The sequence below is a fragment of the Mytilus californianus genome, unplaced genomic scaffold, assembly GCF_021869535.1.
Source record: "Mytilus californianus isolate M0D057914Y unplaced genomic scaffold, xbMytCali1.0.p SCAF_1, whole genome shotgun sequence".
In the NCBI taxonomy this organism is placed as follows: Eukaryota; Metazoa; Mollusca; class Bivalvia; order Mytilida; family Mytilidae; genus Mytilus; species Mytilus californianus.
In genome coordinates, this window is record NW_026262581.1 from 125,846,166 (window position 1) to 125,918,254 (window position 72,089).

General features: G+C 32.7%; 1 protein-coding gene across 1 annotated transcript; it reads left to right on the forward strand.

The window, feature by feature from the left end:
* Positions 1-6,550: 6,550 nt before the first annotated feature.
* On the forward strand, positions 6,551-53,094 carry LOC127733184 (acetylcholinesterase-like). The gene is made up of 11 exons (XM_052242532.1): positions 6,551-6,770; positions 37,137-37,322; positions 38,442-38,589; positions 38,939-39,124; positions 39,729-39,910; positions 41,097-41,241; positions 44,991-45,101; positions 48,239-48,315; positions 49,504-49,633; positions 50,198-50,333; positions 51,147-53,094. The coding sequence occupies exons 3-11, from the start codon at positions 38,505-38,507 to the stop codon at positions 51,424-51,426; spliced, it is 1,332 nt and encodes a 443-aa protein (XP_052098492.1). The 5' UTR covers positions 6,551-6,770; positions 37,137-37,322; positions 38,442-38,504; the 3' UTR covers positions 51,427-53,094.
* Positions 53,095-72,089: the final 18,995 nt, after the last annotated feature.

A 72,089-nucleotide genomic window follows, 5' to 3' on the forward strand; every position in this document is an offset into this window, starting at 1 on the left:
AAAATAGAAAAAAAAAACAGAGCAGGTTAAAGTTCTTCCAAGTGAATTTTTGAATACATTGATCTTACGATATATCTTGGAGGAACTATTTCTGATGATATTGTTACATTTCTTCTTTCAGTAAAACAGCTTGTAATAAAAAAAAATATGGTTCTAATGTTGCCGGCCGATGCACGTATTAATTGTTCAAAGGCAATAACTCTTTTAAACTTTTTCATAAATATCCTACAAGAAATATAGACATGAGATCGATAACAACGTTATTTTCTATATAAACTTTAATTTCCAAGGGGCATAGTTTCTGTAAAATACTTACTTGCGCTTACGATGCAATATTTAAAAAAAACATTACATTTCAAATGGACATAACTCCTGTAAAAATAACTAATCAACAGTAGTTTTCGAAATAGTCCTAGACATTGCTGATATACACATTCAATAAAAAAATTTACAACAATCCTACAAGAAATGTAGCTGTGAGATTTCTTACAATGCTGTTTTCCATATAATTTATATTTCCTATCCATTACTGTTAAACCTGGTAATAGTTATATTTCCTTTTGGAGAAGACAGAGACTGTTCCATTATATCATTTGCAAGACAAATGGGGATGGGGCGCTTAATTGTCGAACAAAAAAGGGATTGCAAAGAAGATGAACTCACCTATGTTACAATGTATGACTTGTGGCTCGAGTCCCAAAATCTTCCACAAGCTATGTTCCATATATTTCACCTTTTTGTATTAATCTGCCTGAATCAATAAAAAAGAATGTATTTAACACCGAGCTTTTACAAGAAAAGAGGTAGGGTCAATTCACTTTGTATATATTCACTCACAGGGCCAAAACATAAAGGTATTCATATCCTACTGGAAATTAAATACTAGAGAGTGTATATAATTGTTGTTCAACAATTACACATTTCCATGAAATCAAAATGTTATTCAACGCTGCATATTGCTGCAGAAGGCATTGGGATGCAAAATTGAAAATTTTATCTGTTTTTGTCAAATCGCATCGAAGGAAGGACGTTTCTAACCAATAATGAATTCATCGTTCTTATGGTGTACTGTTACACCACTGTCCCAGGTTAGGGGGAGGGTTGGGATCCCGCTAACATGTTTAACCCCGCCATATTCTGTATGTATGTGTCTGTCCCAAGTCAGAAGCCTGTAATTCAGTGGTTGTCGTTTGTTTATGTGTTACATATTTGTTTTTCGTTCATTTTTTGTACATAAATTAGGCCGTTAGTTTTCTCGTTTGAATTGTTTTACATTGTCGTTTCGGGGCCTTTTATAGCTGACTGTGCGGTATGGGCTTTGCTCATTGGTCGAAAGCCGTACGGTGACCTATAGTTGTTAATTTCTGTGTCATTTGGTCTCTTGTGGAGAGTTGTCTCATTGGCAATCATACCACATCTTCATTTTTATAATCATCGTATTTGAAAGACAATGCATAGTTTTATTTCCAACATAACCTTTGTTTTGGTTTTAATTAACGATGTTCTTCTTATGTATTTTTGTTTGAGAAAAGTCAATATCTTTATGCGATTTTGGCCTTTCTTCTGGTGAATTTATCTTAAGAAATAAGCCATCATATTGTAAAAATCTGTTTGAAAGTACAAACATTGTGATATTGTGATATTGTAAATTTAAACAAAGATCGAGAAACTTTTTGAAAAAGACCACCGTCTAAAAGAAATTCAGGGGAAATAGGCCTCTTTTCGCGGAATTTTCCTTTAAGGCAAATTATACACAAAGTATTCGGGCGGTATTTAACTTTTTATTTAATTTTGTATGCATTTGAATATCGAAAAAGGATATATGTAGCATCCATACCCTCAGAGATTCAATCAATAAAAAAATTTATTGAATAAATCTATTATATGGATATAATGCACGTACAAAGCGACTAAAACATTTCCGATTTGCCTTTGCTGACAGATCAATTAATTTCAATTTTGGGTGATGAATAAAAAAAAACCATTACAGGATTAAACACTTTTTTCAAGAGGTTATTGATGTGTAAACTGGGGCGATTAACTCAAAAACGGAATAAAGTCGCAAGTCAGAAACCTCGTTAGTGACTGTCTTTTGACATAGCTAAATTTCTTCTTGTCATTTGTTTTAGTAATTAAGTGTTGAAGGCAAATATTTGAAACTGATTTTAGACTCTGGCCAACTGAAAGCTTGAAATATTGAAAAGATATCCGTCTTTTATTGAGCTCCAGATTTTTTGTCTTTGGGTTGCAGTGTCATTACCATATATCCCATATCTCCTTTGTCAATTGATGCCCATGCTATTATATTTTATCGCTTTCAATTGTTAACATTTAATTTCTCCATATAAACATTCCAGCATAGCATGCATATTGAATAGATAGCTCCTAGTTGAAACGACATTCCAGGGCATGTGTTTCCTACTGTGATTTTCTTAATAGAGGGCTGCTGCTAACAAGGAAGATGTTGAACCAATTATTCTAAATGGTAAAGTTGAATTCGTCTTTTCGAAAGTTTTCTGGACGCCATCATGATTTGGGTGACCTGTATAGATTAATTTGTCATTTTTGCAGTCACAATCCCGCTCTCTAAAATACGATGGTGACATTACCAAATGCAGCTTATTCCCAATTTTGACTTGCCATGAGCAACACAATGGGTGCTATGAGTGGAGTGGGAGGAGCTGTCAATCCTTCTGGAACACCCAAGTTTCTCTTTTGTGTTTTTTTTTGGGGGGGGGGGGGGGCAGGGGTGTTGGTGTTGCTCATTATAATTTTCTGTGTAAAGTATCTTGAAATAAATTATAGAACTATCATTAGTATGCTAAAAAATAGAAGAAGCAAGTCGTGTACACCTTTTACATTCCGGCGTGTTTGAAACTCATGTTTTAATTTTAGTGTTTTGTGGACTGCTGTTTGACTTTTAGTCGTTTTTTTTACTGTGGTTTTTATTGTTTTTTATACTTATGTTTTTTTACTGTGGTTTTTATTTTTTTTTATACTTATGTTTTTACAATTGGCAAGTTGGTATCTTTTCCAAAAAAATCTGGAGCTCAATAAAATACGGATGTCTTTTCAATATTTCAACCTTTCAGTTGGCCAGTTGGTATCTTTTCCCTCTTTTTCATGGTTCAAAATGTACAGCAAAACAAAGGAAATTCTTTGAATACGAAGGTACTGTTTTAGTTAAGTTCTTTACTCGTGTCTCCTAATTGGAATTAGTATCCCCATTATTCTGTGAAATTCCATTGTAATCGAAATACAAACTTTGTGTTTTTGACTGTCTAGTTTCATTCTTGATCTAGTGTTTGTATTTCCCTGCGGGCTTTATGAAAAAAAGCCATGAGCCCTTGCTTCTTAAACTGACTAAATTCTTTTAAATCCGGACAGAAAGTATAGGTTTTGGAGTATCTTATCAGTAAATAATAATAACTAGTACAATCCAGATGTAATAAATTTATTACTCAAATGTGAAAAATACGATGTAAAACTAAATATGAAAACAAAATGTTTTTTTGCATTGCAATTTCTGATAATCTGGCACAATAAATAAATAAGATCAACTATAACATGATAAAGGTATATATAATGGCATAAAATGTAACATAGACACAGGCAGGTCTACTTTAAACCTTGATGATCTCTAAAAGTCGACAATGGGAGTCACACTATGTAAACGGTGTCCTCTATGAAATGTGCCTTCGCGTTCTCAGTGTACTGTGACTTCCATTTTGCAACACTAAACAACAATAACAACAATACATTTTGTTTGGTATGTTTTCTATGTCGATTCTTCACTTTTAATAACAGTATGTATTACAGACTGAATTGTGCTTACATTTGTAACATATTTACATAAAAATAATAATACAATTTAAAAGTATTTGGGTGTATTGTCTGAACGTTCGACGGCGTTCCAAGATTGATGAATCAATATTGAGAAAATCAATATTGATAAGAAAAAAATAAACATACCAAACTGAATGTATTGTTATTTGGTGTTGCAAAATGGAAGTCACAGTACACCAAGAACGCGAAGGCACATTTCAAAGAGAACATCGTTTACATAGTGGGGGAGCTGTTTGAGGATTTAACTTGACGGCAAAAGAGATGACTACACTTTTCTTAGTGTGAACTTTACATACTCATGTTGCAAGATTTTAGAAGCAGCTGTATATTGACTATATATCTCTCATTAGATACTATAATCTAGAGCTTGCGTTTCCTGTCTAGATTTCGTTGATAGAAGATTGCTGCATACAACAAACCTAATGAATTAGTAGTTACGTTATATCTCGTAAATCTATTTAGAAAATACAAACCAAGTGAAAGTAAGCCTGTGGGAATTATGTTAAATAGAAAAAGAGGCCAAACTTCTTAATGTTAAAGGTGAAGTTTCTTCTTAATTTTTACTTATGCCATCATTACTTATCTGTGACGTAATATATCCGTGATATGTGCCATTTGTAGTAGCCACACTCCCGTCCTCTCATCCTGATTAGTTTTATCACCGATTTGACTTATGACATGATTTATATCGAGGAGAGGGAGAGAGAGATTGTCTAAACTTTTTTCTTAGGTTTATTATTTTTTATAATTTGTGTAATTTTGGAAACATTTGTCGATGTAATACCTCCTTTATTCTGTGTCGTATTGACATGTTTGTATATGGTACTCTTTAGTGTAAACAAAACAGTTTTGGTTACTTGAATCTACGTACAAACAATTTTAATTTTCTTTCTTTCTGAGGTATATGCATCCTGAAAGCGAAAAGGGCGTTCTGCAGCAGAAAATCTCATAATCTTGATCATTAGTTAAACCCATTGGAGATTGTCTGTTGGAGAATATATATACGTCGACTAAATAAAACTTAAATGTTATAAAGCAGGTTAAGCATGTTGATTTTTATAATTTTTAGAGTATTATTGCTGCGGTATTTTCTACTGGGAGAGATTTGTTCTACCTAAGACATAAGTTATAACAAGATATTAATTGTATACACACGTTACTTACTTTTTTGAAGAAACAAAGCTAGCGCGTTTCCTTTCATCTAGTCTTTAGTTTTGAGTGTTATAAAAGATAAAAGAGTCAAATGTTTTAATACAGTTGTTGAAAGCGAAATATCTTTATCCCAAAATACCTGAAGGATTGTCTAGAATTCACATCCGTTTTGCAAATACCCTATTGCTTATATAACTTTTGTCACAATGATGAAGCATGATATACAAAACAATGTAAATATGACAAAATTACACAACTAGAAGAACATTTTAAAAAGGAGGAAGTCCATAAAAACTTACAAAACCAAACACTCGACTATATAACCAACGGAACAAGTGGAAAACAACTGTCATATTCCTGACTTGGTACAGGCATTTTACAAAAAAGGGTGGGTTAATTTAAAAATAAGGAGATGTGGTATGATTGCCTTTTCGCCAGACTCGGTGTTGTAAACAGTGAGAAAAACCTGACGGAAAACTTAATCAGATAACCGGATCTGAAAATTACTGATTGATTTGAAATCCAGAGTAATTACTAACCTTTTTAATTTGAAAACCTGCAAATATAAAGCGTAATTACTGCTTCATTTATCATATTCTGACAGTCCAAAAAAATAAAGCAATTACCAACCTCATTTTATTCACGAATGCTATTATAAGTATCAAGTTTGTTTTCATGGCTTATCATCGGGTATGTTTAAACAAACTGCTAAATGTTGTGCTGTGTTTGTTTTTGTTTAGAGACAACTGTCTAGTCTAACAGATTTCTCCTTTCATAATGACCATACAGCTTTGTAAAGTTCAGCACTCTCTCCATTCAGCACCGTTAATGATGGGTAATTATCTGACAATACATCTTTAATTGGTTAATCTTGTAATACACAATAATTTGTAGTTGGTATGTTATGATAAAAATGATGAAGATATTTCTTTTTATCAGCACATACCAAAGTTACCCCCTAACATCATAACATGGATCGTTTCTACCTAGTTACAATTAGAAAACCAATAAAATTATAGAATTGGATTTGACTTAATGGAGAAGTTCAAACTGTCGTCATAAATATGGCCAATTGTTCTTAGATACAGCCCTACTGGTGACATTCTTAGAGGGTAATTAATGGTCGCTTTATTGGTGTACCGTTGTTGATTAGTTCTGATCGTAATGTACGGTGTTTGATTAAATACCATGAATCATATCTAATGTATTCTTGTGCTTCTTGATTGCTTTATAAAAGATTCTCAAAGGGTGGTTGGATACAAGAAAAAATATAAATTACATTGTTACAAATATCAAATAGAGCCGCAAAATGTTCAGCCGTATTGGAAGCGTTACATAACTGACAATGTGTGAATTATCAGATCTGATTGTACTTTACAGCAACAAGTCCAGCACAAGCTTCCATCATATGGAGAACTTGAAACGTGAACTAGGTTAACCTTCACGGTGAATGTTCTGACGTACGATGTCAGATGACGAATATTACTAGAATATTCGTATATATATCTTGAAAATACAACTTATCAGAACAATTTAAAATGGATATATTAGAAGTCATTTTTTTAAAGTTTTTATACTTTTATATTTTCTTAATTAGCACAATAGTTTTATCGTTAGATGTAACAATTGACACAAACACTGAAACCATTGTTAAAAATACAAAGCATGGACGCATAAGAGGATTCATATCTGAAAGGCTTCCGGGTCATAAAGTTGAACAATTTTTGGGAGTGCCATTTGCGGAACCCCCTGTTGGAAACCTTAGACTTGAGGTAAGCTGTAACAAAAATATTTTGTCATTTTAATGTGTGCATAAATACATTTTGCATTGAAGGAGGTTATTCAAAATCAAGCTAAAACCAAATATTTTGATTTTTATTATGATCTTGCTGTTTTCCATACTTTTAAAATCGCAGATCTAAAGAAATCTTCCCCAAGTTCAGTCCTTTGATCATCTTTAGATATAAACTATATTACGTTATAGAACTTGCTTCAAATTTACTTCTTATAAATGAAATTCCGAAAAGTCAAACAAAGAAAAAAGTATCTAACAGTATAAATAAAAAAAAGTTCTTTAATACTGGGTTCATCATGCTTTCTTCATTTGAATTTACATTTTATAGAATCTTTATATCAATGAATAAAAATACTTGTGTTGTATGTGTTAATGTAGCAGCAACCAAACGCCAAAAATAACAAAAAAGACGTGTCGATGTCAAAATATTTCATAGTAAGCTTTTTTTTTAATAACTTAGATAGCCGTTATAAGGAATAGTACAAGAAATATTATAAAACTTTAACGGGTAAAATATTGTTACGAAAAAAAAGTTTAATACCATGCGAAGAAATAAAGCGGTGATACTTCTGACTTTTGAGTACCCACGGAATCATGAATTATTTTTTCAAATGATAAAATTATTAGTAACACTATGCAATGTAAGTTATATCTAATATATCGTTAAATACCACACAAAAAAATCATCATAGCATTCCCAATAAATCGCCAGGATATAGGGCATTATTTTTATAAAAACAGCGGAAAATACTCATATTTTAAATCATTTTCAGTCTCAAAACCATTTATCAATTAATTAAGCTTTCTTGTAGTGACAAACTTCATCTTACATAGTTTTGTGAAACAGAAATTGTTTTAGAACTAGTATTAACAAAATTATAAAATTTCTCCTGCAAATCATTATACACTTTGTGTAAAAAAACAATGTTTGCCTATTGGTTATTGCCCTCAATTTTCCTTTTATTCATATGGACTTAAATCTTCCCTCCTACATGAAAATGTATCCAATTGTCAACCTAAACGATAAACTATCCATAACTACATTTTTAAAAAGATCTAAACAGCAAATAGCGCTGCGCGGAAATTCGAATGTAACTCATACATAACGAAATTATGTTATCTTCTCATGTGTTGTGCACAAATCGAGCTATATGTAAAAATCTTGTCAACACTTTTGTCCCATATTCGTGCGGTTACATACCAAAATCAAGTTCTACACGATTCGATAGAATTGTCCGTAACAAAAATGCTATTAAAATATATTAATACCGATACCATCGGCCATAAGATGTGTTTCCATAAAGTACTCACAACTAAAAGCGTTGGAAGTCGAGATTCCATGACGTCTGACGAAATACCACAAATTTTACAGAGCAAAAATTAATTTTGTTAGAAGATTTTCCCGCCCAATAGACCACCTGAGGTACAAAACCGGTACTATGCATACAAATCCATTATGTTTAAGTATACATCAAACTATGGTCCTCATTTTTAAAGATCATCACAGGTTGCAAAACAGTAAATGTCCCATTTGTTTGTTTTACTTACAAGGTCAAAATCAGAGTTTTGTTCAATTTATTAAAAAAAATTGATAGTCTATATATTACACTTTAAACATTTCTTGGAAAAAAAATTTGATTTTGTTTTCAACCTTAATATTGCTGTTCAAGAAATTATGATAAAAGTTTGTTTTTGTAAAATTTTGAATCGAATGGCACTTTTAACCAAAAAAGTCTGAAAGGCTATACACATGTTACCTGAGATCACCCCCAGTTTTTGGTGGGGTTCGTGTTGCTTAGTCTTTGGTTTTCTATGTTGTGTCATCTGTACTCTTATTTGTCTGTTTGTCTTTTTATTTTTGGCCATGGCGTTGTCAGTTTGTTTTCGATCTATGAGTTTGACTGTCCCTCTGGTATCTTTCGTCCCTCTTTTACGTCAACCAGAATATGTTCAAACATTTGCCAGAGACATATATTTCATTTGTATATATTTATTTACATGTTTCGGTTTTGGTTAATAATGCCTTTTTTATACAATTTAGATAAATGCTCAAATATGCCAAAAATATCAAAAACTGCTGTTTAATTTGGTTGTGTAATTAGATATAAAGCATTATAATGTCAGAACCTTCAGATTCAAACTTGAAGTTGTGATACAGAGATTTATTTCCAGTACAGAATAAAATACTTTTTGACAAATTTACCTGGCTTTTAATAAATTCAAAAGAAATTGAGCCTAACTCACCTGAGATCATACTCAGGTTTTGGGTGGGTTCGTGTTGCTCAGTGTAGTGTTTTGATGAATTGTTTGTCTTTCCATCGTCTTTCATCTTTTTTGTCATGGTGTTGTCAATTTCTCTTCGACTTTTGAGTTATATTCCGTCTCATTTTTTTATCGTTTCCAACAGCAGCATATTTTTTTTTCAAACTTCATCTTACTTATATTCTTAAATGTTGAAAATAATGTTTATACACATAACTTTTCGTGAAAATATAGTAAGGAAAATTTCCGATTGTTCGATTAGTTCTTGAAATGTGTTCGTTCAATAGAAATGAGATTGTATTCTGAAATTGGTTCTGAAATATTTGGATAGTGTGATTAAACATGCATGAATTATCAAAAGTTGTATTTTACATCCAACATAGAGTGCAATGTTATTTATGGAAAAAAAAAGATTATAATTGATTTCGACATCTGAATGAAGATTATTTTTTTAATTGAAACATTACGTGACTTTTCTGTATCTAATCGGATGTACCGTGGTCAATATAAACTTATTTTTAGGCTTGACTTTCATATCCTTTAAGTAACTATGCGTATTCTTAAACACGGTATTATTTAGTACTAGTATTTGTTTGATTTGTACGTACCTATATTATAAAATTTTAGTATTTTTTCTGCAAATATAATAAAAAAAAAGTATAAGTCGAAGAAAACCCCCATGGCCAAAAAAAATAAGGAAAGACGGTCAACAAAACACATAGAAAACTTAAGACCACGCAACACGAACATCCCAGCAGTGCGATATTATCTAGAGTAAGCAGATCTCGGTTTACAAACAGTCTCTGTCGTGTGCAAATGAAAATTCAGTGATAAGTCTCATGCCATTCAGTGATGTCACAATCGAAAAAGGGGGACGGGATTGTGGCTACGACAATTCAGATTTTCATAACGGATAACCAATTCATGATGGCATAAGTAAAACTTTGAAAAATGTGACTTAAAATTACCCATAGGAACACGTTGGCTTAATAGCTTCCCTGTAAGCAGCAATCCTCTATTAAAGAATTCATGATATAAAACACTAAATGTGTAATATTGTATAAACCGGGAGATATAGTAATCAATAAGCAGACTCGTATTGTTACGTGGTAATGAAAAGTTCACAATAGAAAAGCTGACATCATCTTTGGTCGTCAAGTTTAGTTCTAACACTCATTATAAAATAAGAAGATGTGGTGTGATTGCCAATGGGTACAAATATCCATTTAAGTCCAAATTACGTGGACTTAACCATTTATAGGTCACAATTCAACCTTCAATAATGATGAAAAACCCATACCGTACCGTAAAGTCAGCTATTAAAGGCCCGACATGACAAAATATGAATAAATTCAAACGAAAAAATCCAACAGCATGATTTATGACCAAAATAATAAACGAAATACAAATATGACAGACAGCAATAAACGTCAACCAATGAGTTGCCGGCTCCTTAATTGAGACAGCACATATTGACTCAAGCGGGGCTAACCATGGCCCTCCCATAGCATGGGGCAGTGATGATACTGCACAACAGAAGAATAATCTGATAAAATCAGTTGGAAATGGCTTGACTCATCAGATTGGCACGAATCACATTAACACAAAGACAAAAGACCCAAAGTAGCGATCTAAGCTTACTTACAGTTACTGAAACCTACTTCAAAGCCAAAAACATTTAATGAATAAATCATGTTTTCCCAAACTAAAGTATCAATATCAGTGTACATCAAACGAATTTAGTGTAACAATCCGAGAAAGGCATGACCTTGTGCAATGCCAAAATATATAGGTACAAAATATCAACATGATATAGGACCATAAGTTTTCATAACTGTTTATACTGATATGGCAGAAGATACACACCAAACAGGATGTGTAAATTATTATATTTAGTTTGTAAACATATTTGCTAAGTATTGAGCAACAGCAAAGTATTGCACAACAGCAAGACATCTTCAATTGAAAATAAAAACAAATCTTTTAAACAATTTCAATGAGGATTAATTTAAAGTCTTAAATTGTTTTAGGTTTATACCATGTATTACTATATTGGATATTTGGACATTTTTAACCACCTGACAACATTTATTCTGTGTCAGAAATCTACAATGTGTCATATATTTAATCTCTATCCAAATTCAGAGCTGTATCAAACTTGAATATTGTGTCCATACTTGCCCCAACTGTTCAGAGTTCGACCTCTGCGGTCGTATCCAGCTGCTCCAGGCGGAGCGCATTTTTGTATGTTGTAAATGAGGTTTGTTCTGTGGTCATTGAATAAACATTCTATAGTGTGTATCAATACTTATAACGAAATCCCTACTATAAATTATTGTACAGGTTATAAGTGAATTTTAGTCAAAATTTTGTACAAATTGTAATTTGTACAAGCACTTTTTGTACAAATTACAATTTGTACAATGTCAAATTACAAATTATAATTTGTACAATTGTTTTGTACAAAATGATAACTTGTACACAACATATATAACAATACATATCTAGCTACGTTTTGATTTATCAAAAACAAAACCAATCATAGTACCGATAAAAACATTATAGCCGTATTTGGCACACCTTTCCGAATTTTCGGTTTATAATGCTTATCCCTTTGCATTTGACTTGGTATTCCTACTGTTTTGACTTTAGCGCCACTGATGAGTCTTATGTAGACGAAACACGCGTCTGGCATACCGATAAATAAGTCGGTATTTTTTATGAATTTTTATAACCACTAGGATCGATACAACTGCTTGTAGACGTTTCGGAATTTTCTATTTTTAATGTTCTTCAATTATTTTGTATTTGATTTGGCTACCAACTGTTTTGTTTTGAGTTCCACTGATTTGTCTTATGCAGACAAGACGTGCGTCTGAGGAAGACTTCACTGTATCTGAAGTATCCTCTATTTGAAATTCTACGATTTACATTGGTACCTGTTACATTTATTAGCTATTATTAACTATTCTAGGCAGGCTTCTTCCATTCTCAATTTTATTCCTAAACATCTGCTTTAACACAATGTTTCATAACATTTTGACTTGTGAAAACATGGAAATATTGAACATTCCAAAAATATTAAGGACTTTAAATTTTAATTTTCTTCGACTAAAGAAATGAAATATATAAATTACCCGGGAATTTGAAACCATGTCACGGTAGATTAGAAATCAAATGTTCGGAAAGCACACATGTTTAGTGTCTTGAATCTGACGTCATGTTAATAGTTAAACATATATATTTTATAACGATCATGAAATGGTGAAATACTTTAGAATAAACATACTGCATATAACCGTCAAAAAGTAGAATTTCAATAACATTTTATTTGCACAGTAATTTACTATAGCTTGGATAAATACACTAAAATAGTTAAGAAAGTATCGTACAAGTCATAGAAACAAGACCAATCGAGGACACAAGGTATGAATGAATTTATCACGTCTACCTGAGATCTACGATTAATGACATACTCACATACAATGTTTATTTTAAGTCTCATTTGATATGAAACAAACAAAAATGGTTGTAAAACACTAATTATTTTTGGCTAAGAACATGGATTAATTGTTAATCATTTATTTTTGTTGGTCGTTGAATTGCTCAATCTTTAATACGAGTAACTTGTTTTTGTATTTTAACACAGTCTTGAGAAAGTATTCTCGGTACGTAAGAATTATTTGCTACATTAATTGAAACATTTTCAAACATTTGACATCCAGTTTTTTGTATTTCAATTTATATATATATTATTTTTTTATATTTGACAAAAACATGTTTATTGTTGTTTATAAAGTGTAGTTGAAATTTGAATTAATTATTAAATAAGGCTTTGCAAGATTATTTTGTTCGTGTCCGGCTTGATAAATTGTCGACTTGTTACTTTCTGTGACCTATCGCTTCTTACATCTACATCATTTGGACTCTCAAAGTTTGAGGAAAAAAATATCTTATTTAACTATAACAAAATCTGAAAATTTTTAAAACACACGACTTTCTGCGTATCTTCAAACTAAAAACTCAAATGTAACCACTGGAGTCAATGTTATATGTCAGATATACCTGTATTCTTCTCATCTCGAGCATACAATTTACGTTCATACAATAGTTATGAGATGTGGTATATTTTCCAATTGATAACGTTCTACCAAAGGACTAGGATGTGAACAATTAAAGGTGATTGGACAGCCTTAACAATCATCCAAACCCATTTAGTATGCTATATTATAATTGAATGCGTTGGGATGATACAATGTGTCTGAAATTTAAAGAAGAAAACCAATGGTATGATTTCATGTAAAACAAACCAATAAATGAGAACAGTTACCAAGTCAGGAATATGTCAGTTGTTATCCGTTCGTTTGATTGTTTGAGCTTTTGATTTTGCCATTTGATCAGGGACTCTCCTTTTTGAATTTTCCTCGGAGTTCAGTATTTTTGTGATTTTACTTTTTATAACAGACAGTCACCGACGACAAGTGAATAAACAGGAAAAAATCAGACGGAAAAGAACACGACCACCCTAATCGGTACTTAGCACAAAAACAAATAGCTTACAAAAAAACACAAAGTACCGACCTTGCAGTACACGTTGTTACTGAAATCTAGTTTGAAGGCCAATTTCAGATAATAGATAGACCATGTTTTCCATGCCAAAAACATCACTACATCATCAACGGATTTAAAGTAAAGTCTTCATAAGCAGTCTGTGAAAAGCATGATATTTACAATGCCAAAATACATGATGCATGATGATGAGTGTTAAAAAGGGGATAGCAATAAATGTTAAGTTGTAGCACTGAAAATAAAATCTATGTAGTACCGTTAAAGTCCATATCTAAAGATCTTACTACAATGTTTAAGTGATCACAACAATAAATAAGATTGTCCAAAGGACCAAGAAGTTAACGCGAATCGTTTCTTAATGACGAGCTCTTTAAACTACATTACTGTCAGCATGAGGATGTGATTTCCTGTTCGTAATAAGTTTCCTACATGTACAGCCAAACTTTCAAACTAAGTTTTTCATCTATGGAAGAATTTGATACATTAAAGTTTTATAGTAATTTATGAAATCCAAGACGTCACTACAGACACGATACACCTCTGAAATATACACAACTTACGACGGACTATCCCTGTTAATAAAAAGGAAAATAAACAATAGTGGAATCATTTTTTATTTTGTCTTAAATTTTTGTATAAAGTTTCCCCTGTGTAACAGAAATTTCGAAATCAAGGGAAGGACATTTATTGCTGATCAAGTTGGATTTATTTGGAGTCAAAATCCCGGGAATATTTTTTTTCGTATAGTCTTAGAGAATTCTTGATTATTTAAAGCAAAATAGCATTATGGTAACCTTTATGTGTATTATTAAATATTTTTAGTAAAGTAAAATAGATGGATCTTTATTGAGTTTGGTGATAAAATGTGAAAAGTAACAGTACAGGAACAAATATGCTAGTAAAGGGGCACAATGAAATGAGTGTCAATGGGAATTCATTCAACCTGCTTACAAACTTTATTGTTGAAACGTACCTAGATGCTACCAATAAGAACATTAACAGCTTAAAACATATCACCGCAATTTCAACTGAATATATCTTACATAGCTATTTTTTTGCTGCCGTTGTAGCAAAGTTATATGCAATCAGAATTTTTGAAGGACTGTTTGAATAAATAAGAAAATTTATGATTTAAAAAACTTTATGGTAGTGTGTGTAGAGAGACAAAATTGATATCCCTCATCAGAAACTAAAGGATAATTACAGATACGTTATTTAATATCTAAAATATTTAAAGAGGGATTTTTTTGCGCTCCAAAAATAGTTATCCATATTCTCATATGCAGTATTTCTCAATTTTATATGTTTAGGTCTTTTAAAAGGTTTATATCAAAAACATAGATAATGTTGGTGTGAGGAAATAATTTTACTATATTTTACTTAAGACATACAATTCACAATTCAAATTGTGCTTAAAACAGAATTTGAATATAAGTTGTATATAGAATTGATTTAATCCATAAACTCGGTCATGTTATAACGGTTGTATCGATATTTAAAGATATTACTAGGTTTTGAATTGATAACTTTTAAGAATAAGTGTAACTTAATTTACTCGGTCTATCACCATTCGCATTAGGATGTTTGTCATAAGAAATCTACAGGTACAGCCAAACTTCCAAACCTAATATATGTATCTATGAAAGAGTTTGAGTAATGTTTTAAGTAATTGGTGGTAACGAAATCCCAGACTCATTTACCAGTTATGCATATACTACGTTCATCCAAATCTAAAATTTGCATTTGGGCTTTAAACTTCTAGTACCAAATGCAACAGCTGCAAACAGTCTCATTTTGAGGTCTTATCATTAATATTAAGTTATGAAGCATCCTTATCTAAAAAGACATTTTGCAGACAAAGGTGACACAAAAGTAACCTCAAAACTATCATTCCTGCAGATATGATTTTTGTGTGCAGAGCACTTGTCTCTTGAATAACCTTCACCATGCTGGTACAATGGCTACTTAAATATAATTATATATGTTAAGCATAAAAACCAAAAGTTCCAATACAGTACAATCATACTCGTCTAAGGTTATTTTGCCTAGGGAGTTTGAGCCTTTGCTTCAGCACAATTACATAGATCTACAAACAATACATTTACCGACAAAACGTTTCATATGAATTATATTCATCAATATGATCAACATACTTTTGAAAGGTTGTTCAATTTTAAGGATCTTATCTTACCTCTTCCTATTTGGTTAATTTAGTTGAAAGTGGAAATAAGACATTAAAAATTTCAGATTGTTAACACCACCGCCGGTAAAGTAATAACTAGATTTCACAAGACGGGACAACATTTATTGAAATTCTATACAATCAATACGTTGTATCCTTTAGTATTTCAGCTATATATAATGCCTTATTCAGACAAACCACCTGTATTATGTCTGTACTTTTGTTTAACTTTCTTGTTGTGTGTGTTTTATTGATAATCATCTAGGAATAACTAAAACACAGTGCAGCATTGATAAGAACGTTCTATATTACTGCAGAATACAAGACAGATGTAACGATACGCTAATGATAAATGAACAGAATGTTAAATGAAGTCTAAAGTCAATGATATCTTAAAGATACAAAAATATTCAATATCTTGCATCTCTCTGATTGAGAGCAACGATCTGTCTAAAGAAATATGACATATGTTTTTTTGAGAGCTGACATCTGATTTTTAACGTAAAAAAATAAGTTATCAAAGGTTTTTTTCTGGTGAGGTATCTTGAATTACGGCAAAGATATCAAAATTGATTTTTAATTTCCTGTTATCTGTTAAAGTTATAAAATAACGTTTCTTATTATTCTATATGAACTATGAGAGTGCAAAATTGGGACTAAGATGACCCTTACATTTAGACACTTTAGAACATTTATTTTCAATTTTCTTCAATTGATGATTTTTACCCATATTTGTGTACCTTTTCTTTTTCTGTCTGATGGTAGTATACAGGATAATGATGTTTTAATGAAATTAAATTTAAACATTTGTAATACATGAGAATCTGTACTAATAATCACATAGATATAAGATGTGGTATGAGTGCCAATGAGACAACTCTCCATCCAAGTCACAATTTGTAAAGTAAACCATTATAGGTCAAAGTACGGCTTTCAACACGGAGCCTTGGCTCACACCGAACACCAAGCTATAAAGGGCCCCAAAAATGACTAGTGTAAAACCATTCAAACAGGAAAACCAACGGTCGAATCTATATAAAAAACGAGAAACGAGAAACACTTATGAACCACATCAACAAACGACAACCACTGAACATCAGGTTCCTGACTTAGGACAGGTGCAAACAAATGCAGCGGGTTTAAACGTTTTAATAGCCGTTAACCTTCACCCTACCTTACACAACAGTGTAACATCACAACATAGAAAGACACACTATAAAATATCAACTGAAATAGCTTAACTCAATCAAAAGGCATATTAACAAAAACAAGTGAACATACACTGAACGAATAAATTTGATCTATGACACAATGTAAGTACAAAATTAATAAAACAAGGGGTTAGATGTTTAACAATATCAGAAAGGCAACCATAACCTTGGACAAAATGCCGCCAAATAAAATTACGTACACGGGTAAATAAAAATAACTTTGGTGTAAGTTATACATGGAGAACGGAAATAATTTTTACAAAATAAATAATTTTCTTGTTCCTAGTACGAGAACAAAAGTGAAAATTTATCGTCGTACTAAACACTTTTTCAAAGGTGGTATATATTAAAATTAGTAAGACTAGATATAACACTGAATAAGTAAACATTAAATAACAAAAATACATTACAAATTGTATCATCAGGTCAAATTAACACGAAAGTATGATTTGAGAGTACTAGCTGTTACTGAAAGCTAGTTAAAAGCCAAAAACAATTAATAATAAAAAGTCATGCATCAGAGACTAAAATCAACTAAAATACAACACAGGGATTAAGTGTGTAAACGTCATGGACAGTCAAAGAAGACATGACTTGTACAATGCCAAAATAAAAGTATCGACAGGCAGTAAGAAGATATAGATAGAGTAATCTCTATATAGAAAATGAACGTGGATGTGTATTTATACATCCCAAAAAACCGTTTGAAAAGAATACAAATTAGTTATGTTTTAATCTGCTGATGACGAAATCGATATTTGTGCCAATGTAAACTATATTCAAAGATCTAATTACAACATTGGTAAGATTACCTTTACTAATAAGTTTGTTTAAAGGTTCGATGAGTTTACACGGATCACATAGTGATTTCCGCGTTTATAGTACAATATTACCGTAAAATTTAGGATGTGAAATACCGTTTTTAATAAGTTTTCGACATGTACATCCAAATTTACTAATCCAATTTTTGTATCTATTAAAGAATTTAGTAAAAGTTTTAAGCAATTTATGGTAACGAAATCCCGTTTCTGTGTGTGTTACATTTTTATGTTGTGTTTTTGTTGTGTCGTTGTTCTCCTCTTATATTTGATGCGTTTCCCTCAGTTTTAGTTTGTAACCCGGACTTGTTTTTATCTCTATCGATTTATGAGTTTCGAACAGCGGTATAATACTGTTGCCTTTATTTGATATATTACCATATTACGGTTGTCTGTATGCATTTAATACTGAAATCAAAGCAAAATGTGAAATTACTCTTTAAACGAAATGCACTTGCTTATCTAAACAAAACAAACAAACAAAATTAACAAATACTAATAAAATATATATATATATATATATATATATATATATATATATATATATATATATACAAGTCTAAATTGAAAAAACGTTCAAACCTATGATTGCGTTGGATAAAAACCGCAATTTTTATAAGAGTGCATGCAAAACAAATTTCTTGGTAGAGGGGTCTAAATACAGCACAAACAACATTTTCCAAAAAAACAAAAAAGTGAAAAAGCATATTTTAACAAAACGCATTTGACTAACAAGTCGAACAACTGATGTTCTTAAACCCTGCTGACTGCCATGGCGATTGCCAAATAAACGTATCACAAGATGTAACAAAATGGATCTTAATTATTAATTTAATACCAAACAGAAAACAATAAACTTGCGGAAAAGATGGTATACCGCAAACATGAGGTGCAACAATTTGTACACCATATCCGGATTTCGACAATTAATGTCTCTTTAGTGATGTTAGGAATCTAAGCAGTATTTGGAAGGCCATATAATTTACCTCAATTTAGGATAGTCTCTTGAATTTTGAAGAGTCGAAATAGGATGAACAGATCATATCAACCCGAAGGAAAATATAATACAAGCCCAAACGAAAAAATATAAACAAGTCTTAATTGAAAACAACGTTCAAACCTATGATTGCGTTGGATAAAAACCGCAATTTTTATACGAGTGCATGCAAAACAAATTTCTTGGTAGAGGGGTCTAAATACAGCACAAACAACATTTTCCAAAAAAACAAAAAAGTGAAAAAGTTTATTTTAACAAAACGCATTTGACTAACAGGTCGAACAACTGATGTTCTTAATACCTGCTGACTGCCATGGCGATTGCCAAATAAACGTATCACAAGATGTAACAAAATGGATCTTAATTATTAATTTAATACCAAACAGAAAACAATAAACTTGCGGAAAAGATGGTATACCGCAAACATGAGGTGCAAAAATATATATATTGTTTAAAAAATCTGTTGCAGTCATAAGATACCCTAATGTGTACAATAGTCCATTACGACAGATCAACACAATAGATATAGGAAGATGTGGTATGAATGCCAATGAGACAACTCTCCATCCAAGTTACAATTTATAAAAGTAAACCATTACAATACACATATAACAGTTATAGTTAAACACTGGAAAGGGAAATTGTCTATGAAAATGGAAAAGTCACGACATTTGTTTTTTATTACTAAATGGTTCTATATTGCCTACAATGTATATATATCAGGTCGAAGCAAATCTTAGAATGTCTGTCAATTGTTTAAAAGTAATTGAGACAAGTATGAAGTTACAAAGTCTCAAATATGCGACTATGTGGCATTCCCCCCTAAAAACCCAAACAAAACAACAACAACAAAAAATCAAAACATTGATTCTGTTGACAGTTTTGACTTTTCTACTCTTTACACTACACTTCCACACAATCTTATCAAACAAAAATTTGACTATTTGATTAAATGGTCGTTTGGTAAATCTGAATGCAAATATATTTGCTGCAACTCATTTAAAGCCTTCTTCTCTAATGAGAAAGGTAAATATGCTAGATATACTTACTGGGGGTGTGATGAGATGATTGAAGCTGTTGATTTTCTCCTTGATAATATTTATGTACGTTTCGGCAGCAAAGTTTATCGACAGGTTGTAGGTATTCATATGGGCACTAATTGCGCCCCTTTAATCGCAGACTTGTTTTTGTACTGTTATGAATCACAGTTTATGACCAAACTCAGCAAAGACCCGTCTAAATTGCATTTAATTGATAAATTCAACAACACTTACCGTTATCTTGATGATATTTTTTCGTTAAATAATCAAGAATTTTCTCAATATACTGTCGAAATTTACCGAAAGGAACTTACTTTAAATAAATCAAATTTAAACGGTAACAACTGTCCTTTCCTAGATTTAGATATTTCGGTTTTACACGGGAAACTCCACACTAAAATTTACGACAAAAGGGACGATTTTTTCGTTCCCTATTGTTAATTTTCCCTTTTTGGATGGTGATGTTCCTTTGGCACCATCTTACGATGCTTATATTTCACAACTCGTTCGCTATGTTTTTGATTTTAACGAACGTAATCTATGTATTACTGGTAAATTATTAAGCCAGGGATTCCGTTATCACAAATTACTTAAAACCTTTACTAAATTCTTCCACAGATATAAAGATTTGGTTTTGAAGTTTGGTTGTACCTGTAGAAAACTTATTTCAAACGGGATTGCACATCTTCATTTTTACGGCAATATTGTTTGCCGTGCCTGGAAATAAATTTAGAAACGATCCTGGTAAACTTATCGATCCTTTAAATTAACTTATTCTGAAAGGTTACCAATTCAACACTGTAATTAGATCATTAAATATTGTTTTTATTGGTACTAATATTGATTTTGTTATCAGTAAATTAAAAGCAAACTAAATATTATTGTTATATACATATACACATTCATGGATCTACAATCTGTTGATACCTGTATCCTGGCATTGCACAAGGTCATGTTTTTCTCTGACTGTTTATGACGTCTATACACTAAATCCATTGGATGTTGGATGTGTACGGATTGATAATTTAGTCTTAGATGCATGATTTTTTTTATTAGTTGTTAGTGGTTTTGAACTAGCTGTCAGTAACTGCGAGTACTATTAGATCTGTACTTAGTGTCTTTTTGCTGTTTGGATGTACAAGTACCCGGCCACGTCCACTTGTATTTGTAGTATTTGTATTTTTATCCATCTGATGAGTTAAGCCTCTTTCAACTGATTTTTATAGTTCGTTCTTATCTTGTACTGTTACACCACTGTCCCAGGTTAGGGGGAGGGTTGCGATCCCGCTAACATGTTTAACCCCGCCACATTCTGTATGTATGTGCCTGTCCCAAGTCAGGAGCCTGTAATTCAGTGGTTGTCGTTTGTTTATGTGTTACATATTTGTTATTCGTTCATTTTTTGCACATAAATAAGGCCGTTAGTTTTCTCGTTTGAATTGTTTTACATTGTCATTTCGGGGCCTTTTATAGCTGAATGTGCGGTATGGGTTTTGCTCATTGTTGAAGGCCGTACGGTGACCTATAGTTGTTAATTTCTGTGTCATTTGGTCTCTTGTGGAGAGTTGTCTCATTGGCTATCATACAAATCTTCTTTTTTATATATAAGAATTAATGACGCATAATTGATTTCCATTTGAATGCCCTTAGTCTTATCATGGAAGTATTACTTCCATGGTCTTATCAAAAAAAGACATTAAACGAATTCGACAATCAACACTTAAAACATAAGACGAATATTGTAACAAAATCTATCTTAGAGTACGTTTTTCGTACCAGCAAGTTTTGTATACATAGCAAAATGTCTTGTAAGAATTTTTTTCCACTTGCTTACCTTTGTACAACGTTCGATTAGTAAGATCGACATTATGAGATATTTCACATATGGCTATTGGCCAATCAAATCAGAGCAAGCAATTAAGATATTTATCACCTGTAATTTGATTGTAATAAAATGTTTACTGCTATTAAGTGAGTACAATATGACATTTTATCAACATATATCTTTCTGTTCTCCAGAAAATGATTTTGTGTCACTATTGTTAAAAGGTTCTTGCACTGCATTCCCACTACTTAAAAGACCAGACACTTCTGCTGTGTGATATGCGTTAATGTGAAGGCAAAGTATATACACTGATATATATAATTGAAACTTCAATATATACACTGATATATATAATTGAAACTTCACTGTTTATCTCAACGTTTAGATAAATGGATTTTGACCCTATCTTCTGTATACTGAATTTTTTTTTGTCATGTTGCTTCTAAATTCTACATTAAACTAACGTATAAAGAAATCCTTTGTTCGAATCTCGGTAAGGATAAAAAAAAACAAAGTCTTGTATTTAACAACTATTTAATTAAAGTTTAAGCTCAAAATATGACATAAAATTCAATTAATTTACATATGAAGCATCACTTAAAGACCAGATTCTTAATAAAGATAAAACCCGACACCAAACAAATACGAAGCCTTCAAATAAACCGAAACCATCATCTAAAAGAAAACAAAATTAAAAGAAACAAACACAAAAATAAACAGCGATAACAGAACCTAGATCAATACAAAAGAGAAAACGACATGATTTAAGCTTATAACATAAAACGCAAAACAGTAATGGCGGACGGCTTCACCAGATAAAACACACAAAACTGTAATGACGGACGGCTTCATCAGATAGAACACACAAAACAGTAATGACGGACGGCATCATCAGATAGAACACACAAAACAGTAATGACGGACGGCTTCATCAGATAGAACACACAAAACAGTAATGACGGACGACTTCATCAGATAGAACACACAAACTTTGCAACTCTAATTTTAGAACAATTACATAATTGGTAAACACAAAAACAAGAAATTACAGTCAAATGCAACATTAAAATAAAAAAGAACAAGGTCTACCAGGCGGATTATTCACATTGAAGATGAAAATTCCGTTAATGTTATTACTGTAAACTATAAGGACTGACCAGTCAATATAAAGTCAAATTGCATGAAGGATTTTAACCTAAGTTAAAGTAAAATGATATATGTAACACTCCCAAACGTGTCCATCCCCCTAAATGTGTCCGATTCCCCCAAACGTGTCTATTTCGCCCAAACGTGTCCTTAATATCATAAATCGCCCAAACGTGTCCGATTTCACATCCCCAAACGTGTCCGATAATTGTTATTCGCCAAAACGTGTCCACTTTAGGTATAAAACCACTAATTCATAGCCCCATTGCTTTCTATGTTAAATTCTGCAATTTCAAGCATTTATGGCTACTTTATCTTAAGTTCAAATAAAGTGGCAGTTATTTCATGTCAAAACTGTACCTTATCCTGACTTGTGCTGAAAAAAGCAACATACCTTTAATTGCATATTAGAGCGTACTGGTTCCCGGAAGTTTGATAGTACAAAAACAGGAACTTCTGATATGAACAACAGGCCAAATGAGCCCTCCTATTAAAATTTCATATACTTCTTTATTATTCAAATTTAACCTTCACCAAGGGTTATACAGTGAACCCAAGTCCCCAAGCTTTCATTTGATACAAAAAAAAAAAACACAAATATTCCCACTATTGACAAAGATACAGCTATGCGTGGGAACTATTTTGTTTAAAATATGTACTACTTCTTGTATGTTCTTTCCGACCGGGCCTGAATTAGTGGTTCTATACCTTTAAGACGCCTGAACGTCTCAAAACCTTTAGCGGTATTATGTCCTCACTGACGTCAATAATGTTTGAAGATGTCGGCTTTCGGTTGGATTATAAAAAAGATTAAAGCCACATTCAAAGGACATAACTGCTGCAATATTTTGGGCACAATTACTGGAAATTAAAAAGGAACAGATTTGAAAGAAGAAAAACCAAAATTTTTTAGTATTAGTTAGTTAAACGCCGGTTGTTTATATTAGCATAACTGCAAGTTTGGTTTGCAACATATAAATTAACTCTTTACTGTTGATTGCTTAATGTCTAGTGACAAACATTTCATTCATATTTAGAGCGAACATAAACAAATTGCAATTTATTAGTTTTGTACAGTTAAATTCGTTGTTTACTTAGTGAATTCTTTTGTATCAATATACTCCGGTCATGTCTAACTACATGCATATTAGTGATGTATGAGGATATTGCACGGATTTTTTTTTTATCAGCTCTTCAAAGTATGTACTGGTATTAAGTTTTTGGGTTCGAGCATCACTAAAGAGACATAAACAAGAGGAATAAATTTACATGTATCATTAGCATCCCTGATACCAACCTTATAATTCATAATCGATAATTTACTTATAGGTATCGTTAAAATACGATAAAAACTGTATGCATAAATTCCAATATGTGAAGTTAAGTCATTTTAAATGTGCATCATCCTTTTAACTGTCACATTACGTTAAATTAATTGTGAAAGTGGTAATAATCGACTAACAGAAAGTAATGGATTTACTGATTGTTGCTTGTAGCAATTATTTCATGCATAGCTAAGACAATAAATTGATTGATTGTTGGTTGCCTAACGTCCAGTTGCAAATATTGCATGCATATTCAAGACGAGAACATATTAACAATAAATACATTAGGTAGTTCTATCTCTTCCTACACGAGGTTTCGGATTTAACATTCCCATTTTGACCGGATGTGGCTGCATACTATCGTATCCCCGACAGAGCCAAACGGACGCCCAACTTTCACAAGGATTCGGTTGGAAGAACACCTAACAACCTTATTTTAGGACATTAGATGAAAGAGTAAATTAAAAGGAGTATAGGTCAATAGAAGAACAATAACCAAATTTGATATTAAAAAAAATTATATTTTAATATTGGTGAATATGTTATTGTGACTTGAAGGCCAAACATTAACCTAATTAAATGGTCATTTTTAAAAAAAATATGGACAAGATTGAGGCATTTAGCACCTAGACAATGTCACATAATGTTCAGTCTAGGTGGCCGAGTGGTCTAGAGCGCTGTACACAGTGTAGGCGGTATTGTCTCGATATCCCAATAGCATGAGTTCGAATCCCATCCAGGGAAGAACAAAAATTTGCTTTTGCAAATTTAACATTGTTGTGCTGATATTTAGAGTAATTAAATATATATATAAACAAGTCTAAATTTAAAACAACGTTCAAACCTATGATTGCGTTGGATAAAAACCGCAATTTTTATACGTGTGCATGCAAAACAAATTTCTTGGTAGTGGGGTATAAATATATATATACATAATTACTCTAAATATCAGCACAACAATGTTAATTCTGCAAGTTTGCTTCTTCCCTCGCCGGGATTCGAACTCATGCTATTGGGATATCGAGACAACACCGCTTTCACTGTGTCCAGCGCTCTAGACCACTCGACCACCTAGACTGAATACAAAATTCAGCTTTCGGTGGCCTAGTGTTACCTTTCCTCGTCAGTAGAATCTGGAGTTGTAACACACTACATGATATATTAGGCATGAAGATGGAACTGATTGTAGGTAAGTTATCTGTACGAAAGGATCGTATGATGCAGTCACAGAAATAATTATTTTGATAAGTACGTCTAAACAAGTGACAACTCTAGGACAGATCCATCCATTGGATCACCAGTGATTACCGTACTTTGGATTCCTTGTTTAATAAGGAATCCAAAGTACGGTAAAAATTTAAAAAAAAAACTTCTATCATGTGTTTATAATCTTGATATTCAAATTACGTCAACAATTCAGAAAAATTAGGCGTTTAATCAAAAGATATCTCATTACCAATAACCGTTTATAGAACTTTTAGAGCGTGGGTACAGTGAAATACTGAATATAAATGACTTTTAATCTTTATTCTGCCTTAAAACTGTCTATTTTCAAACTAGCTAGTCTTATTTCTTAATCCCATCTGTGATCCACGGTCCAGTTAATCCTGCTCGTTTCGTAATTGCTATTCGTTTTCCTTACAAATAACATATATATTAACAATACTTTCATATAAAACAATATAACGATAAATGTCAAGATTTAATATCAGACAAGCCTCTGAATTTTGTCGGTGTTAACTAAATGCTCTCTTGAGAATGGTTATTTATTCATTTCTTACATGTAGCTTAAGACACACTCGACTAAATTCATTTTAAGGTTCGCATAATAAAACTCATAAGTAGGTATCATATATATTTATATGTATTATCTATCACAAAGTTATGCAGTCAATGAAACACAAACACACACTAAAAGCCAAAAAAAAAACAAGAAGACAAGCATGCAAAAGATATAATCCATAAAACAAACAAAAAAAGATAAAAAAACGTCAGAAAACAAACAAACCAACAAAAATAGGAACACTAATTATATATTAGGTGTTCAATGGACACCATGCCCCAAGCGCACTTGCACATTTCCATGTTTAGTTAATCGCGAGATCTGGCTCAAAACCCAATTTGGAATATTTTTTATCAGAAGGTTCACATGATAATAAACATGTGTACTAAGTTTCCAGTTGATGTGAACTTCATGGTGAACAGGCAGTTGTTGTTAAAAAGCACATATATATGTGTGTAAAATATCTCTTGATGATAACCCTATTGTCTTAAAGAATCAACTATAGGTGAAATTTCTGTCTGTTTGTTGATTGGGTAAATCTTTGCAAAATTCTGGAAATATCTTTACATAAATATTAAGTTGAGGAAATTAGTGAAAACACGAACTGCACCCATCTCCTTTTATTTGTTCAATTGCAACACCAAAGAATTCGTCAGAAAATACGTATAAAAATGAATGTAAATCTTTGTTATAAAATAGTATAACAAAGCGTAAGATTTACACTGCATGATTAGGAAATGTTGTTTCCGGTATTCCATCAAATTACCGGATATTTACTGTACAAGACTGCGGTATCTATGAAGGATCATATTATGAGTTTATTCTGACTTGAAATATACAATTTCATGTTTAACAGTGGTATCGCAATTTCAAACAATTAAACAACCGTGGTAGGAAACAATCAAAAATAATTATTAATTACAGCATTACGTGTTGTGGCAACATCAGACACTACTTTCTTCCGACACTAAGGGGTCTACCATTGTTTATATTACTTATTATCTTCGTGTAATTGGTCCTGAAGGGTTAAATGTGGCACAAATGAACATCAAGTGATTATAGTAAATTTACAATCTAGGTCATACAAGTAAAATAGACTTATCCAACAACAAATTTTTCTAGAGGTATTGTGAGCTAGGCGCACTAAATGATAGCCACGTCCCTTGCAAAGTCCATGTTTTGACGAAAGGTAACCGCAAAAATAATTGAGATTAAAAACAATGTTCTACAACTTCGTACTTTATTAGGCCTTTTTAACTTTTTTGATTCAAGCGTCACTGATGAGTCTTTTGTAGACGAAAATCGCGTCTGGTGTACAAAATGTTAATCTTGATATCTATGGTGAGTTTATAAGGTCCAAAATAGCATAAGGATCAAAACAATGTAGAAGGTGCAAAATAGCATGAAGACCAACACAAGAAAGAAGGTGCAAAATAACATAAAAGGTTACGACTGTTGAAAAGTTTCAATCAGTTGTAATAAGGGGTTTAACAGAAGTTATTGATACAAAAAGGGTACTCCTAAATACAATAATGTCAAGATCAATGCTATGGTAAGAGAAAGCACAAAAATAAAATTATTCAGGTTAAAAATCAAAACAGGGGGTGCATAATAGCATCATATCGTTAAATTTGGAGAAAGTTTCATTAAATTGTAATAGGGGGTTTAGGGGATTTGTAAATACAAAACTACATAAACAATAGTTAAGTCCATGCTTTGGTAAGGGAAACCTTATCAGTCAAGATTCTACTTCGTCAAAATTATCTCCCTATTACGCCACCTCATTTTCATACATAGCATCATTACGATACTTATATGCCAGTTATATTTTAAAAGACAAATGTATCTAATTGCTATTGAGCATCATTTAATGTAATTTTATGCATTTTGTCAACTTTAAACTATTGTCTAATCGGTTGTTAGGGGGAATTTTCGAAAGTTCAAAAATATTTTAAAGAATTCTGATTAAATATTTCGTGGAAGGGCAGACTAAATATTTTAAGAGTTCGAAGATTTACCCTAGATAGCACACACAAAATATGAAGTTTTTTTAAGTTATGCATTTTAAAGATCCACTTGTAAAGTCTGTCGTCAAGTACTTTTAGTAAAACATTGTTATTCGAACACACCTACTCTGTTGTTATGACAGGTATTTCACTTGACCCATATATTTCATTTTTAGAACTGTAAATTTTTAATGTTATTATATCAACCGATAGCCTAAATATATAAAAGAAAATAGAATCTAAAGCGCGATGATGTATCAGATATTTTCTTTTATAAGTTTTCAAGACAGAATAGTCAACTGAAACACACCCGAACATAAAAAGGTGTACTCGACTTTCTCTTTTTGATGAATTATTGCCCATTTTGGGGATTTTTTTCCAAAAAAAATGTTGCGGGGGCAGAAATGCAAATTAATGCTTTAAAAAGATCAATCTATTATCCTTCTTTGGATTTTTTTCGTCGGAAAAGATCCACATGTATTTGTACCTAACACAATCGGCTGTTTTGTGAAAATTTGTCTATAATTAAAATGTTTACAAATATCTCGAAGCTCCATAACATAATTTAAGTAAAACCACATATATAAGATGCATAAAATCCTAAATTATGCACATTCATAGAACTTTTAAAGCCCATAGAACATATGTAAAAAATTCAAATTTACCAACTTGGCCTTTTAAACCTTCTATAACAAAGAGTTCCCTTTCTTTTGTTTAATTTCAACTGGGTTTCCGCCTGTTATAATTGATTCGGATCAAAAACAATATAGGAGGTGCACTTTTGAATTGTATGGTTATTGTTAGAATGTTTCAATGAATTAAAATAAGGGGTTTATGCAAGCTCGAATCATCGAAAAAATATACCACAGGACTAACAATCCTCATCTTGCAACACTTCTCCGTAGATAAAAAGAAGACTACTGGATTCGACAATTGGGAACTGCGACACCATATGGTTGCAATGAAAAATTTGACCGTATAGGTATTTTATCTAGTCCTTCCTGTAGCTCGGTGAATGTGATGAACATTTTCAACTCTACTCTTCGACGTAGACGCAGCCATGGTCATCGTCATTATACCTCACCTACTCTCCATGATGTCTCTATAAATGACCTGCTCCAATCTATACAAAAGCCGTTAGGTATGCATCACATTCACACGAAGCTTTATCCATTACCCCTTTCAAAACTTCATTCTTTGTACAACTTATGTTTGGAAACTCAGTCTGTACCTCATTTCTTATGCCTATACCAAACCTATTGCACTAAAATAAATTTTCAATTACAAACACGTGATCTCAATATTGACGACTTCAAGTCTAAACCTCCTGATTGCACCTGTGCTAGTTCCCCATTCATATAGAATCCAGCTGACCACGTTATTACTATTGACCTAAACATTGCCAATAACATTTTTCTTCTAAAAGTGTTACCCAAAGGCCCGAAATATCGTGAGCCTAAATCCATCAATTGGAAACACAACTTCAAAATACTGACAGATTCAGTCGAGGATTATGCCAGGCAATGGGTTAAAGAAAGAAGACGTAAATACTCTTTCCGAATGGATAAAGGCTGTCAGATCGTTGATACAAATCAGTATTAAAAAATTGAATGGGTCTATGCTACATCAATCTTTAAAGACCCAAATGTTGCAAAACAACTGTCCTACCTTCATGACAAATATATTGTTGTCCCCGCAGATAAAGCCCTAAACAACATCGTTTTTGTGTGTAAATCAATTACAAAAACTGCCTAATAAATGAATAAGGTATTGACAATTCACTTGGAAACTCAACATATATTCCCACGACACTTACCAAGGAGGAATTCCTGGATAATCATAGATCTGTTCTATGTTCCTTTGGAATTTCAACCAAAGATGAAGAACTGACTCTTCCTTCAATGTACTGGATACCTAAACTACGTAAGTGTCCTTACAAACAATGTTGTATTGCGGGGTCTTCCAAGTGCTCCACGAAACCTCTTTCTAAACTAGTAACATCAATTTTATCAGCAATCAAAGCCGGGCTTCAAAGTTATTGCGAAACTACCTATTCTAGAGATGCCGTGAATCAGATGTGGATACTCAAAAATTTTCACAGATGACAACGGATATGTTCCAATTGTCGTAACTACAATCTGGTCCCCTTTTCCCCGAATGTGACCTCCCGAATAAGACTTATCAACGGGTTTGTACTAACATGATTAACACTACGGTGGCACATGAGGAGCAGGATCTGCCTACCCTTCCGGAACACATGAGATCCCCCCACCCAGTTTTTTAGGTGAGGTTCGTATTGCTCAGTCTTTGGGTTTCTATGTTGTGTTTTGTGTACTGTTGTTTGTCTGTTTGTCTTTTTGTTATTTAGCCATGGCGTTGTCAGTTTATTTTCGACTTATGAGTTTGAATATCCCTTTGGTATCCTTCGCCCTTTTTTCATGAAGAGTTGTGCATACAAAATGGGTACCTATCAAATGTGAACTTTGATGTGCAAATATGACTGAGTCCATGTCATCTGAAACAGCAACAATCTTTCCGATGAAAAATTATCAAGAGGTGCAAAGAACATAACGTAATTAATAGCATGTGAAAGTTTCAAATAATTCTGTAAAGCAGTTCGGGAGAAGTTGCGGATACAAAACACGGGACAAAAGGACGAACAAACGAACGAACGAAAGAACGGACATATGGATAAGAAATCGGGGGTATAATAACAACAGAAAGAAATGATTCTTTTGTCATAATTTTACCCTTTGATCTCAAATGGTTTTTGACACCGTTCAGACCATTCATGGCTTTGATTGTTTTTGACTATTATAATATGGTCCCTTCTTGTTATATAAATCCTCAAATATCTAAACATCCTTGGCTTTTGAATGTTTGGTTTGTAATGTCCCTGATGAAGGTAAATCCATAAAAGAACTTCGGATTCATTAAATTCATAATATACATTTTTATTTAATACCACTATGTCGATACCGATATGAACGGACTGTTGTTATTCCCCGATGGTATCGTGAGGTCAGTAATCTATGCTTTACCATTGACATGATTTGGACCATACATTTCTTAATTTTTCCGTTGATAAATTAAGAAATTATTAAGAAACTTGATGAAATGATTAAAAGTGCTTCGGACGCACATACTGTAAAAATGTTCAATTTGATCATATTTCCAATGCCAAAGACAAAATTTTTAACAAACATTTAGTTTGTTTGTTGACATATTTAGTTATTATCATGCATATTCCAACTCATATGGCCTGTAGGTTCTTAAATATTCACATATCTTTGGCTTTCAAATATTTTTTTTTAATTTACCTGTTGAAGGTAAACCAGGGATATCAATGGCTCAGTAGTAAGTGCTTTGTCACTGCATTGATTTATCACATACATTTCTAACGTACATCTTTCGTAAATATTATTACTAGACCAATTTTCTACCCCCTCGGGCAAAGTTGAGGCCTGTTATAGTAGAAAAACTCATCATAGATACCAGGATTAAAATTGTGTACGTCAGACGCGCGTTTCGTTTTGAAAAGACTCATCATGCCAACTAAAAAGTAAAATAACAAAAATATTGAACTACAAGGAAAATTCAAAACGGAAAGTCCCTTATCAAATGGCAAAATTAAAAGCTCAAACATATCAAACGAATGGAAAACAACTGTCATATTCCTGACTTGGTACAGTCAATTCCTTATGTAGAAAATGGTGGATTAAACCTGGTTTTATAGCTAGCTAAACCTCTCACTTGTACGACAGTCGCATAGAATTCCATTATATTGACAACAATGTGTGAACAAAACAAACAGACATAATAGGTAAAAATGTCAAAAATAGGGGTACAGCAGTCAATATTGTGTAATGATCTTAATCACTATAAAAACAAAAAATATGTCAACAAAGAAAAACAAAATGGCAAATAGACAAAGCACATAAGCAAAAATGAAATACACGAATACAAAAAATGACGATAGCACAATAACACAATTGCGGGATGTATAAGTACCGAGCCACGCCAAGAGGATATTACCAAAAATGGACGAAACAGTACAGTAAGTAGTTTACAAAGACAAACAAAAGAACACAATAACAAGTGATTAAGATAATAAACAACGTCAGTACCAAGAATCTATACTTCAAGACCATCGTGTATTATTTGTGAAGTTGATACAGAACATTTATCAACAAGGTCTTGGTATCTTCCGATGAACTTTTTTTTTAGAAAAGACGAGACGTTCTTTGACATAGCCCTGATTCATCAACTTTCTGCTCAGTCACTGGTGACGTTTTATAAAGTCTGAGTAGCAGCTGCAAGCTCTTGAATACCGAACGAGTTGGGAAATGTATATCCCATATGCAGGTGAAGTTAGTATATTGCTGCTAAGGTGGGGGAAATTGATAATTTCAAAATTAAAATCGTCTCGTTTGTCATAGATTCTGGTACTGCGATGAGCGCTTGTTTCAAATTCGAGGTATAAGTCTAAACATGAGGCGGAGGAAGCCGTGTCTGTTTTTTCTTTAATTTCCAAGTCTTGAAGAAAATATTAATGGAACCCAATCAGAAAGGTCTGGATTGTTAATGGAAAGGACATCATCAATATATCTGAATGTGAAATTAAATGATCTGGTTTCTTTGATTTTCTTGTTTTTGACAAGTGTCTGAAGGAACTGTGACTCATATAATGATAAAGTACACATGTAAGAGCACTGATGACACATAGTTCTTTAAGTATTCATCCATCACTAGCTTTCAAATTTTTGGTTCTTATATCTCCATATGGAAGCGCTACGGGCGGGCCAAGATTAGAAAGTAGAAAAGGGGTATATGTTGTAAACCTCTACTGGCCGACATGTTTTGGAAATCATAGGACGCATAATTCATACAGAGCCTTATCAAGGACAAAAAATGCACCATGCAATCTTCTTTTGTTTCAGTGAGTGCTCGTATCTCATATATCCCAGTAAACTTAAGATTAAGAATGCAATATAAACAGGAAGTTCTGCTTCATATCTGGAACTTTATTTCGATATTGAAACAAATAGGCGAATCAAATTAGAATATATGAAAAACGTTATAATGTCAACTTTCCAATTATTATTAGTAACTTCCAACTTCTTTGCAGTAACATACTCTATGTCCCATCATCTGCCGTATATGTTTTAAAAATTAATACATTGTGAATACATTAATGAAGTCCGTATTATGTGAACATGCATGAGTGGTCATGCATGTTCACATAATACGGACTTCATTTATAGGGTATGTCCCTGACAAAAAACTGTTTCAACTGAGGTTTCTGGAGAAAAACAAACCCGAAAGAAATCAACACCTTTTTACGGTCACAACACGATTTGGTTGACTGATATGATGTGTACGTGTTACAACTCACTCGCGATATGTTTTCGCCGATTTAGATCTGTCGGTAACAGAAAAGTCGTCTGACTTGTAAATTTAGCGATTATGTCCTATAAACGATTGTTACATTTTAACTGAGTAGATTTGCATGGCAGTTGGTGCCTACATAGCATGACACGCTTACCCAGGCGACGCTCCAGGTCCCGCTTTTTTTTTGGAGTTCATGTGATTATTTCAGTTTTAGTTTTTGACTTTGATCTGTAGTTTTTAATGAATTTCAGAGATTTTAACATCAGTAAACTACTGTTATCTATAATTTGGCAACCAAAATAATCTGACGTCATTTCGAAAAGTTTCGTATAAGTCGTTATTTTTTTAAATTTTTTGTTGAATACTTTGCAACTTCAAAGATAAAGAATAGTAATGTAAACATGCCCTGTTTCATTGATTTAGCTCTTTGCGTTACTTTTCAATATAGTACATTAGTATTCTATCCTGTCACAATACTGTAAAAATATGCTATCATGTCATTTCAAATCTCAATAAGTTAAAAGTTGACATCGGTAAGCCACAATAACGACTGTATCGGACTTGACCTAGTATAAAATAATGACAACGTTAATAATAAAAAAATCTTAATGACAGGAAACACACATAATAACCCATAATAGCTCCGTTATGTTTGAAATCGGAAAGAGCATTAAAACTAGAGCAGTTGTTTGACATTATTTTCGCCATGTTTCCTTTCTTCATTTTGCACATTAAATATCGTAGCAAGGTATCAATGATTGATTCTCAATATGTCCTTTTAAATTACACGTTTTGATTTATTTGAAGATTTAATCTTGTAATCACAAAGCATTGACATAATAGTTTTAATATTTTTCATAAACTATGACTCTCTGTTAATAAACAGTTTGAACGTCTGTGACGGGGAAACAAAGAATCAGTTTAATCCTTTTGTCTCCATCCCCTACTGGTGGCGGGACGATTAGTTAATAAAGTAGTTGATAACAGACCAATTAAGTCCAACCGCTAATTGAAATGTATTTTCAAGTCTAATGAAAAGATGATTGAAATTAACTATCTATGGAAGAAGATTGTTTCCGTTGTTTTGCTTCATTGTTTATCTGTGTTCGAAGAAATGGGTATTTTGTCTGGGTTTTCTGAGTACAGTTATGAAAAAATGTCGGAGAAAAAGATGTTTTGCTGTGCTATCTACGTGCAACACGAGTGCATTATATTTTTTTGGCAAACTTTGAAAAGAATCTTGAATATTTCTTTCTATTGATTTATTTTCACTTGACATGTTTTTACTTGAGTAATTTTGAAAATTGAACAATTATCATGTAGAAGATTACATGAAATTGATCATTTAATTCCATTACCTTAAGGAAAAACTACGACCTTGTGTAAACCATGCTTCGTTAAGCTTCCGATTTATCACTACAGGATAATAAAACATCATTAAATTAGAAAATTAGATAATAATACTAAATAACACAATCACAAACCAATCAAAACGCTTTCAGGTGAAATTGTTCTAAACGTATTTATCACGAATTGTCAGATTGTTGTACAGATAACAGCAATGCTCTACTACAAACAGTATTCAGATTGATCGACAAACAAACATTCTGATCCATATGTGTCAATCAAATGTTCTTGAGATAAAGAGATATACTAATATACTTTATTCCAAAAGCAAGTACAGCTTATAGGATGATATACAATGTTAAACAAATTATTTAATTATTTAAACATACACCATATCAAATACACAGACATATAAAAATTAAAATCACAAAAATACTGAACTCCGAGGAAAATTCAAAACGGAAAGTCCCTAATCAAATGGCAAAATCAAAAGCACAAACACATCAAACGAATGGACAACAACTGTCATATTCCTGACTTGGTACAGGCATTTTCTTATGTAGAAAATGGTGGATTGAACCTGGTTTTATAGCGCTAAACCTCTCACTTCTACCACAGTCGCATCAATTTTCATTATACACATCAAACGAATGGATAACAACTGTCATATTCCTGACTTGGTACAGGCATTTTCTTATGGAGAAAATGGTGGATTAAACCTGGTTTTAAAGATTGCTAAACCTCTCACTTGTATGACAGCCGCATCAAATTCCATTATATTGACAACGATTTGTGAACAAAACAAACAGACACAATAGGTAAAAATGTCACAAATAGGGGTACAACAGCAACACGAACCCCACTAAAAACTGGGGGTGATCTCAGGTGCTCCGGAAGGGTAAGCCGATCCTGCTCCACATGTGACACCCGTCGTGTTGCTCATATTATTACAAAGCCGGTAAATAGTCTAATTCGGTAGGTCACATTCGTGAAAATGGAACGGGATTGTAGTTACGACATAAGGAACATATCCGATATCATCTGTGAAACGGATATTCCATAACGGTCAACCAACTCGTGATAGTGTCCGTAAAATTGACGGAGTGATGATTTCAACTGCTCCATTTGAAACTCTTGGTTTTAATATGAAAAGGTCACAATTGGGAAGCTGAAATCATCTCTTTTGTCGTAAAGTGTTGTTTTCAACCGACCCTCATAGTCAAGTCAATTTCTAGATATAAGTCCTAATCAAATGGCAAAATCAAAAGCTTAAACACATCAAACGAATGGATAACAACTGTCATATTCCTGACTTGGTAAAGGCATTTTCTTATGTAGAAAATGGTGGATTGAACCTGGTTTCATAGCTAGCTAAATCTCTCACTTGTATGACAGTCGCATCAAATTCCATTATATTGACAACGATGTGTGAACAAAACAAACAGACACAATAGGTAAGAATGTCACAAATAGGGGTACAACAGCAACACGAACCCCACTAAAAACTGGGGGTGATCTCAGGTGCTCCGGAAGGATAAGCCGATCCTGCTCCACATGTGACACCCGTCGTGTTGCTCATGTTATTACAAAGCCGGTAAATAGTCTAATTCGGTAGGTCACATTCGTGAAAAAGGGAACGGGATTGTAGTTACGATATAAGGAACATATCCGATATCATCTGTGAAACGGATATTCCATAACGGTCAACCAACTCGTGATGGTGTCCGTAAAATTTACGAAGTGATGATTTCAACTGCACTATTTGAAACTCTTGGTTTTAATATGAAAAGGTCACAACTGGGAAGCTGAAATCATCTCTTTTGTCGTAAAGTGTTGTTTTCAACCGACCCTCATAGTCAAGTCAATTTCTAGATATAAGTCCTAATCAAATGGCAAAATCAAAAGCTCAAACACATCAAACGAATGGATAACAACTGTCATATTCCTGACTTGGTAAAGGCATTTTCTTATGTAGAAAATGGTAGATTGAACCTGGTTTCATAGCTATCTAAACTTCTCACTTGTATGACAGTCGCATCAAATTCCATTATATTGACAACGATGCGTGATAACTTATTGGTTAGGTTTGTTTTGCTCAGTCTTTAGTTTTCTATTTTGTGTTCTATGTACTGTTATTTTTCTTTTCGTCGTTTTTCGTTTTGTTCCATGGCATTGTAAGTGTGTTTTCGACTAATGAGTTTGAATATAAAAGCGCTGTTCCTTTGCATATGTTTTGTGAAGTGCATGTAGGAATTTTTAGTCATCAACTATACAACTTGTTCCTTCTTTCAACATTACAGATTTATAGCTGCCGTTTACGCCTTTTGTTCTTAGTTTTATTGGATTACAATATACAAGTCCTTTTGAATGCGTTCATGTTAATCACTCAAAAGGTCGGTTATGTACTTAAATTAGTTACTAACAACTTCATTTTTTTTCAGCGACCGGTAGAACCTAAACCATGGAAACATATACAAGATACATTGAAACTTCCACCGGCTTGTCTGCAGAGAACGGGAAATATTACCAATGATACTTTTTCATATATTCACCGTTATGTTCCAGGGTTTAACAGAGAGGATGAAAACTGTTTATATCTTAATTTATACAAACCATACGAACCAAAGGTATGCTATTGAGTTAAAACACTATCATCATTGTTTATATGTGAATTGATCAATTAATAAAGTTGCAATTAGACTTATATTATACATCATGATATTACTATGGACAGATACAGATCACCTTAATTTGTCTGAAATTTCAAACATGTCTATTTATTTTATTTTAAATTGGCCATTTCGTTTAAAAAAATTCTTGCGATGTCCTTGATAAGTATTCCTGTCTGTGCATGCACTAGTAAACTAATTTTGAACTTATATGGCCATTTTGATCTGAGCAGGTCTTAGCATACTGAACAATGAATTAAAATGTAATTTTCAGTCTTTCAGCTATTATTCATACTTCTACACTGCGGTAAATTCAGTACTGTTCATGCAATTGGCTTGCAGTGAATTAAGATCTATTTAGTCTATGTTCAGACTGTTCAGTAGTTGTCATTAATCTGTTCAAAATGACATACTGGATAGTCTAAAAAGCTGATGAACGATTCTGGATTAATTGAAAGCCAAATGTCTAAGCAGTTAGAAATTAAAACAGGACATATCTGAATAATTACTTTTACACTTAACCAGTCTTTTCAGATGATGTTAATATCATAATGGCCGTTTAAAACAATAATTTATTTTCTAATCGATAAAAGAGGGGCGAAAGATACCAAACGGACATTCAAGTGTTCCTGTCAATTTTCGGCTGTTCTTCTGATTTTTGCATGTGCATTACTTTAGATTTAGAATACAAACATTATGGGAATTCAAGATAAAAAAAAATTATGTGAATTCAAAGAAAATGTTTTTATAAGGTCGTACGGCGTTTTCGAATCAATCTCTTAAAAAATTTCTCTTTTACAATATTGATGTTTTATGCATAACCTATGACATTCGGATTTTGTCTATTTCTTTTTTTTTTTTGTTCTTAATGGTAAAAATTATTTCGATTCTTGAGATTTTCCTTGAAACATGTGTTTGATTAAACTTATTCACACTTTTTAGCACTTTTTATATGGTAAATCGACATTTTTGTTGAAAACTTGATATAATTGTGTTGTTGGATTGACGTACATACACACTCTTTTTATATACTTACTAATAGACCTTTCAACTAATGAGCATTTGGTAACATTACAGAAGTCTAGAGAATCAAAATACCCAGTATTGTTATTTATACATGGTGGGTCAAACGAAGTGGGTATGGGTGCCATGTTTGACGGAGACATTTTAGCAGGATATAGCAAAATGATAGTGATTACTTTCAACTATAGACTTGGCGCTTTAGGTAATACATTTTTCTTTTATATGATTTCATTTGACTTGTTAAAATACCATTAATTATAGTAATACGTCTAATTAGTTCAATTGCATAAAGCAACTTATACGTAAAAATTGAAGTATAATTTCTTCATGTGAGAATAATGGGATATCAAAGCAGTTATTCAACGATAAATTTCAATTGATGATGTTAATGTGAAGAAAACAACAGCCTAAATGAAATACTAAACTTAAGATAAAAAGAACATAAATAATTTTTATTATATCAATTTAACATAACAGAGCTTAGAAACTTTCCTCAACGTATTTTGAATAGCATCATAAACTTATTTGAACTGATAAGTACTTTATAAAAGGATTCTTTGGAGCAAAAAATGAGAATTTGGAAGGAAATTACGGATTTCTTGACCAGATAATGGTGATGAAATGGATACGAAAAAATATCCACAATTTTGATGGTGATGCCACGAAAGTGACGATTGATGGTCATAGCGCAGGTGCAGCAGATGTAGGCTTTCATATGGTCTCTCCATTAGCGAAAGGTAAAACTATGATAATAGTAATCTTTTACAGGAAATGGTAGATATGATCCCTCATGTCCCTTTGACACGGGAGCCACCACAATTGGTCAATTATTATTTCAAATCTTTTTTTTTTCCTTTAATTTCGTCTTATTATTAAAAAACTCGTGTAACGCAAAAAGCTTCATTCTTCATGTGGACAAAGAAATTAATAGAAATGTCGACATATTGGTCGAAGCAGTTGCATTTAAGAAAATGCATTATTTATGTTGATTCTATTGGGATCTTCTGTCAAAGGGATACAAAAAGTTATGTCTTCAAATACAGTAGGACAACGTTAAGATGACAGAAATTTTGGGAAAAGTAGAAAAATATTTTGCAGAGATATTGATGTACTAGTGATTTATTTTTTTACATTTGGTTTAACTGATTATCATTTGTATTGTGTTTGTCGTAAAAAATGAAAAGATATCAAGTAGACGAAATAAAATTCTGAATTATTGATATAAAACTGAAATTGCATTTAAACGAATGAATCAGATAGATAGAAAAATAAAAGTATTTAATTTTAACTGTTAACAAAAAGTATCCCACATTCCATGGATAATTTTTTTTCTACTTAAAGGTCTTTTTAAGTATGCGGTTATACAAAGTGGTTCTCCGTTGGCATTTTGGGCTACGGCAGGAGATGACTGGAAGGAAGGCTACAATATAAATACATTCGATTTGATAAGCCGAGGCAATAGTAAACACAAAGAATTTTTAAAGCGTTTGGATAAAAGAACCATGAAAGAAATGAAAGCAAAAGTTAGTAATTAAAGAATTTAAATGTTCAGACACAATTATTAGTTAAAAAATTTAAAATTAATAATCCAGTTTTAGTGTGTGGTGTTATCTAAACTGTCTTTCTTCTACAAAAATGCATCCGGTGTGCAACTGAGATAAACGTATCGTCTTCAATTTGCAAGGCTACTTGAAGACTTTAAATTCTTTAAAATATGTACGATTAAAAAGGGTATATGGTTGTCTTACACGAAATTAGCGCTAGTTGTTTTGTTTTTGACAGCGAGAAATCCTGGCATGTTCAACTTAAAAGGTAATATACTACTGTGCAGATCATTAGTACATACATTTTAATCTATCAGCTGAAAAGTCTGAACCTAAAACCGTTGAGAGTTTTTTTTTCGCAATATTTTCTTAATTCATTACAAACATTTGGCTTTTAGTCAATCAAGAACTGTTCAGTAGTCGTTCAGTCGATTCAGTATATTTTTGTTTTGAACAGATGAATAGGAACTACAAAAGAGTCTGGCCATAGTCTGAAGAGATCTTAATTGACTGTAAGATTGTCTGAACAGTACTAAATTTACCTGCGTGGATAAGTCTAAAAATTGACTGAAAAACTGAAAATAACTTTATAAATTTTTGTTTAGTTTTTAAGACTTGCTCAGATCAAAATTGTCGTTTTAGTTAAGTTAATCTACTTTAGTTTAAACACTGATTAAAAAATAAATTGCTTAAGCATCAATTGACGTAGGGATAAAAAGATGACAATCGCATGTCCTTGGTTTGTACTAAACTCCATTACAGCTGAAAGTGTGAATAACCTTTTCAGTTCTTTGGTAACTACTGTTTTCTTCATATTCGATGTAGTAGTAGGTTCACGTATACTTTATAGCTGCTACAGACAATGTAATGACATAAACTTCCTTTAAACAAGTGTAACTTAACGAACTGTAACCTTCTAATGCCATTAATGAATAAATCTAACGACAACTATGTCACCTCATTTCCTTGCATTTAGCTTGATTGTAGTTGCCAAATTACTACTCAAACTAATACATGATCATGGATCTTACAAATATGTTGGTCAGTCATATATAAAATTTACAACAAACCCAATGTTTTCTTTATCAACTGCTATATCCAATTTACATCATTCGAACAAAAACCTTTATTAAGAAAGAATCAAGGTTTTTTTTTTCTTTTTCAGCACAATCCAGCCAGTTTTATTTCGTTTCCAGCTGTTGTGGACAAACATTTTCTAGTAGAACGGCCGTTGCAAAGTTTCACGAAAGGACAATTGAATGGAGAATCATATCTTTTGTCGTTTACGAGAGATGAGGGATCAGAACATGGTAATAAATGCTTTTGATATCTATATCTTTTACGGAAAGCTTAATACTAAAATGTACGATAAAAGAGATGATTTTTCATTTCCTATTGTTAATTATCCATTTTTAGATGCTGACGTTCCCTTGTCACCATCTTAAGGTATTTATATATTTCAACTTGTTCGATTCGCTCGTGTATGTAACAACGTATTTGATTTTAACGAAAGAAATCTCTGTATTACTGACAAATTACACCAGGGTTTTCGATATTACAAACTTGTCAAAACATTTACTAAATTTTATCATTGGTATATAAATATATAAATCAACGTGCAGACACCTTATACGTTTAGGTATTTCACATCCCATCTTTTATGGTTATATTCTATACAGAGTGCAGCAATGTCGCCATTCACCTCAAAAGCTAACCCAACCTTAAAACAGACTTATTCAGAAGGGATATAGTTACGATACTGTTGTCTGGTGATTCCAAGTGGTGAAGTTGAAAACATCCCTTCGTAAATTTTACGGACAACATCACGATTTGGTTGACCGTTATGGAATTTCCGTTTCACAGATGATATGTTCCAAATGTCGTAACTACAATCCCGTCCCCTTTTCCCCGAATGTGACCTACCGAATTAGACTTTTTACCGGGTTTGTACTAACATAAGCAAAATGACGGGTGCCACATGTGGAGAATGATCTGCTTACTCTTCCGGAGCACCTGAGATCATCCTCAGTTTTTGGTGGGGTTCGTGTTGCTCAGTCTTTCGTTTTCTATGTTGTGTTTATGTATTATTTTTTGTCTGTTGGTTTTTTTTTCTTTTTTAGCCATGGCGCTGTCAGTTTATTTTCGACTTATGATTTTGACTGTCCCTTTGGTATTTTCGCCTCTCTCTCATTAAAGATGGCATTTTTTGGAATTAATTTTGGTTCACTCATAGGGTCTTTGCATCGGAAAGAATCACATTTATTCTCAAACCAGTTGTTGGCATGATACGGGTTATGTTCTTATATCTTATATTTTATGATGGTATGATACTAAACCCCTAACGGGAGGGATTGTGTGTGATTTTTGATATGATGAAGACATAATCTTTCAATTTAATTGAGGTCTGGAGCTGCTGGCATGTCAGTAACTGCTAGGAATCTTTTGATAATTTATGTTGATTATTGTCATTTTGCTTCATTTCTTTTATTACCTATTCTAAATCGGAATCGGACATCTTTTAAACTGAGCTTCACTGTATTGCTTTGTATTTGTTTATTCCACATTAGCTAGAGGTAGAGGACGGAGGGGGGTTGAGATCTCACAAAACATGTTTAACCCCGCCGCATTTTTGCGCCTGTCCCATGTCAGGAATCTCTGGCCTTTGTTAGTCTTGTATTTTTATTTTTTTTTATTTTGGTTCATTTATATGTTTCGGCGTCCACTGTCGCTGATAAATGAAGGCAATAGTAGTATACCGATGTTCAATAGTCATAAATCGATTTAACTGAAATAAATCCGGGTCACAAACCAAAACTGAGGGAAACACATAAACTATAAGAGGAAACAAAACGGCACAACCGAAACACTGAATTGTTACAAAAACAAACGCCAACATACATAGAAACGGACTATATGATAACAACTGCCATATTCCTGACTTGGTACAGGACATTTTAAGACAAAATGGTGGGTTGAACCTGGTTTTATGGCTAGCCAAACCTCCCGCTTATATGGCAACAAGTATACATTTTTGTTAAGGGGCCAACTGAAGCCCGCCTCCAGGTGCTGGGTTTTCTCTCTGTGTTGAAGACCCATGCTGGCCTTGGGCTGTTTTCTGCTCTTTGGTCGGCTTTGGCGCATTCCCCATTTCCATTCTTAATTTTATTTGATTTTAAAAAAAGTTTGCACACCAGATCTTCTTATAGCCTCTTGTTAACGATAATCGACAATATTGACTAACGAATATTTCAGACCTTTTACGAGTTTTTTTTCAGACCTTAACTATGGTATGGGCATATGTCAGTCTTTGCAAACAGTATGTTGACCCCTTTATGTTTTTCTTTTAGGTTTGCGTTTGTTGTGTCTTGTTTAGTTTTCAACGCTCTTAAATTTTCTAATTGATTTTCATTTCCTGTTTTGTTTTGATTTTGATGACGTTCACAACCATGAATCTCCAAAATTTTATTGTTTTACTCTTCAATGTATTTGATCATGATTAGTTTTTTCTGCTCCTGCTATTCTCACAGTTCTTTGTCTTGCTTGCCTTATGTCAAGCTCTCAATAATTCGGAGATTTTATAAAGTGTGGAAAGATTTGACAGAAAAGAGAGACAGCAGATACCAAAGGGACATTTAAATTCATAAGTCGAAAACAAACCGACAAATCGAAAAGTGTCGAAAAGACAAACAACAGTAGACAAAACACAACATAGAAAACTGAGCTACATGAACCCCACCAAAACCGGAGGTGATATCACGTGCTCCGGAAGGGTAATTATGAACACATATCATGCTACACATGTGGTACTCGTCGTATTGCTCATGTAAATACAATATTGATAATAAGTCTAATTCGGTAGGTCACCTCCGAGGAAAAGATGACGGAATTGAAATAACGACAATTGGAACATATCCGTCGTCATCAACTATCAACATCCGATGACCTTTAAGAACAGAACCATTGATGAAATTTCTGAATTTGGATAGGCACAAAGACAAGGTTACACTAGGGATTTGAACCCTTAAAACTACTCTTTCCAACTTAAGAAGAAATAAATGATTAAATACTGTCATAAAGATGACAAAGCACATTTACAGACAAAACAACAGATGATAATACCAGATCATGTGACATTGCATAAAAGAAAGTTAACATTCTTAACCGACTCTCATAGAAATTACTCAAATAACCGTCGATTTTACTGGGAGCATATTTCACCCTGAAACGCTATGATCAGTGCAGAAGGACATAGTATGTTCCTTTGTACAATGCCACAAATAAGGTTGAACGTAGATTTATACAGAAAAATACCCTAGAGAAACATTTAAAACTATAAATAAGTGAATTTGGAATTAGTTTGCTACTATAATCAATGTGTTAAATCAAACGTAACTATACTTGCAATTCAATTATTCAAATGTGTTGACCAGTTTATGATATATGTATTCGCGTGTTTTCATTTAACTGAAGAAGTTTATTAACTTTTTCGGTCGTATTTACCCCCATTGAACGTAATGTCAAGGGTTACAGGTCAATATTGTTTTATATCGTAGTTTTCCCTTGAAAGAAAATAAAATTACTCAGACATTTGCCTTTACTCGCCAGCCACTTACCTACGATTTCTTAATTGAAATGTTGAAATCATCTCTCCTTCAAAGTTGTAAGGGGCCATTATGATTTAGTTGACTGATACGTAATATCAGTGTTACAGATAACAACATAGATGTCGTAGCAACTATCAAATCTATTTTCCTCGATTTTAACACAATGCTTTAAATATTGAACCGTGTACTCATTAGTGCTACCTACCAATACAGATGTCTCGATTTTACATCCCATTTTGGATAATTTCGTGCAGGTTAAATCCTTTGCTTAATATTTAATATTTATGTTTGTGGTTTTATTGTCCTTTTTTGATTTATAATTACAAAAAACAACAATCTTTATTTTAAATTAAAAAGATTGAAAAAAATAACATACAAACGTATTCAACAGTGTATTTATATCCCATTTTGTATATTGATCTTTTTGTACAGTAGCTGTAATTTTTGTCTTACAGCTGAGGCACTACTGGATCATTACAAAGTAAACATATTTGAAGAAAGTTTATTTCATGATGTTTTAAGAGATTTGAGCCCACACCAGTTTCCGACAATCTGTGGAATTTCAGGTATTTATCCTTCTTATTACAGTTTGGGATCATCTAACAACAGTACAGGAGATTTTCCTCGAGAATAACTTGACAGATATTTCCCTGGCCAAGGAAATATACGATGATCTACAGCAAATTGAAGAGGACATTACTTTTCGGACTCTTATGAAAGAACTTTTTCTTCCTTTGTTTAAAGATGTATGCGGCGTCAAAGGTAGAAAGCTTCATAAAATCATTGTTGGTATTACTAAAGAATATGCCCTGGACGTTAAATTAATTTATTCTGATATCTATCTTGGATGTCATTTATTGTCGAATTGATACTCTGCCGTCATATAAAATCTTTTAACTGAAGATTGTGGATTGATATAACAAAAACAATCAAATTAAACGGAGCTAATTATGCACCCCGGCTAGACATTTTTTTTTCTTTTACGAATATGACGAAAGCTTGTAGATTACTTTCTTAAAGACAAGAAGGGTATTAAAAACCTAATATGATCTAATATCACTTTATGATTTGATTTCTCTTCACTAAACAATTATTTTTTGAATGTGTAATTACATCTGATATAAATGTCTTTCAAATTTCTGACTTTTACCGGGATTGACATATGTTCTTGGCATTGCTGATTGCTAAGGGTTAAGACCTTCTTATGAGAGATGCATGCAAAGCAGGAGATGTTTACCCTGTCTATACACCTCGTCGTAGTTGGTTATGTGATACCCCTATCCAAACAATACCCCCGTATTTTTAGCCGTGTCAGCTATGTTGGTTGTCAGGCGAGATAATCGGACACAGTTTATAAATTTGATAACCCTATAATGGTTGCACCACAGTTTAGTTTATTTTGGCCCTGTAATTTCAGAGGAGAAGATTTTTGTAAAAATAAACGTAAAACGCCAAGTGATGAGAATAGCTAACTTGGTTCTTTTTGATAAGGTCTCCAACAAAAGGATCATTCAAATCATGACAATATCGACCAAAAGTTTGAAAAGCTGAATATAAATTATTCGACAGAATAAAAACCTTCTATTAAGTAAAATCACATCATTCTATGAACTGAAAATTTACAGACACAATGTTCTAATAAAAAATTGCAAATACCAAACCAATCGGTAATAGATATATATTGTACCTTTGGGGAATGATAGCCTCCATTAGCGGTACCGACCCAGTGGTATGTAATGATTATTCGCACAATACGTGTATCTGGGAAACCATTAGATACAGTCGAGATCAATGTGTAAATCCAAAAATATAAATTGTTTGAGAGCATGTCATGCAAGTATCAGATAAATGCACTGCTACTCTCCTGGAGCGACAAACCACCAACAACAGTAATAATGTGGTGTTTGCAATACAATGCAACATTTTGATAGGGGCTTTTTATGGATGAAACACAATTGCTTTCGACTTTAATTTCAATTAATCACAAGAACCATGTAGGAAATTATTCTTTTGGTTCAAAGTTTGCAAACTTAACAAAATTAAAAAAGATTTTGTTTAACCCATCCCCAAACATCAAAGGAATATCAAAATGACCGACATGCCAAACTCATTAATGATATCAGGGCCGTAAATTACATAGAGGCATGTAGGCAGTTGCCGCCTATTGCGGACTGACAAAAAAAAATACTGAAAAGAAAAAATTGTTAAAATCAAGCATTAATTTAATAGCACTGGTTGTTACTTTTACGTCTATTAATGAGATTGGGTCAAAATGTACAATAGAGCAAGCAATCAAACACACGCACTTCTACCTAAATATAAAACAAATACTTTTGCTTCTGTTAGCCTTGTCAGTTGGGTCCTGCAGTTGTGAGAGATCGTTTTCTGCGCTACGGCGCCTTAAAATATGGAACAGGTCAACAATGACGGAAAGCAGATTACGTGGTCTGGCTATGCTACACATAGAAGTGACAATGTTGGCAATATTGAATGCATAGAAGTGCTAAAGAGATGGGATTCGTCCGGGCACAGAAAAATCCCCTTAGCAATTGACAAAGCCTAACCGAATAAAATTGTCAGTGTAAACAAAAAGTGTTACGTTATAATAATTTGAATTTGATAATTAAAAGTAATGAGTTATTAAGTATGCATTTTCATTTTAATGTTCGAAAATTGTGTCTCTGAAACGAAGTCAAAATAGCTCGATTGGGACAGCCAAAAAAGCATGATAAACCACAAAAAAAAGCTCAACTTTAGGGGGCCTTTCATTTTAAGTTCGCAAATTGTTTCCCTAAACATAAGTAAAAATAGCTTGTGAAGAGAAATAAAGCAGGATGAAGCGTAAAAAATCTTACTTTACCGGCACACGTAATCTAACTCTGGTTTATAACTATTTTTAATATATTCCAGGAGCTTATTTATTGAAATATAACAAAAATTTAACAAGTGGTGAATTCTGAGGAGGTACATTGCACACAGAGAAAAGGCCCGAAAAAATGCCCGAAAAAATATCATTTTCTGCTTAAAAAGGGTAAAAAAAAATTTTTTGCGGCGAAACTCAGCTGCCTCCCCTTACAAGACAGGCAATTTACGGCCCTGGATATGCATGAATGCCACATTGCGTTATGACTTATTACATGTAAGGCATTTCCATAACCAAATGGCATATCAAACCTTCAAGTATATATTTCTATAGTTCTTTAATCAAATGCCAGTAGACATTGACTGTTCAAATATTCTTTAAACAGTTTGACAAAACTATTCTGTACTTTTTTTCATATTTATCCCCCATAAAATACCTTTGAATTTCAAAATATTGAAGGCAAAGGAGAACAAATACTTCGACAATAGCTCCACCAAATACTTTTTTCTATAATGATACTTATATACGTAAGAACAGTGCCAATATAATCTTAAGATGGTAAGTTTGATATTATGAAGGTTGTGTACAACGTAGTTCAAAATGATTGTTGTAGACCACATTAACGTAAACATAAAACGTTAAAAAAAAACATTATACTGAAAAATATCAAACAAACATGTTATTAACAAGCATATAAATTGCTTTAAACAAAAGTGAAAATAAGCAAAAATAATGTAAACACTCATTTTTAAAAGTAATAGTTAAAGTAGTTTGATATCTTAGGTAGATTGGTTTATGTAATCCGTTTTAACTGACGATTATGTTGGTTTTTTTTTATAGATATAATACTACATGAGTATGGACAGTGGGAGCATGATGTTAAAGAAGAATACAAAACAGTGAAACGGTATATTGAGGTGTGTGATAACCTAGTTCATACAACTTTAATGAATACATATTTTCATCCAGTTATCATACGGATTTATCTCATCTCTGAACATTTTCAAATGACTGGTCATAAAATTAGCATAACGATGGCAGCAGAGCAGGATATACTTACTTTTCAAAAGATTGAAATCACGCGGTTGTTGATCAAAAAGAAAATTAAGGATATAATAAGCATACTAAATAACAAAGCCTTTAAGAGCTATTTAACCAAATAAGGGCATAAACAGAATAGCCAAATATAAGGAAAACGTTGTCTGAGGGAATTGAAACCTTATATTTTTTTTTATTAAGGATGTACTTAGGTGAAATTAAAAAAATCTAGTATTTAAAATTGATACTATAAGTCAGAAGAGCATTAGTTAAGGAACAAAATAAGCTAAACATATTCATAGGTTATGGAACTTCTTTTCGCGATATTTGATTTTTTTAAATGTCGGGAAAAGACTGACTCGGATTCTTACCTTATATTTAGCATTTGCATTATTTTAGTCTCGAATCGCAAAATCTAGAACCTGCTTAATTTTGGTAATGACCTTTTTGTGAGCTATTGAAGTCTTCTATGAAAAGAAAAGCGGGTGATATGGGATAAAATATTTCACCCTGTATCATACATGTAGGAAAAAACCCAAGAAGTTCGAACATCTGATAAAAATTCATTAACCTAACCAAAGTACATCCTTAAATCCTTAATTTATCAACGTGGTATTTCATATAATTTATGTATGTTATAAATCATGTCTGTACCAAAGCACTTACTACTGAGCTTGTGATACCAGAGAAGACTAAAAACTCACCACCAGCGATATCGACCCAGTGCTAGTATATGAAATAAAAACAAAATAAGGTGGGTGCGTCCGATGCGCTTTTTTTTTATTAACCTTCATCAGAAACTCTCATACATATGAACGCCAAGGATGTGTAAAATTAAAAGAAACAACATAGTCTGTTTAATTTCATGAAAAATCTAGACGAGCTCCTACCAGAAGGAGAGAAAAATAATTGTAAAAAGTATGTTTTCTTTCCAGTTCTATCTCACTCCGTTGGGCTAATCGATTTTTATCTACATTTAGTCAAACTGTATTATGAGACAAATAATGACCGCGACAATTTGCAAAACAAAATGAATTATTTTCTGTCACATTTGTCTTTCTTTCCAGATGGAGAGTGATTTTGTATTTGTAGCACCAATGATTAAACTGGCCAATATTATATCCAACTATACGAACAACCTATTTCTATTTAGTTTTGATCATGTTTCTGAATTGGCACAAGGACCAGAGTGGTTAGGTAAATCGTCTATTACTTAGATTTTATAGTTGTTCTTTTTATGATAATGTGTACATATTCAAACAGTATTGCAGAGAAATAGTATATTTCGATTTTATGTATAGTTGAAAAAATAATCAATTCATTAGATATATACAAATACTGTAATCTAAAGGATATTAATTATCCTCTTAAAATATTTTATTGATATAATGAGTCATCAAAGAAACCGGGTTTATAATTTGGTATGCTAGATGTGCGTTTCGTCTACATAAGACTCTTCAGTAGCGCTCAAATGAAAACAGTTGGAATGTCAAATCAAACAATTACGCATATGCAAACAGTTGAGTACCGCTTATAGATCCATTTACTAGATACCCTGTCGGGAAGGGTTCAAGAGAAAAAACAGTAAAACACAATGCATTATTAATATGTTTTTTTAATTACAAACAACCACAATATATAAATTTAAAGTAAATGCAGTAAGTAAATAAACAAAACTATGACCCAACGATTTCATCATTTAACAATATAAAAAATACTTTATTTAATTGATTGCTTCAATTCAATGTCTTGTATACATAGGTGTTCCTCATGGAAGAGATCTTTTTTACCTTTTTGGAGCTCCTCTTGTTGGACATAAACATTATAATTATAGCGAGACGGATAAGGTAGCGAGCCGTGTGATGATGAAAATGTGGGGAAACTTTGTTAGATACGGGTAAGATAACTTAAAGTTTGATAAGATTGAGTGGACTACTGTTCTGTCGAGGTCATTTATAATTATATATTTCAGATTATTAAGACAGATACCTCTCAATTGCTTTATCATAATATGTCATTCTTACAATTGTAATCACAAAGACCATTCATTTTTCAATTGAGACTACACTGTTTTAGCTTACTTGGACCATTAGGAAAGTAAATCTTTTGGAACCGCTTATTTTTGGAAGTTATTTTAAATTAAGGAGACGATCTCTTAGGGAGGCCATCTCTTACTGTGTCTAGAATTGTGGTAAGAACTTGAGAAAGGTATTTATTTGATCAACCTGAAGACCTGACTATTAACATTTTTGTATTTTCCATTGTAAGAATTTTGTGAAGTTTACGTTTCCAGTATTAACACGGGATTATTATCGTCCATTTTTATATTAATACCAAGTGCATATCACGAGCATCTAGAATAATCTTCATTTAACAAACTCTGTGAATTAAAAGTTTGGAAGCTTTAAAACGATTAGAACGTTATAGTCTTTTCGCGAAATCAAGCAGATAGTTAAACGTATTAATTTATTTGTCATATTACCTAATGATTATAGAGATAATATGATGATCTTCGAATTTGAGTAATCTTCGAATAAAATCTTGTATATGAATGATTAAAATATGTGATATATCCTAAGTTCATTTTTTCTCCTCTACAAATATTTGTGTTCCCAAAATTGTCATTGACTAAATTTCCAGCGGAAGAAATTCTCGTCATTTTGTTTAATTATTTACACGAACTAAATTAAATTTTTTGTATATATTACAGGAAACTAACAGCAGATGGTGTAAGACATCTACCACATTACAGAAGTAATACTAAAGTCTTTAACAGACTATTTCTCATGGACAATAACATAACGGTAAAAGAGTTCAAAAACTTTAAACCACGCAAAATGGCGTTTTGGAACACTTTTCTACCTCATTTAAGTTGCCCAGAGAAGGAGTGCCAATCTAGCAAAGCCCGTTCTACAGTACCTCATATTGTATTTGTATTTATGTCTTGTAGTTTATCTTACTTTTATATGACATTTTTAAAATGGACATAGTTCATTAGCGGCACATATATTTGTATTGTTTACCTCGACCAATTTTCATGACAGAATTTCATGTTTTTGTTATTATGTTATAGACTCATTCAATGTTTAGAGAAATTATAAGATACCTTCTATACCATGTTACATTATTTCATTGCAATTAAAAACCGACCATATTACGGTGGTATCGTAAGCATTATCATAAAAGTCGATCACAGATGTAACAAAATGATCTTAATAGTAATTTAATACAAAACAGAAAAAAATAAACTTGTGGAAAAGATGGTATACCACAACAATGAGGTGCAAAAATTTGTACACCATATCCGGATTTCGACAATTAATATATACATGAATAATAATAATTCTCAATACAGTACCACGTATTCCGCATGCAATCAAGCATAGAAAAAATGGTCCATTTATTAACTGAACTTTCAGTAAAGGCAAGTACGTTGTGTCTATGTTGACCCGATTTTCGCTGTGTGTTCTGGTGTTGTAGTAGTTTCGCCACTATCCAAATTAGGTTGAATGTTCAACATGTTTTACCCCACCACATTATGTTTGTCATTTTCCAAAAACAGGATCCTGTAGTCCAGTTGTTGTCGTCTGTCATAACTTTTTGTAATTTAATGTTTTAGCTGTCATATTTTGTATATCACAGGCCATTTTATAGTTTACTTTACGGTATGAGGTTTGCTCATTATTAAAAGTCGTACTGTGACTTGTAGCTGTTTAAATTTGTCATTTGTTCTTTCATTGATCGTTACGGTTGTATATTTGTCTCAGAGGAAACCATACCACATCTCCCTACTTTTATATACATATGTATACAGTAGAAGTAGTATGTATTCTTTTTATTAAATGTGTTCTTTTTATTAAAGATAGACATAGAAAAGAACTTGTAATCGCATCAGTTCTATGTTATTACATGTAATGATATTTTTGATGTTGTGGTTAATGAAAGATAGTGAAATTTATTATATTAAACATGTTTCTTAGGTAGGGTTCAGTTTTGATGTCTTTAAAAATCATAAAATATGCCTCCTAAACAGATGACATAAGATAAACATAAGTTATATTTTGTATAGTATCGGACTTATAAAACAAAATTATAATGCAATTGTAGTTGACGATGTCACATGTTTCAATGACACAATTATTTGATGTAAGATATTCTTCATTGCCCAGTACATATACATCAAACATATCTGCCAAGTCTGATATTAGGTAAAGTATAACTTAAGCCGCTTTTATGGTCATATGTATAAGGTTTTGATCATGGATCCTAATTGTTATTACATTATACTGCATATGTTAGCGGCGATAAACACTTTTGTTGACAGTAGTTGATTGTGTAATTTTTACTTCGCGTGCATGTTATTTTTGTAGATTTTAAATATTGTAAAACATACAATTCATAAGTATATTTTGTAAAGTATTTCTTATAATTTATTTGAATGAAAAAATGAGTTCGTATAAAACTAAATTGTTAAAGTCTTAATTACAAATTCATGGAAAATTGTCACGAACACAACAAGTGAAAATGTGGATAAATTCAGATTTAAATATGCCATGCAAGACACGCAATGTAGCCTCAGTGTAAATTTAAAATCACAAGTTACTATTGTATTATGTTGTTAAATTGATGTTTTTTATAATAAATACTTCATTCGACGATATTGTTTATTAAGAAACTGCTTAGCCTTATGAAGTACATAAGTTCACTCTGGTTTTTTGTAAGTTTTTTGTAAGGTCATGAACGTAGTTTTGTATTGAACGAGATTGGGACGGGGTTGTAATTATGACAATTGGAACATATGCTTTGTCAACTGTGAAACGGATATTCCATAACCGTCAACCAACTCGTGACGGCGTCCGTAAAATTTACGAGGGGACGATTTCAACTTCACTACTTGGAACTCTTGGTTTGATAGCTTCCTTGTGAACAGCAATCCTCTATTAAAGAAATCATGATAGGAAATACAAGCCCTGGAAAATCGTATCAACTAGGAGATTTATACTCCGTATGCAGGTGCTGCTGGAATGTTGCTACATAGAAATGGAAAGTTCACAATTTGGAAGCTGAAATCATCTCTTTTGTCGTAAAGTTTTGTTTTCAACCGACCATCATTGTCAATTTCTAGATGTAAGTCAAGATATGAGGCAGACTTAAATGTATCTGTTTTATGCTTTATCTCAAGTTCGATGAGATTTATGCGTTCAACATAGCTACCAAATTTTGAATTATTTAGTGAGAGAACCTCATCTATATAGCGGACTATGACATTAAAGGATATTGCTAACTTCTTTTCTTCATATCATTAGTCCAAGTTAAAGAGATATTAGTACATACTCAAAGAAGCAAAGCAAAAAAGAACAGCAGATTAAAACTGACACTGCGTGAATTCTCATATTCGTTGACTGAGCAACCAAGTTCTATATGGAAGGGAATAAGGATGGAGGTTTATCTTGGATGGGTCTCAGTTCCCAGAAGTGATTTGTGAAATGTATGGATGTATAAGACCGAAACACTTGAAAGACCCTTGTAATCAGCTATTATTAGCAATGCAGCTTTCTAAAAACAATTGATGCCCTATTGCTAAAGATTTTGAAGCACATACTCTCTTTGGAATATAATTTCATTCAGAAATGATGACACATACACCATTCGACATTGCCTGTCATGTAAAATGAAAAAAAGTTTCATGGTTGTTTTTTTGTTATTATTTCAGACGCAATGTACAAAATATTATAAAAAACCTTGTCATATAACGAAGGGCGTTCTGTTTTAGTACAACACAAATACAGCTTCCGCATTTTAATTTTGACCAGATTTTAAAACATAAATTATGTATACAAAATACGTATAGTTATTATGAATTCAAAAGGGATATCTACATTGAACAAAATAAACGCCGTATTTGAACTGTCTTGCAGTAAAGCGATTTTTTGTCTTAAGGAATTGTGAATGCATATATGTCCGTTTTTAATTCCAGTTCGAGAAAATTTCACTTTTCAAAGAATCCCACTACTTCAAATAACAAATGCACACCAAAAGTATTGGTGGCGTTATTATGTGAATACTCTGCTGAAAAGTCGGTTATACTGATTGTGTCAGTCTTCTTGTGCTTATACTTATTTGAAAAAGAGAGTTCATACTTGAAAATTTGAAAATAAAGTTCCTATACTTATTTGAAAAAAGGGTTTATACAACACCAACACCAAACAAAAACACAAAAAAAAATACAGCAATTCGTTTACATAAAGATATATTGTTTCTAAAAATGTATAACAAAAGTTAACCTATTATTTCTGTTTAGGTTGCTAACCCAATTTTGTCAATATAACGGATCTTTAAACAATTGTCATACAAGTGGGAGGTTTAGCTAGCTATATAACCAGGTTTAACCCACCATTTTCTTCAAAAGTCAGGAATAAGACAGTTATTTTGAATTCACCTTAAAGTTCTGTATTTTTGTTATACATTTTTAGAAACAATATATCTTTATGTAAACGAATTGCTGTATTTTTTTGTTTTTGTTTATAACAAGGTGTTGTATAGTAACTCTATAGGTGGCAATAATTGGGATCTAGCACCCAGATCTGAACTGTGTAAACATACACCACAGACATACAACACAACTGACTTAAAAATTCTAGCAAACATACAAATAAATTGACAAAGACGCCAACAACAAGGTTGTTGTAGTTAATAGTAAATTTGACAATGACGCCAACCAAAAAGGTTTTTGAAGTTGATAGCACATACAGTATAATAGTATACACTTTCTTGATTAGGTACAAATATTAAGTAAAAATAAAAACAAGGTTGAACTAAATGACAACAACACTGTAAAATCCTATAGCGTCCGAATCGCACCTCTGGACTGTACCAGGAACACCCACAGTTCATACAATATGCCGAAATTTGTTCGATTTCCTTATTAGAAGTGGCAATTATGAACCAAACCTACAAAAAAATATTTCTCTTCAAATTCTAAGGTCAACATCAATAATTGTTGGATAGTTGTAGTGTCTCAGTTCAACAACTAAATACGACATACATTTTCCTTTTACAAATTGTTATCAACGTGCACGCTGCTTCGGCTGATATTACAACTGGTTATGTCTTTGACTTTGACTGAAAATTACTTTTGTTTTGTAAAACAGTAGATTCATGTTTCTTTTGTGATTCCTATCCTGTCAACACACTTGAGGTCGCTCAGTTTAGATCAAAAGCAATTTCAATTCTCTATACTCTGATATATGTCTATTCAAACATGAACGATGTGGCAGAACATACCAAGGGAATATAGATTCTGTTGTTGGAGAAAAACAGACATAATGATACCATGACCAACATAAAAAAATATACTAGAAATATTACACATAATACCACCGAGGCTTTATGAAGCTATAGACTAACTTAGAAACACTCTTCTTAAACCAACTATTACTTTTTTCCCCGGGTTGTGTCAATTTATTCAAATGTGACCCTATGATAGCATTTTTATTCGTGATATACCAATTTTTGTGGGTTCGTGGGTATAGGTGAACCAAGAATTTAAATGTTCATCGAAGTACCAATTTTCTATTGCCTTGAATGCAGATCTTGTCGTAACCACATCCATCGAATAACGATCGGTAAACTATTGTTGCAATTTAAGGTGGTATGGATGTCTAAAATAAAAATGATAGATTTCTCTCAAACTTTGCACAGTTGATCCTACAATATGTACATCGAAAATATAACAAAAAATTGGGGGTGTCACCGGCCATATAAAAAAATTATATGGACCTTAAAAATCATACATTTTGGACTATTTTGTATAGATATATAGGGAAAATAGTCACCTTTTTAGCTTAAAGTCGTATTTTCATTAAAAAAAAATTATAGAAATTGCTCATATTTTTAAGATGAAGTACCTATATTATCACCTTTAAAAAAACGGGACAAAAAAAATATATAGGTCACCGTGCATATAAGAAAGGAAAACCTCACTTTGTTTTGGTTTCCATGGAAACTTTTTAGCAATATCTCTTGAAAATATTCAATTCAGAGATAGCTATTACTCAAATGGTGGCAAAAAGAATGATAGGTTTTCCTCATACTTTGTGGTCTTAAACTTTATTACATGGGTATTTAAAAAACACAATAATATTTTGAGGTCACCGGCCATCCAAGTGATTTTTCACCAACTGAAAAATAGTTGCACATAGGCTAATTTCTCAATGAATAAATAGGGAAAATGGGCAAAAAACTTCTTTGGTTGAATATTCACAGAAAAAAAAATGACAGAAGTTCCCCTCATGTTTTATGACTGAAAAGCCAGATGTCTTTATTTTTATGAATTGGAATAAAATTTTGGGGTCACCGACAATATAAGAGAATTAATCTACTTCTTATGACCAGTTTACCATGGAAACGGACTGTAAATGTTATGATTCAGGAAAAAAACCAATTTTTACTAATGGAGAAGTTTGATAACAACAAATCTAAAAGAGTTTCCATGAGAATTTAATAAATTTGGAAGGGTAATTAAGTACTATGCACAGAGGATAAAGTTAATATTAGGGATTTCCCATTGTAAAACAAGAATTTATCAATTTCTCCAATTTTAAATAGTACCAAAATATCTCTTACAATTTCCATTAGAATTCATCGAAACTGTGCATGATTATTTAAAAGTATCATGTGTAAACGTGCAAATAGCCTAAGTTTGTTATATCAAACAGACTTTGGTGTTTTCAATGGTAAAACAAGGACATAGCTATTTACGAGTGCTATATGTAAGCCTCCTTTCTGAGGAGCACCTCCAAATATAAAGTGTAAAGGAGACATTTATCACACGGGATACAGATTAATGTGAGCATTTCAGTGGCGGATCCCGGAGGGTTCCGGGGGTTGGAACCCCCCTTTTTTTGAAGATCAATGCTTTTCAATGGGAACATATGGTTGGAACCCCCCCCCCCCCCCCCTCCCCTTTTAAAAATGACTGGCTCCGCCCCTGCATTTACCTTTCCAGTTGTTCTTACTGTCACAAGTTAAACTTTAACTACTTTCTAACTCTGTAGGGGTGTGTGCAGGGTGGGTTGGTTGTTTTTGTGTGTGTGTATGGGGGGGGGGGGAGGGGTAGTGGTCTTTAATCCTTTTTGAGGTATGAATGAGCAGCTGCTCCATCAAGTTCACATACCCTTGGTATACCTTTTGAATATATATAAATATATACCCTCTCATATAATTTTTGAACTAAAAGTAGAACTTAAGCTATCATGATTATGTATTTTCATAAAGATAAATAGATTTCAAATTAACAAACATCTGATGCATTATTTGATAACATTGCTTTTAAATGCATCTTTGAAAAATTAGAAATCTGATAAGTTTCAGATACTTATGTTATAAACAACAACCTAATCATTATTATTATATATATAATTATCATATATTTGTTTTTCTAAAATTCTCGGCCATATTATATATCATTAAGCTTGAAATACTAACCAATTCCAGCGACTCCTCCTTACCACTCAATACAAAGTAAGGGCAAAGGGGAAAAAGGGTCGCAGAAGAAAAAATACCCATTTTTCATATTGAAATTAGGGTAAATATAAAACTTTTATAAGATAACTATTTGTCAATCTGAACATGCTGAACTGTTTGAGCAATTCTGTCTATGAAAAGTGCACTGTGCTAATAAAACACTGTCCCATAACTATATAACTTTATTAACTATAATTAAGATACGGCAAAGGAAATAAAATTTCAATCTGTCTTAGTAAATTGTTTCAAATTTATTGTTATGAAACCTCACCTTATGATTCAATACACAAAAGGCCAATTAATAATATATACTTGTTTCCAATTTTTTAACGAATTTTAACCAGATGCCCTATAGCATAAGCCACAAAAATACTGATCGGCCAGTGACAGGTATTGTGAAATGATTTAATTTTAAAACAATTGTAAGACTACATAGGGAAACGTTCAAGACTGAAAAGGTGTTTAACCAAAATGTCTGGACTAAACAGTGCATTACATAAAATAATGTCCTTAAAATGTATTAAAGAGTTCGTGTACTTGACCATAATTATGTTGACATGATAACATAATTTTATTATATAAAATCTGGGCAAAGTGACCTACTATGTGTAAAAAAAATGTCGGACCAATGATTTGTATAGTTAGTCTTACTATAAAAATCCTTGGTCAGACAGAGAGTCACAGGACAAAAAGTCCCAATTCAGTTTTGTGATAATTTTCTTGAATAAGAAAACAATTATTTTTAAAAAACATTTTTTTATTTTTCTTGAACTATTATATCTAAAGCAGTTTTGTAAACAAAAGTTATTTGTGCCTACTTTATACAGCTGTTTACACTGCCATGAATATGGTGTACACATAAGACCACCCCTCCCCCAAAATATCTGAATATAATTCAGCTATGTCACCGGATTGTTCTTGGGATGAATGAGTGTTTGTGGTAATCACAGGATACGGATGGTAACTGGAAGCATTTGTCGTGCATATTTCTTGACAGTCGTTTGGGTGGTATTAGACGACCTTCCTTGATATGGCCATTTTGTTGTACTCAATTTTGTAGAGCATGGTGAGTCTTAGTCCAAATAATTATGACATCTTGAAGGCTATCTTATTTTTTTCTGGGACGTCGTAGGAAGGCATCCCAGAAAAAAATAGCCTTTCAAGATGTCATACTTATTTGGACTAGGTGAGTCTTGAGAACATAAGAAACAGGTTTACGTACAACAGTGCAACATAAATATTGTTTTCATAAAAAGCTCGTGTTTCCCATGGGAAAAAGAAATGGTGCACAAGTTGTCAGAACATTTATGACAGGTTATGACAAGTACCATGAGCTGGGGGGGGGGGGGGGGGGGGGGGGGGGGGGGGGGGAGACTTTTTTTTATGTTCACAGATTATGCTTTGAAATAATTCCCGTTAATAATAAAATGTACGCTATCGAATTGTTTTTTGTCGTGAATTGCTCTGATTAGCACTTGTGCTCTGATAGTTAGCGGACGATGTGAAATACTTACTTTACAGACACATCACCTTTTGTTTACATATTTTTTTCGCATATTTGCTGGTCCTTTTTGAGTGTAAAACAAGTGTGAAACTCAATCTAATTAAAATATAGTTCTCTGATGTCATACGAGATCTATCCAGGATGCTTATATAGTTTCACTTCAGAAGGATTTTGCATGTGACTTTTTCAACCAATCAGAATTCTAGTTATCGAATCTGAACAGCGCACGCGGAACATATACTTGAATGAGGTTTATTGAAAGGTCCCGAGGGTATCCAAAAATAAAAACAATGGAACTAACAAGTTTATTGCTTCGATTGTTACATTGGTTGGAACTAGTTTTTAAATCTCATCCGTCGTTACTACATCAAATAATACCATTCAATACAAAACATTATGATAGTAAATAGTAACTATAGCCATGAATATTTGAAATATGTGACGTTTGTCATAGTTTTCAGCTGTGCTCCGTACCCTTTTATGACTCAGTGAGGTCGGATCGTAATCGTGGAAATTAGAGTAAAATAAACACTTTTAAACTGTACACTGTAACGGTGCTTCCCCTTGCCAGACGTGGATTAATGATTTTGAAAGAGGGGTGCAAACTAGTCATTGTTTGGAATGGGACATGTAAAAAGTCTAAACATTAACCATACATGTATATGTAGCTCCACAAAGATACCAATGGATCTCAAACTACGATTTTTCTATCGGTCATAGTGATGTCTGTACCGAGTTCCTTCATTTTCCTTGCAACAGGTAGCGGTATCTGATATGGTAAACTCTTTCCATAGCCCGTTGGAAGCGTGACCATGCAATCTTTGTGCTCCAAAATAGTTTCCAAAATTTGTCTTTGCTCAAATTTTAGTTCTTTCACTTTTTACTGAGGTAAAATTTCAGGTAATGAATTTTCTAAGTCGTTTTTCCATTTCTGCGTCGCCATCTTCAAAATATTCCGAGGTCGCGTTCATAAGGACGATTCTGATTGGTCGATATAAATTCTTTCTGGGTCAATTATTACGTCACAAAAGGTCACAAAAGAGAAACCGTATAGGCTCGTTGTTAGATCTCGTATGAAATCAGAGATCTATATCTTAATTAGATTGGTGTGAAACTGCTTCATAAGCTACCAAAATGAAGATCGTTATACATAATTTTCGATCTGCATTACAGTATTCATGAAAAGCAGTCCACTTGTTCGATTATTATGAATTATCGTGTCAAATGCCTCTTCTTCGACGATAAGAACATGTTACCTTTTTCAAAAACGGAAGTGCATTTGCAACAATGAAAATTTCAACAATAAACTTTTTAAAGTTATAAAATTGCAGTTTTCAATTATTCCAACCATCTTCAATGTATTTAATTAAAATTTATTAATTGCAATAATCCAAACTATTTGAAATTGCTAATTTGGACAATGAGAATGACTTACGATATCATTGCGCAACAAACTGCGCAGAAGGCGCAAACATTTAAACTCCCATACCACCTTAAGTGCGATAAAGTGCTTGTATTTGGACATGATACTTTTAGGTTACTAAACATGTAAGATTTAGAATAAACTTTTAATTGATTTTAACTATGTTCCACCCACGATAGTATGGAGGGAGCATTACGGTTTCCGTAAAAAGTTAAAGTTAGGCTTAAGTTTTGATTTACGATAGCGTACCAATAAGAAATAAGTACTTCAATTTTGCCACATGGAACACTGGTTTAATATCTTCAGTTCACTAAGGTTTTAACTTCCTCAGGCAAAGTTGGCCTTAGAATGATTTTGTCTATTATTTTATGACATTTTTGATTGTATAGCTCTTCAACTGTTTCGGTTTTATACATCCTTGGCTTTCAAATATTCGGCTTTGAGCGTTCCTGATGAAGGTAAATCCAGAAAAGCGCTTCGGACGCACAAAATTTATAACGTGTTGTTTTCCTTTTTTCCCAGCAGCAACCCTCTATAAAGGAAAAAACAAAAGGAAACGTATTACTAAGATCTGGAATATCATATCAATCGCGCTGCTGGAATGTTGCTACATAAAAATGGAAAATTCACAATTGGGAGCTGAAATCATCTCTTTTGTCGTAAAGTTTTGTTCTCAACTGATCCTTATTGTCAATATTTAGATGTAAGTCAAGACGTGTAACTATGGTATCCTTACTTCGAGTTCGGTGTGATAGATGCGTTGAAAATAGTCACTAAACTTTGAATCATTTAAAGAGAGGACAGCATCTATCTAGCAGAGCGTGAAGTTAAAGGATAATGCAGGTTTTTTGTCATTCTTAATACGAAGCGCCTGCAAGAAGTCTACCTCATATGAATAACACAAGTCGGTAAGAAGAGGAGCACAATTCGGTCCCATAGAAATGTCAATTGCTTGTTAAAAAACACGTCCCTAAAACGAAATGAATATGTCATCAATCAACAAATCAAACATTTTTGATAATGTCAGCTTTAGAGAATGAAAAGAGTATTATTTATCACACTGTATAACAAGATAGTTGTATCCACGTTAGCCATTTTCATTAAACAAAGTTGGACCTATTCTGTTAATCTGTCTTTAGGTTTAGAATGAGAAATACTTGTGTAAAAGGTAGAAAAATCAAATTTGTTTATATATGCAATTGCAAAATGAAAGAAACTTATTATATGTAATCTAACAGATCTTTGGTATTTTTAGTATCAACATCTGATTCACACTGCCCCTAGAGTAGGTTATTTCACAATAACTCTGAAGTCCGGGGTTTGATTGCTGGTAAAATGTATCTTAATAGTTTGGACAGATATCGTGAGTTTAAGCAATAGAATTATGCAATCGGCTAACAGATATTCACTCAATCAAGTTTCAGAAGAATTTCAAAATTTTAGGTCCTCTATGCTCTTCAACTTTGTACTTTGTTTGACCTTTAAGCTTTTCTAAATCGAGCATCACTGACGAGTCTTTGTAGACGAAATGCGCTCCCGGCGTCTAAACTTTTAAGCCTTGTATCTATGATGAGTTTATTATGCAGCAGGGTGATCTTAATGACAACATAAAATTGAGAATGGAAATGGGGGATATGTCAAAGAGACAACAACCCGACCAAAGAGCAGACAACAGCCGAAGGCCACCAATGGGTCTTCAACGCAGCGAGAATATCCCGCACCCGGACGTGGTCCTAAGCTGGCCCCTAAATAAAATTGTGTAGTAGTTTAGTGAAAATGGACGTCACACTAAACTCCGAGACATATAAATGAACTAAAATTTAAAAAAACACACAAGACTAACAAAGGCCAGAGGCTCCTGACTTGGGACAGGCGCAAAAATGCGGCGGGGTTAAACATGTTTTGTGAGATCTCAACCCTCCCCCTATACCTCTAGCCAATGTAGAATAAAGAAACACATAGCAATAGTAAAATTCAGTTAAAAAGAAGTCCGAGTCCGATGTCAGAATAGGTAACAAAAGAAACTAAGCAAAATGACAATGATACATAAATGAACAAAGGACTGCTAGCAGTTACTGACATGCCAGCTCCAGACTTCAATTAAACTGATTGAAAGATTATGTCTTCATCATATGAAAATCAAGTACAATCCCTCCCGTTAGTGGTTTAGTATCATACCATCATAAAATATATGAGAACATAACCCGTATCATGCAAACAACTGGTTTTAGAATAAATGTGTTTATTTCCGACGCAAAGACCCTATGAGTGAATCAATATTGATACCAAAATATGCAATCCTTAATGACTTGACAACAGTTTCGTAACTATATCCTTTCCGAATAAGTCTGTTTAAAGGTTTGGTTAGCTTTTGCGATGAATGCCGACATTTTTGTGCTTTGTAAAGAATATTACCATAAAATAGTGGATGTGAAATACCTGAACGTATAAGATGTCTGCATGTTGATTTATATTTACGAATGATGTCCTTGTACCGATGATAAAATTTAGTAAATGTTTTGACTAGTTTGTGATATCGAAAACCCTGGTGTAATAATTTTTCAGTAATACAGAGATTTCTTTCGTTGTAATCAAATACGTTGTTACATACACGAGCGAATCGAACAAGTTGATGATCTGACGGAATCGACCACAATTCCAGGGCATTCAAACACTGCAAATGCTAAACAAATAGAGGGGCGGGTTGGGCGCACGCAAACATGCATGTTTAACCCCGCAACATTCTGCATATGCCTGTCCCAAGTCAGGAGCCTTTAATTCAGTGGTTGTCGTTTGATATTGTATATCATATTTCTTTTCGTTCATTATTTTGTACATAAATCAGGTCATTATTTTCTCTTTCACATTTTTCATTTCGGGGTCTTTTACAGCTGACTATGCTGTAAGGGGTTTGCTCATTATTGAAGGCCTATACGGTGACCTATATCTGTTTACTTCTATGACATTAGATCTCTGGTTGAGATTTGTCTCCATTGGCAATCAAACCACATATAGGCTAATGGTATCCTTCATCAATTATGAACGAAGGGTAAAATTCAAAATATTCATCGCTTTGCATGTTTGAGATTTGCATCCATGCTGTTATTGATATTAGTATTTAACCAAATAGATTGACTCAAGATGTTTATGGAATTGTTTTTATTTCTCATCTTATTAGGCATCAATTTACGCAAAATTAAATATCTCCCCAAAATTTGCAATAATTTCAGGTGCAAGTTTTTTGTCGTCACCATATTTTTCTATAACTTAATGATAAAATCTTCCATGTGGAAAGATTCATAGGATCTAGCAATTTATAAAGCCATGAAATTTCAAGGGATATTCTCAAACTATTTATCTGGGGACATTTTAAACCTTATTAATCATAATAATATTTATAATAACCTGGAAGTTCACTTATATTTGTCTGCTTTCCATTTTTAATGCATATTCTCAGTATTTCTTGAATGAGTTGCAAGTACTGTCAGAACCTGTACTAATATTTTAAGGTCCAAATTTTTAATAATAATATATGACAAGTTGCTGTGTGCCCATAAATTTAGAAATCAGAAAAAAAAAAGATACACAAAAACATAACAATTAGGAATAAGGTCATGGTCAAATGATTATTGCCAGGATGACATGAACATCTTGCAATGCTTCCATACACCAAATATAGTTGACATATTGTATTTAACAAAACAAAATAGGATGGGAAGCCACTCAAAATCAAAAGGAAGGTTATTTTAAATAATTGAGATAAAGGAGGTTAAAATTTCCCCAGTCAACTATATTTGGTGGATGATCAATGAAATAACGTCTAGGTCCGGTGAACCCTGTCTGACGACATAAAAACCTTGCAAGGAATCGTATACCAAATATAGTTATCATTTTACGCATAATAAGTGAGAAATAAACGTGATAAAACGTTGATGTATACAAAAAGTTTAAACCGTTGATGCCGCTACCGAATGACCATTCCTATATCTCGCATTCTACGAATTCGTTGTAGACGAGACAAACAAAAACGACGATGTTTGACTAATTTTCGTGTTTTGCCAATTATTTAGAAAACTATAATAGATAGGTAGAAACTGTAAACAACAAAATTAATAATAAAAACAAGTTCTACAAAAATGTCATATAACTGAAATGTTAGTAAGACGCTTAATAGGAATAAATGAACTTATCTCCAAAACTTTGATGAACAAGTAACTGTTACCAGCAAAACTTATCAGCCAGACATGATTTGCAAAATTAATAATGTGACCAAACCATTGAATGACTCCTAAAGATTACACCCCATTAACCCCTGACTTCCGCTTTTTCTTTTCAATTTTTTGGATATGAATGCTCTAGATGAAGATAAATCATGGAAGATATTTAGCCGGACCGTTGCCAAATCGATCCGTTTTCACTTGGATGATTCCTTCAGTAGTTACTTCACATACTGGTATATATCCATGATACCGGAAAACTACAGCTGAAAGCGGAATAACTGAGTTTTTAACCTAAAATGTTCAACAATCTGTATATTCTTCATGTATACAAGAGTCCTAGTATACACTACTTAGCTTGAATTTGGTTTAAAAATTTTACTGTTGATAAAAAATAATCTTGAATTAACATATTGTTCTAAACAGGAAGTCGGTAGATTACTCTGGCAACTATTACACTGTGCGAGATTTAGTTACTGTGTCCTTTATAATATTACAATAACTAATGTATTTGCTATATATTTTTATGTGTCATTCAATTGCCATTTGTTCATTGTTACGAAGTCGAAACGGAACATTCAAGGTCCGCAAATGTAAATTGGAAAAAATTAATATATGAATATATAAATTTCTTTGATTAGATATTCAAAATTTAATATCCGAGAAAATATAGTGTTCATTGGGACATAACAATGTGGTTGACGTGGTTGAAGTGGCGTCCGTTCACCTGTGTGGAAAATGTGAATACGCAATCGGATGTGGCTGCATATATCCGCACAGCAAATTCAAATGGACGTCCCTAATGCCAAAAGACAGATGTCCAAATACAGAAAAGCATTATATTTCTACATCCAAATCACCTGAAAAGGAAAAAAAACGGTAATAGATAAAATTCGTTAAAGAATGCCATCAAATATTTACAAATGTAGTTAAAAATATAAAACATAAAAATATGAGCCAAAATTATGCGAACAGGCTTTAAAAAAAAGCACTTATAAATTGATACCTTTCCAATGATTGCCCATGAAAGCTTTTCCGCTAATTGCCAATAGGGCCTTCAAGGCTTTAAGTATATGATTACTTGTTAGCTAGTGATGAGAATATGTAACAAAGTACCTTATTATTTCGTTCAAATTTTATCAAGACATTCTCACTTCACAGATGTTTTAAACATTGAAAACGCCAACGTGTTCCAGTCCTTAATTGCATTAAGTACAGCTCTTTATAAGAACGAGGCAGAATGCCATATACATGTGATATATGAGGGTTTCAATTTTTTTCTATAAATGACCTGGTAGAAGTAGTAATTGAATACTGCTCAAAAAATAAATTTGAGTGGGAAAATATGAGTGGTTGCCATGGTAACAGACACTCTATTTTTTTGGTAGTTAAGCGTGGTAAAATCTTTCAAAAATCAGCTAAATCACTACAAATCAGAGCCTGATTTTGAATAGAATCAAACTTTTTTCATAAATTTTCATATATAACATTGATATAACTTGGTTTAAGCTTCATTTTAGTTAAGATTGCATGTCAACCAAATTTGTAAATTTAAAAAAAAAATTTAACAAAAAATGCATATTTTTCAACTTTTCTGAACTGTGGATTTTTGTGAAGTTATCAAATTTTGTCGTGTGTTTTTCAGAAAAGTGCAAATGTGTACAGCATAGTTAGCATTGTAGTTATGAAGTTTGAATATTTCTTTACCGATTTAAATAGAAAAATGCGTGGGACTCTCTTTAATCTTATCACCATAGCAACCATTTTTTCCTTGGAAACGGAGTTATTATTTGAAGAATATTGCAGTTTAAGAACTTAAATGTCCTTCATTGCTTCATAACCGATTAGAAAAAACATAAAAGCATTCGTTAACTCTAAAAACAAATATAATCCATAGCAACATCCATTCCAAAGATGTATAATTAAAAACTTATGTAAACAAATACATATATAGAGGGTGTTTTTTTTTTCGAATTGGAATATGAGTGCATGCTTTGCTTCACTCACAGTGTTGTCTGTTCTTTTTCAGAAGGTTCAACAAATGTTATATATAATGTAACATTGAGGTTGGAGGGTTTGGAAAGGAGGGGTAGGTTTATTTAATAAAAAAATTTCATACATATAGATCCTTGAAAAGATAATTGCTGCAACGTTTGGTCGGATTTTTTTCAGAGTTCTTCATCTGATAATCAATTTTTGAGTAGTTGCCATGGTAACGGACACTCTATTTTTTGGTAGTTAAGCGTAGTAAAACCTTTAAAAAATGAGCTAAATCGCTACAATTCAGAGCCTGATTTTGAATAGAATCAAACTTTTGTCAGGAATTTTCATATATAACATTGATATAACTTGGTTTAAGCTTCACTTTAGATAAGATTGCAGTTCAACCCAGCTTTTAGATTTGTTGTTAAAATATACTTAAAATCACATATTTTCAATTTTTCTGAATCATGGAGTTTTGTGAGATTATCAAATTTTCTTGTGTGTTTTTCCTAAAAGTGCAAATATGTAAAGCATAGCTAGCATTGTAGTAACTAAGTTTGAATACTACTTTACCAAAATAAATAGAATATTGCGTGGGACTCTCTTTAATTTTATCACCATAACAACGTATTTTTCCCTTGGAAACAGAGGTATTATTTGTAGAGTTCTGCAGTATAGGGACTTCAATGTTTTCAATTGTTTCCAAACCTTTAAGAAAATACATAGAAGCATATATATACTCTAATTCTAAACTACCATCGTTAAGTATTGTTAACAACAGTTGCCATGGTAACAAATATCACCCATAACAACATCCAATCAAAAGATATATAATATAATTTTATGTAAAAAATTACATATAATTATGTAAATGATGTTCAGTTTTCTAATGGGATTATAACTGTATGCTATGCTTTGTTTCACTCACAGTCCTGTCTTTGCTCCTTGAGAAGGTTGAATATATACAATGTGGCATTTTGGGGGAGGAGGAGGAGGATGGGTAGTTTTTGTTTAAATCTTTCATAGATCCTTATAAGGAAAGTTGAGAGGTTTAGCTAGCTATAAAACCAGGTTTAATCTACCATTTTCTACATAAGAAAATGCCTGTACAAAGTCAGGAATATATGACAGTTGTTATCCATTTGTTTGATGTGTTTGAGCTTTTGATTTTGCCATTTGCTAAGGAATTTTCCGTTTAGAATGTTCCTCAGTGTTCGGTATATTTTTTATTTTACTTTTTGCTACAACATTTGGTCAGGTTTTGTTCCGAGTTTTCAATCTGGTAAATAATAATTATTCATGAAAAGTTACTAACAGATGATGGACTTCATGGGGTTTGCAATAGCCCATTCTAGCTTTTGTCAAGGTCCATATTATTATTGAAAGTAGTGCTCTGGCAATATAACGTCCTTTACCACTTGTAAGAAATTAAGAAATTTTCTCAATTTCCTAGCGCAATAATTCTCACCAATTTAATACCAACAGCAAGAGACTCAACTTGAAATCTCACTTATAATTATAAGCTTACAAACCAAAAATAGAAACATTTCAAACTGAAACTGAAGTGACAAGGATAGACAGATGGACGGACAGACCAAGAGAAAACATATAAAGTCATGGTGTTTAAGAACACTTAACACATAACATAGGTAAAATCTCTTTGTTCGTATTGTGCTACAATTTGGATAATGCACATCTCAGGTGTGCATTAACTACCTCAGATATACTGCACAGTTCAAAAGTACTCTTACATTTAGGGGCGGATCCTGGATTTTGAAAGGGGTGTAATTCCATAAAATAAAAAAAATATCACCGAGTGTAGCGAGACTAAAAACAAATTTTGATGATTTTAGTGTCAAAATATGAAATAGAAAGTGTTTCTCATTCCTTATACTAGGACAAAAAATATTTCATGATAGTTTGTGTACAGTGTAAATCTTAAATAAGTGCTTCAAAGTCAAACCAGATAATAACTATTTTATTTATTTCTGCCAAAAAAGAAATGCATTTTTGAATATCCAAATAAATGAAATCTGATTTGGATTAGTTTTTGTGCTCAATGGAATTTATTACGACTTGTTGAATATTTATTCCTATTATGTGACTATTTCGGGATCGAATTTAATGAAGATCATATTCAAGTGTGTGTCAAAACAGCGGGGCGGCCATATCTATCTATCTTTCTGTAAATATCTTCTGCCAATCAAGGCACACCTCCTGGAACCCGGAGACGGTATGTAAGAAATGTTAGATATATACACTGAATATCCTCCACCAATATTTACAGTAAATCCGTAAGAATTATTTACACTGATAAAAGTTCTTTATCCACACATAAAATATTTGTGTTCGATCTTAAAATCTAAAATTGATATTGTAAAATTTCATTTTATATATTTATATATTGCATAGAGGTGATCTGACTACACTATGGAAATTACTTATGTTTAATGCCGCATTTTCTATTCTTCTTCTTAGGCATAATGTTCAGTAATTCGTACCGCTTATGGTGCAATCTATATATAAGATGTCTACACAGTGGTTCTAAATGAATGTTAATGTCATTAGTAAGCTCTATATGTGCCGAGGTGATACAGTAGGCATAAGGATTCACTACAACAGTGAGAAGATCTATTTCTACAGACAGAATATATTTAGCAAATAGCAGGCTACAGGTGTAGGTGATCTTTTCAAGAATATCTCTACGTATATATTCTAACAGGGTACAGCCTAGCAGAAAATGAGCAAGCGTCTCTTCACTACAGTTGCATAGCATACATATAACATCTATTTTGTTTTGATTAAAGGCGGCTCTATTTGTTTGGAGAATGTATGTACCAGTTGCAATTTTTAGTCGAACTGGTATCTTCGCAATATCTCTGATGTTTGCATCTACAGTTCTTGCTATAGGATGACATTTTCCTATCTTATAACTCATTTCCAGATATAATAGTGTTTGATATAATTTAGATTCATCGTTAATACGTTTTTCCCAATAGTCATTAATCTTTGTTTATATTAGTTTTTTCCATAAGAATTTAGATAACGGAGTGATAAGGAAACTATAGGGATCATCAATGTCATATTTCAGACATAGCTTTTTTATTTCAATGAACCAACTATTACTTCTCATATTTTTAATACTGAGCTGTCTCTCTGCAATTCTCCATTCCATTGAATTCTTCCCTGATCTACATATATTGCCAAATAAAGTGAATGCCCTTTTATGAATTTCAGCCTCTGCTGGTAGTTGACCTGAGATAATAGATACAGCAGGATCTGCTACATTTGTAGTAAAAGATAGTATTTGCTTCAGCATCTTTTTGTATTGCTTATTGATTAGATCTAGATTTTTTCCATTAGGAATTAATGTCTCCAACCCGTATAGCATAACTGGAATGATATATGTTTTAACTAAACTGATTGCTGTAACCGGATCTAAACCATTTTCGCCATGTAGTCCAGATGCTATTAAGCTATATAGAGACCTCCTTGCTTTTTTAAGATTTTCCTCAATTGTGGCAGATGCAGAATCTTCAAACGCTCTCTGAATGTCAATGTGTGGAGTTTTGTAAACTATAGGCATCAGCTCACCATTCAAATCAAGATCCATGTTGTCAAATATCTGTTTGATGTTTTAACAGGGAGGGTGACACTCTTTGTTGGTTGTAAATGATACCCTTCACGTTTGCTGTAATCTGATGCTATAATGACCATTGCTTGTAGGTTGTACGGATTATCGCTTACTAAGGCTATATCTTCAAAACAATACCGAAAAACTGGTGGCCCTTTAGCGTTGACTGGTTTTGATACGGGTCATGTACTTGGTTGTTAGCCTTCTTGTGGAATGAATGCTTTTTGATTGTCGAATTCCGTTGTTTTAAGCTGTACGTTTGTGCAAGATTGTCCAATAGCACTAGTAATATGATTAGTAGCATTTGTTTCTTGTGACCTATATGGTAACTCATCTTGGTGATCATGAGTATTTGACATACCATTGTTTTGAGTTTGTGCCCGGGGGCAGTGATTAGGATCATTACTTTCATCTAACACTGTATGTGTTGGAAGCCCATCTAGATTCTCAGCTCTGACATTCTTATCTATATGGTTTGCAGTGACATCTAGCTTGTCAAGCTCATTTTCAACTTTACGAAGTACGAAGTGGGTAACCTTGTCTCTAACTGCTAAGATTAGGTCATCAGTACTGCTGTTGTTGTTATTAAATGTACCGTCATTGCTGCTTTGGTTCTCAAGTAATTCTATTCTCTTGTTCATGGTTTTTATAGTTAACTCTAGTTCCAAGTTTCTGCTTTCTGCTTTATGGAGTCTATCTAGTAGTCGCGTCTTTTCCTTTGCTTTGTCGTTGATAGCTGCCTTTTTCATATTAATTTGCTCTTCTTTCTTTTTAAGTTTTAACTCGAGTTGCCTAATGTCTCGTTGTTTAATATGAGACTGCTCTTCTTTGTTTATGCTTTTAACGGAAGTTTCATGCTCATCGACGCTAGTATTTACTGAGATAACTTTAGGTGAGATTACTGTATCCTGATGTATTCTTGTTGTTGACATAGGTGCTGTTGTATTTGGATTTTGCGCCTCATCACTACCATGAATGGTTACTATATTAGGTTCGGAAGAAGCTGAAACTGCAATATTAGCATTACTTGCTAATTGATGATTGTTGCCAATACATGCAAAGCAGATATCCATCTCACTATCAATACACCTCTGATGAAATTGCTGATTACACTCAGTACACGATATTTTGCTCATGTCTAATAGCTTATCACAGCTTGGACAGTTAGCATGATCTGTTGTGCAGATGTTGGTGAGTTGATATGTTGTATATCATGTATATGAGGTAGTTCATCGTCAAGCTGTAATGGATAATTTGTTAAAGTAAGCTGACAGTTTTGATCAGAATTGGTTATCATACATTGTTGAAAAGAGTACGTAGATGTGGATTCTTTGTTATCCTCCAGATGCAGGATTTGGGCTTCGGAC

Excerpts from the sequence above, each read along its gene's own strand:
- LOC127733184 (XM_052242532.1), top strand. The coding sequence starts at position 38,505 with ATGGGTGCCATGTTTGACGGAGACATTTTAGCAGGATATAGCAAAATG. Across the intron at positions 38,590-38,938 it reads CTATAGACTTGGCGCTTTAG|GATTCTTTGGAGCAAAAAAT; the intron begins GTAATACATTTT and ends ACTTTATAAAAG. Across the intron at positions 50,334-51,146 it reads GGAAACTTTGTTAGATACGG|GAAACTAACAGCAGATGGTG; the intron begins GTAAGATAACTT and ends TATATATTACAG.